Source organism: Cervus canadensis, chromosome 10, assembly GCF_019320065.1.
Source record: "Cervus canadensis isolate Bull #8, Minnesota chromosome 10, ASM1932006v1, whole genome shotgun sequence".
In the NCBI taxonomy this organism is placed as follows: Eukaryota; Metazoa; Chordata; class Mammalia; order Artiodactyla; family Cervidae; genus Cervus; species Cervus canadensis.
In genome coordinates, this window is record NC_057395.1 from 43,608,047 (window position 1) to 43,676,199 (window position 68,153).

General features: G+C 51.8%; 6 protein-coding genes across 7 annotated transcripts; 5 read left to right on the top strand and 1 right to left on the bottom strand.

Annotated features, from left to right (window-relative positions):
• The first annotated feature begins 1,047 nt into the window (after nt 1-1,047).
• On the top strand, nt 1,048-5,144 carry LOC122448751 (probable cystatin-16). The gene is made up of 3 exons (XM_043480330.1): nt 1,048-1,601; nt 2,701-2,811; nt 4,957-5,144. The coding sequence occupies exons 1-3, from the start codon at nt 1,200-1,202 to the stop codon at nt 5,035-5,037; spliced, it is 594 nt and encodes a 197-aa protein (XP_043336265.1). The 5' UTR covers nt 1,048-1,199; the 3' UTR covers nt 5,038-5,144.
• Nucleotides 5,145-7,983: 2,839 nt separating this feature from the next.
• On the top strand, nt 7,984-12,547 carry LOC122448752 (probable cystatin-15). Its single transcript, XM_043480331.1, has 3 exons — nt 7,984-8,303; nt 11,163-11,273; nt 12,368-12,547. Exons 1-3 carry the CDS (start codon nt 8,109-8,111, stop codon nt 12,446-12,448), a joined length of 387 nt encoding a protein of 128 aa, XP_043336266.1. The 5' UTR covers nt 7,984-8,108; the 3' UTR covers nt 12,449-12,547.
• Nucleotides 12,548-19,687: 7,140 nt separating this feature from the next.
• On the top strand, nt 19,688-27,900 carry LOC122448062 (cystatin-8-like). Its single transcript, XM_043478981.1, has 4 exons — nt 19,688-19,810; nt 19,976-20,336; nt 24,154-24,267; nt 27,749-27,900. The coding sequence occupies exons 2-4, from the start codon at nt 20,097-20,099 to the stop codon at nt 27,830-27,832; spliced, it is 438 nt and encodes a 145-aa protein (XP_043334916.1). The 5' UTR covers nt 19,688-19,810; nt 19,976-20,096; the 3' UTR covers nt 27,833-27,900.
• A 10,668-nt stretch (nt 27,901-38,568) lies between these two features.
• On the top strand, nt 38,569-45,807 carry LOC122448899 (cystatin-13-like). Its single transcript, XM_043480560.1, has 3 exons — nt 38,569-38,754; nt 43,708-43,821; nt 45,724-45,807. Exons 1-3 carry the CDS (start codon nt 38,569-38,571, stop codon nt 45,805-45,807), a joined length of 384 nt encoding a protein of 127 aa, XP_043336495.1.
• A 4,508-nt stretch (nt 45,808-50,315) lies between these two features.
• LOC122448482 (cystatin-9-like) lies at nt 50,316-53,024 on the bottom strand. 2 transcript variants are annotated; one of them, XM_043479808.1, is made up of 3 exons: nt 52,670-53,024; nt 51,337-51,444; nt 50,316-50,583 (listed from the first exon to the last, which is right to left on the bottom strand). In XM_043479808.1, exons 1-3 carry the CDS (start codon nt 52,982-52,984, stop codon nt 50,491-50,493), a joined length of 516 nt encoding a protein of 171 aa, XP_043335743.1. In that variant the 5' UTR covers nt 52,985-53,024; the 3' UTR covers nt 50,316-50,490. The 2 variants fall into 2 exon arrangements, with proteins under 2 accessions (XP_043335743.1, XP_043335744.1); XM_043479809.1 differs by having other exon boundaries at nt 52,700-53,015.
• A 4,447-nt stretch (nt 53,025-57,471) lies between these two features.
• LOC122448529 (cystatin-9-like) lies at nt 57,472-60,123 on the top strand. The gene is made up of 3 exons (XM_043479907.1): nt 57,472-57,791; nt 59,033-59,146; nt 59,852-60,123. Exons 1-3 carry the CDS (start codon nt 57,477-57,479, stop codon nt 59,942-59,944), a joined length of 522 nt encoding a protein of 173 aa, XP_043335842.1. The 5' UTR covers nt 57,472-57,476; the 3' UTR covers nt 59,945-60,123.
• Nucleotides 60,124-68,153: the final 8,030 nt, after the last annotated feature.

Here is a 68,153-nt window from a genome sequence, read left to right on the forward strand (position 1 = left end):
ACTGGCGTGGGTTGCCATATCCTACTCTAGGGGATCTTCCCCACCCAAGGATTGAACCCATATCTCTTGTGTCTCCTGCACTTGGAGGCAGATTCTTTACCAGTAGCACCACCTGGGAGGTCATGAACATACAGCCAAGTCATACTCAACATAAGTAATAGGAGTCATCACAAATGGGATAAATCCTCTAAAAACAAGAATGTGAGACTGATTTTAAAACCTACATGCTGTTTACCAAGATACATACTTAATTATTAAGGCTCTATCTGCAAGTAAAAAGATGGATAAAGATACATCATGGAAATGCTAGTGAAAGCATTGTGGGAGTGGCTACTCTGATGTCAGACAAGGCGGACTCCACAGTGAGAGCATCACTGGGATGTAAGGGGATCATTGATGAGAATAAAATGGCCCCACAGCTCTGTATGTATAAGCAGTTAATGACAGTGTCTCAAATGTACACAGTTATGAGAAAAGGAGACTAGACACATCCACAATTATCATCACAATGAGAGATTTTAATACCTCTCTCAGTAACGGGCAGAAAAACAGATCCAAACACAAACCTACACCAAACAAAAAATAAAACAAAGTAAAGACAGTCCATATGTGAAAAGTCTGGTTACACAGGTGACCCGAGATACATCAGTATCTGCTAGAGCCTGCTGTAGGTGAGACACGTCAATACCTAACGCTGCATCTGAAAAATGCAGAGCATACAGTCTTTTCAAGAACCTGTGGAATATTGGTTGTAAAACAAACCTCAGCAAGTTTCAAGAAGAGACATAATAGGAAAGATATTCTCTGACTGTAGTGGACGTGAGCTGGTAGCCAATAACAGAAAAGACAGCTAGGAGATCAACTACGGTTAGAAGCTCCTATCAGGGCAGTGAAGGACAGCTTCACCTAGACACCCCCGTGGTTGGCTGCACACCCCATACTCCCCTGGGCTCGCCTGGGGGCTGTTGCTTCCAGCCAAGGTCACAGGCAGCGTTGGCCGCTGCCCAGGAATGGGCTTCCTGGTGCTCCCAGGACTTCACGTGACTCCGGCAGTCCCTGCTTATACAGCCCTGAGCACAAACGGGGGACTCAGGGCCCAGCAAGAGTGGGAATTCACAGGATGAAGCCCTGAAAATGAGGGGGACAGAGCCTGCTGGGTGCAAATCCCTACCTTTGAGGTTTATGTGACCAAGGAGGGAATGCGATCCCCTGCTCAGCCTCTGTTTGGTGCCCACAGGAGAGACTGGCTGGGGATGCTGCAGAAGGGCTGGGCAGAGGCCCCCTCAAAGCAGGAGGCCAGCAGTGCAGGGCTGCAGGGCGTACAGGCTGTGGAGGGCGCCCCTGCCCAGAGACCACTCCCACGCCCCTGTCAGCTGTCTTTTGGGCTGAGGCCGAACAGCATGTTTCTGACGGCAACTTTGCTTCTGGGGCTTGCTGTCCTGGGCATTCGTGTCTGGGCCATTCAAATGGAATTCGTAGACATTAGTAAGGACCTCGATTATTTTGTGGTGTCTGTGGAGTTTGCCGTGGCTTGGTTCAATAGTGGCAATACCGAGGAGCAGGCCTACAAGCTGCTGGAGGTGAGGCGAGCCCAGCAAAAGGTGAGTGGCCATCATGGGCCCTGGCTGTGGAACAGCTCGCCCCAAGCTGGCCTGGGTGAGCCGGGCTCTGATGGGAGGGTCCCCCACCACACACACTCCTGAAGGGACAGGAGGCGGCTTCCCTACTGCACAGATGACCCTTGCTTCCTTCACATGCCCTCATTTCCTGACTGGCTGGCCCTTCCCTGGGTTGAATCCAAGCCCTGGACTCAGGGAGGCCAAGGGCCCCTTGAGCATCACTGTGGCCACTGCTGGCTCTGATCTCTCCTAATCCCATCCTTGCCTGGGGTCTAGCTGCAGTGCAAGGGGCTGGGCATGTGTGTGTGTGTTTGTGTGTGTATGTTTGTGGCTGGTGGTTTCAGCTACAGGCATTTCTGAACCCTTAAGGAAGTCAGCTTTCTAGACAATTCCAGGTCAGTGCCCTGGAGGTGTGTTCCTTCCTGGTGAGATTGCTGGCTACATCCTTTGTGTCGGAGTTCTTTCAAGTTCTCACCACCTCTCTGTAGGGAACAAGATTCTATCTCATGATGACTTCTTAGAGAAGCTGATGGACATACGGAGCAGCACCCAGGTCGAAAACATCCACCTGGATGAAGGTTTGCCCTTGGCTGTTGAGCCCCTGGGTGACCCAGGAGAGATGGAGGGTCCAGCCTCCAGGCCTCTGTCCTGGTCTGGATGTTTCCCCCTGAGGGACAGCAAGGCTCTGACAAAGGCTCAGTGGATGAGCATTTCCAGCCCCCTCCCTAGAAGGAGCCGTGCACTGCCCTCCGTGTGTCTGGCTGATACGATTGAGAGCTAGTGACGTCAGGTGTGATGTGTGTGTACTGTCAGCACCAGGTCCTCTGTCCCATGACACCCCCCACCCCCCCGCCACTGCCATGGACTGGTGATATGCTTCCCAGGTCCCAGTCATCAGGAGGAGAGAGACAGGGAAGGGTCCAGGGCTGCTGGAGCCACACTCAGGGGCATCTTCTGGTTGGTATGTTCTTGTAGAGAAATTGCACATAGGTGTGTGTCCTATTCATATGCATAGTCTAGTCTTTTGCCCACTTTTCTACTGGATTCTCTACCTTTCTGTTCTCTAATTTCTCCCCGACAGAGCTGGACAATGATATATTTAATGGACCTGGACCTGGGCCGCACAATTTGTAAGAAACACGATGAAGACATTGACAACTGCCCCCTGCAAGAAAGCCCAGGAGAGAGAAAGGTTTGAGAATGAAAACAACCCAAAGTGTCACAAACCTGAGATGGAAAAATCACATTAAGGAGGGGCGTGTTGCCAAAATCTTGGCTCTCTGTGCCCCAGTGCCAAGCAGAATTATGGAGAAAGAAAGACTGGCTTTATTACCTTGCCAGGCAATGGGGGAACACAGAAGGCTAGCACCTCAAAAACTGTGCCCCCTCTCTCTGGTGAGTAGGGAAAGGTTATATAGTCAAGCAGGAGTGTGTGATAAGGATGAAGGAAGTGACAGTCTTGTATGCTTTCTTCTGTAGTTTCCAAAGGGAGGGCTTGCTGACAAGGTCAGGGTGTGGGCAGCATCCCAAGCAGTTGTCTCCTAATCTCCATGAGCCTCTGCCTCAGGTGGTTTCGGTGTTGCCTCTCCTTTGATTAGCAGCAGTTCTGCCCTTCGGGCTTCCCGGGTGGCTCAGATGGTAAAGAATGTGCCTGCAATGCCAGAGACCTGGGTTTGATCCCCAGGACAGAAAGATCCCCTAGAGAAGGGAATAGCTACCCACTCCAGTATTCTTGCCTGGAGAATCCCAAGGACAGAGGAGCCTGGTGGGCTGCAGTCCGTGGGGTCGCAGAGTCAGACACAAGTGAGCAGTTAACACTCTCACTGTCTTTTGGAACTCCTTTATTCCCCACACAGAGCACCTTGCTACTGATCCTTCTGGTGACCAAGAAATCCTTCCAGGACACCAGCCGCCTACCTGGAGGAGGCATCAGGTCTCACAGGTTAAAGGCTGAAGCCCCTGAGACACCTGTTCCCCATTCAGATGCCAGTTGCTCACAATTTCTGTCCAATTTGACCACACATCAAGGGTTCCCATCTCCCCCTCTTCAGGCTTGATTAATTTGCTGGAGTGACCTACAGAACTCAGGGAATAATTAGGTTTCCTGTCTTATTAAAAGATACAGTGAAAGGATACAGGTGAGCAACCAGATGCAGAAACACCCAGGACTAAGTAGGGGAGGGTCCCGAGCATAGGAGATTTGGAGGATTGGGGTGCATCACCCGCCAGTACAAGGATGTGGTCACCCACATGGGTGTTCTGAATCTCAGTTCAGGATTTGGGGGGAGGCTTCCTCCAGAGGCATGACTATTTCCAGCTCCTTCAGTGGGTTTTTCTGGTGACCAGTCCCCATCCAGGAGCCCACCAGAGTAACATCAGTAGAACAGAACATGCTCCTAGAGTTCTTATCACTTAGAAATTTACAAGGGATTCAGATGCTCTGTGCCAGGAATCTGGGCAGAGACCACTATGTCTATTTCCTTTACCTCACAGAAGGCTTCAAGAAGGGAGCTTAAGAATGTCATTAGGGTTGACCCTGGAACAGAATGATGAGTCCAGACCCCTCCTCTCCAGGTCCCAGGGCTCCCCCTGCACAGAGATGCTCCCAGCTCAGCAGCAAGCTGGACCCTGTGCTCACAGCCTGGCTGGCCCACCAAAGTCTCCCACAGACCACCTTGGGCCCTCCCCTCCAGGATGGAGGCTCCCCAGCCTCTAGCTTCCTATGAACTTGGGTCCAGGCAGATGCAGTTCTCCCTGTGGGCCTCTCCTTCCTCTGCTCTGATACTTCTGAAAGGGAGGACTGATTAGTCTGCTGGTTGCTCCCGCCCTCCTCCCAGTCTCCTGGGCAGCAAGGACAAGTCTTGGTCAATCAGTGCTTGTGTCATCACCCTATGGGCTGACATCTGGTCAGTTGGACTGAGACCTTGGAGGTGGGCCTCAGTGGGGCTGAGGTCTCTCTGGACCCAGCCTTGGAGACTCCTCCCCTGAGGTGGGTTTGCAGCCACTGCTGGGTGGGTGGGTGTCACCTGAACCATCTCCTGGGCAGGCTGCGGGCTCCCCAGGAGCTCACTGGGCAGAGACCTTCAGGCATCACATGCCCTGGGGGAGAGGACCCTGAGGGGCAGGTGATGGTCCCGCCAGGCACCCTCTCAGGAGCTCCCAGCCTTGATCATGGAGAACTGAGCTCCAGAGTCCAGCCCCAGGCTACTGTTTGATCCTGCTTTTCTTTCCTCTTTAGTTTTTAGTGTACCTTGAGCTCCTGTTAAGTCCTTCCTGCACCTTCTTTGTTACATTGTTCTTATTTTATGTTTTACATAGAATTATTTTTTTTTTTCAGGTGAACTGCACTTTCATTGTGGACTCACGGCCCTGGTTCACCCAGTTTACCCTCCTGAATAGCACCTGCCCCCAGATATAAGGGAACGAGCTCCGGACTCCCACCGTACGTCCTCTTCCCCTGAAGACTGAGGGTCTGGAGTTCTAAGTCTGCATGGCACCAGGTCAATTAAAGGCATCTCAAGCACATTCTGGATCCCTGTCATTTTTGCCTTCTCTCTGATGATTTATTTCCGTGGATGTTGCTGCCAATGTTGAGTGATGGAGAATTTATCATTGGTCTCACCTTGGCTGCAGGTGCAGGTACTGAGTTAATCAAACTCCTCTGATCATGGGAAGTTGCCCTTACTGATTCCTCCAGGGCCCTCATGGTTAGTGTATATATTCATTCATTCATTCATATATTCCTCGTTTGTCTATCATCTGTCCATCCATGTATCTATGCATCTATCCCTTCATTCATCCATATAGTCAGGCATCCATTTATCTTTCCATCATCCACGCATCCATCTATCCATCCATCCAGGCATACATCCATCCTCCCATCATCCACTCTTTTGTCCATTCACCCTCCAATCCCTCCAGCTTCCATACATTCCACTCAAAAGGAATCCAGACAGTTTTTCCAGGTGACAGCCACCTGTGTCCCTTCTATGCTCATCTCTGAGGCCAGACTCACAGTGGATAGTCCTTCTGGGGTGGGGTGGGGGAGGATGCCCAGGCACAGGGGTGGGAAGTGGATGACTAAGATGACGGAAGGCTCTTAGTGGACCCCCATCAGGGCATCTGCCCTGGAGCTCATTGACAGATGAGAAAATCTTCTCAGGGTCTCTGGGGACGGCTCAAAAGATGGCAGCCCCAGTACCCCCTCCCCTCCCACTCCCTGACCCTTGTGTTCCCCCAGTGGAGCCCAGCCTGTCTTCCAAGCCTATCAACACAGAATTACTAGCCCTGGAACAGGCCTGGAGGCTCAAAGGGATGGGGGTGTGGGGGCCCGACTGGGACAGAGAGGCCATGGGATGCCATCTGGAGGAGGACTTCAAAGGAAGAGGCTTCAAGGGTCTTCCCTCTGCCTTTTGAGTTCGGGGATCTAATTTGCATGTCCACGGTCATTGATCCCTTTCCTGGCTGGCTGTTACCCATGATGAGGCTGTAAGCACTGGTGAAACAGACCCCCCTCTGCCCTGTCCCCCAGCTCTGGGCAACTCCATGAGCACAGCTGGCTGGAGTCAGCTTTGGTCCTTTGCTACCTGTGTTTGGGATTTCTACATCTCCCCACAATTTGATAAGGGCAAGTACAAACTGATAGGAGTGGGAATGTGGTCAGCCAAGCTTCCTTTGAGGGCGCTTGGGCTCAGAGGGATGGAGCCATTGTTTGCGGGCCCTGGGCTGGACAAGTCTAGCCTCACCTCCCGTTTCCCATCAGAGGTTCTTTGTCCTGCTCTTTTCAGCTGTGCTGTGGTCTGAGCTCAAATACACCTGACTACACTGGGTGGCTTTGCACTTGTCCCTGTCTCTATGTCATGGCGCTTAGCATTCAGACCCAGCTTCAAGGTGACTGTAAGCCCACCACAAGCCTCTGGGGGAGACACCAGGGTTCGAGTGAAGGTGACTAATGTTGACTGCAGCCTCTGTCTGCTGGTTGTAGCTCTCAACACATATGGGATCAGAAACACAGCCTTTGGGAAATCGATGTCACAGCTTTGCTTGGTTAGGGAAGTTATAAGAGGTCTCTCTGGTGTAGGGGTCATCCCTTCTCCCAGTCTCCGGAGAAGTAAAGTCACAAGGGACAGAACCAGAGGGAGAACAACCATATTCCTGGTCCAGGGAAGAGTGAAAGCACTGTCTCAATGGCTGACAGACAGCCCACAAGGTGAAAGCCAGATGATATTTACAAAAGTGTAAGAAATCATTTAATAAATTTGATTTAGATATTGTGGAGACCTGAAGCTACTCCACGGGACATCCAGTTTGTGTGGCCAGGCGGCCTGAAGGGAACCTTACCCTGACACGAGCCCCCGATACGAGCACAGGCCCAAGAGGACAAATGAAAGACCCAATGCAACTTCCCCCAAAGGCTTCCCTGCCCCTGTAGCCGCCTTAGATAAGACCCCTGCAGAGCTTTCCAGAACCTGCTCTCTTGGTTTGAATTGACCAATCCGGCCTTAGCCAGGAGTCCAAGGCCTCCAGTGAAGGGGTGCACATCTTGCTCTGTGTTTGCACCCCCAGTCATGACCCTCCCCCCTCCCCCCAACGGCGTGGGCCCTGCTGTACCTCGTCCAGAGCTTGAGAGCAGGAAACGTCTCTGTTTCATCTTCTCTGTGGTCTCTTCGGAGCCATGGCTTGCTGCCAAGCACCCCGGGCTGCGCCTCAGTGTTGATTTAACAAATGAATAACAGTTGCACAGACTATCCACCAGTGGCCGCAGAGCACGTGCTCTTTTTGAGCTGATAAAACATTTATCCAAATTCAATGTATTCTAATCCTGATGTTTCGCAGCCCCTGACCCCCTCCTGGCTGCCGTTCACATCCTTTCCAGCAAGGCCCCTGCCTTGGCTGGCTTCCCTGTTGCTCACAGACATTAGAAGCCCCCTCCCCAGTACCCAGCATGGCTAGACCCCATGGCAAGGAGGTCGGCAGATGTGGGAGGTGGAGAGAACGCGACCCCAGCCCACACACTGCCCTTCACTGTACATTCCAGATGCTTCCTGAGGTCGTGGGCTGAAGCCAAGGTCAGAGGTAGATCCGGTCTGACCCTCAGCTGCCCAGGACTCGGGACCCACCAGTATCCCTAAGCGCTCCTATGACTCTGCCTGTCCTGGGGTGCACTACCATGAGGGGAATTCCAGAGGGCTCGAGACCCTCACCCAGACCCTACTGAGGCTGGTCTGAAGCTGCCCTAGAGATGAGGGGGAACAGAGCCTGCGGGTCCCTGGTGCCCAAGGCTTATTTGACAAGGGGTGGAAACTGGGACATCCCCCCACCCCACCCCCAGTTCTATTTCCCATCTGGTGATGATGGGAGGGTCAGAGAGGAAGAACTGGGCAGAGGGCCTGGTGGGCAGCAGAGTGCTGTGCGGGGCAGGGCGGTGCCGCGGGGAGCTGAGGAGGACTGCCTCCCAAGCACTCGGCCTCCAGGACGACGCTGGACAATATGTTCTGGAAGCTGCCTCTGCTCCTGGGGCTTCTTGCTCTGGGGCCTCACGCCCGCAGCTGGATATTTGAGGAAGTCGGGAAGAGAGGGAAACAGTTCAGCCTGTGTGTGGAATTTGCCGTGCACCACTTCAACGAACACCAACCAGACGAGAATGCATACAAGCTGCTGTGGGTCAGGCGGAGTCTGCACAAGGTGAGGGTGAGGGGAGTGGGGGACGGCATGGGGGTGGGAGGGGAGGCGGCTTGGGGAGGGGCAGAGACCCTCCCCGTGGCCCCACCTTTTCCCTGAAGTCAGGCCCCGGGGTGGGGGTGGGGGGTCCGTGGTCTGCATGAAAGGGTAAGAGATCCTTCGTTTGGTCAGTGTTAGTCACTCAGCTGTGTCTGACTCTTTGTGACCCCATGGAATGTAGCCCATGAGGGTCTCCTGTCCAGGGGATTCTCCAGGCAAGAATACTGGAGTGGGTTGCCATGCCCTCCTCCAGGGGATCTTCCTGACCCAGGTCTCCCATGTTGCAGGCAGATTCTTTGTCTGAGCCACCGGGGAAGCCCTCATTTGATCAATGATGTTTAAAAATACAAACACTTCCATTAGAAGGGCTCCAAGGTTCCAAAGCATTTGCTGAATGCCTGGAGCAGGGGAGAGAAAGAGAGGGAGGCAGAAGGTCAGGCGAGGAGGGAGATGAACAGGGGGGCAGCACCCCAACTTCAAAATCCAGGAAGGAGCAGCATCGCAGAGTCGACCGCGGGCCTAGGCCGCCGGGCTCAGGGCCCAGCTGCCGGGCTGAGGCGCCTTGTGGAGCAGGCCACCAAGGGTCCTGGGTCAGGAAGATCCCCTGGAGGGCGGCATGGTGACCCACTCCAGTACTCTTGCCTGGAGAATCCCATGGACAGAGGAGCCTGGCGGGCTACAGTCCATGGGGTCTCAAAGAGTCAGGCACAAGTGAGCCACTAACACTGACCAAATGAAGGATCTCTCGCCCTTTCATCCAGACCACAGATCCGCCACCCCCACCCAGGGGCCTGACTTCGTGGTAAAGGTGGGACCATGGGGAGTCTCTCCTCCTCCCCAAGCCCCCTCCAGGCCTGAGGGAGGCAGTGGAGATAGCAGGGCCTGCTCTCCTGGGGCTGTTATCCTGGTGATGGGAGCAATCAAGCCCCAAGTTCTCGGATGAGACAGTTGAAGAGGCGGACAAGAGAGGTCAGTGCAGGACCACAGGGCTGTGGGGAGGGAGGTGGGGGGCAGAAGAGCCTTTTTGAAGACTGGCACTCCTGAGAGGACCCACATGAAGGTTTGGGGATAAGAAGGATGGGGAACCCCAGAGAAGGCCTTGGACCAGGAGGAGTTGTGAGTGCCTGCAGGGCCAGGTTGCAGTCTGTGGGTCTGTGTCACAGAGAAGGGGGTGCGGGGGGCAGCAGTGGCATGCGGGGTATGGGTGTGTTGGTGGCCAGTCAGGATGTTCCCCTCAGAGTATCAGGGGCTCAGGAGAAGAGGTTGCTCAGCTTTGTTCAGCATCTCTCTGGACTCTGTGGGAGCAGTGGGTATCTCAGCCTGGGTGCAAGCTGAGACCAGGGTGCAGGAGCCCTGCCCTGGCCTCCAGGTGGCAGAGAAGAGCTGGCTTCTGAGTCTGCTTGGAAACTGATGTGGGGTATGGGTGGGGTGTCAGGCATGGACCCCAGGTCGTTGTGCTGAGCAGATGGGCAGATGGAACAGAGAGGGGCGGGGGAGACTGGAAGAAGGTCGGGTATCCCCAAGGCAGCCTGGGAAGGTCAGGAAGGCTGTGGTTTCAGAGCATCAGGGTGGGGAAGAGGGGAGCGTGGTGTCCTGAGCACTTGGCCGGGCAGCACTTTCCCACTGACGCGCATTGCTCCCCCGCCTGTACCCTTTGTCTGGATTAACTGTTGTCCAGCCGTTCCGAGCCCAGACCCAAGCCTGACACCGGATGGCCAGCCCCGAGTCAGCCTGAGTCAGCAGGGCTCTGATGGGAGGGTCCTCTCCTTCACAGACAGCCCCGGCTTCCCTCACATGCCCTCATTTCCTGACCAGCTGGTCCTTCCCTGGCTTGAGTCCCCGGACTTGGCAAGGCCCAGAGCCCCTCAAGCATCTGTGTGGTCTGTGCTGCCCCCAATCCATCCTAAACCTGTCCTGGTCCGGGATCCAGCAGCAGTGCAAGAGACTGGGCGTGTGTGTGTGTGTGTGTGTGTGTGTGTTGGGGGGTAGGCTGCATCAGCTGCAGGCATTCCTGTACCCCTAAGGAAGCCAGTTTTCTAGACATTTCCAGGGCAGTGCCCCAGAGGCATATTCCTCCCTGGGGAGGTTTCTGGCTACATCTCTCTCCACGCCATGTTTGAGTTCTTCCAAGTTCTCACCGCTTCTCCATAAAAGATGAGATTCTATCTCTTGATGACTTCTTAGAGAAGCTGATGAATACACAGAGCAGCACCCAAGTCACAAACATCCACCTGGATGAAGGTTTGCCAGGTGAGCCCTTGGGTGTCACAGCTGCCCCAGGAGAGAGGGAACATCCAGCCCCTAGGCCCCCATCCTGGTCTGGATATTGCCCCCTAAAGGGACAGCATGGCTTTGACAGAGGCTCAGTGGATGAGCATTTTTGGCCCCCTCCCTAGATGGAGCTGTGTGATGCCCTCCGGGTGTCTGGATAATGTGATTGACAGCTGGGTGATGCCAGGAGTGCTGTGCGTGTACTGTCAATGCCAGGGCCCTTTGTCCCGGAACACCCCCCCCCCCAATGCCATGTGCTGGTGATGCAGCTCCTGGGTGCCAACCATCAGGACAAGTGAGGCAGGGGAAATTCCAGGGCTGCGGGAGCCGCACTCAGGGGCATCTTTTTGTAAGAAAATAGAGATTTAGGATGAAAAAGAAAAATAATATATAAACTGATAATAAAAAAATAAGAAATTGCACCTAGGCTTGTCCCAATTGATACACATGTGCACATTCACACCACTTGCCCATTTTTTTTCGGTTCTTTGTGCTTTTCTCATTACTGCAAAGTATGTATTCACAGAAGTTTCTGCAATCTTCCTTTAACAGAAGTACAGTTTGATATATTTAATGGACCTGAATCTGGGCCGCACAATCTGTAAAAAACACGACGAAGACATCGACAACTGCCCCTTGCAAGAAGGCCCAGAAGGGAAAAAGGTTTGAGAGTAAAATCAACCCAAAGCATCACAAATCTTCAGAGAACGAAAAAGAATGTCAAGGAGGGTCTGTGAGGAGGCTTAGAAGGCATCAGTGTTGACCCTGGGACAGAATGCAGGGTCCAGGCCCTTCCCCACCAGGACCCAGGGCTCCCCCTGCACAGAGATGCTCCCACCTCAGCAGCAAGCTGGACCCTGTGCTCACAGCCTGGCTGGCCCATCAGAGACTCCTACAGACCCCCTTGGACCCTTCCCTCCAGAATGGAGGCTCCCCAGCCTCCAGTTTCCTATGATCTTGGGTCCAGGCAGATGCAGTTCTCCCTGTGGGCCTCTCCTTCCTCTGCTCCGATTCTTCTGGACGGGAGGACTGATTAGTCTGCTAGTGGCTCCCGCCCCCCTCCTGTTCTCCTGGGCAACAAGGACAAGTCTCAGTCAATCAGTCTTGTGTCATCACCCTATGGGCTGACGTCTGGTCGGTTGGACTGAGACCTTGGAGATGGATCTCAGTCAGGGAGATGCCCTCAGTGGGGCTGAGGTCTCTCTGGACCCAGCCTTGGAGACTCCTCCCCTGAGGTGGGTTTGCAGCCACTGCTGGGTGGGTGGGTGTCACCTGAACCATCTCCTGGGCAGGCTGCGGGCTCCCCAGGAGCTCACTGGGCAGAGACCTTCAGGCATCACATGCCCTGGGGGAGAGGACCCTGAGGGGCAGGTGATGGTCCCGCCAGGCACCCTCTCAGGAGCTCCCAGCCTTGATCATGGAGAACTGAGCTCCAGAGTCCAGCCCCAGGCTACTGTTTGATTCTGCTTTTCTTTCCTCTTTAACTTTTTTTTTTTTTTATATATATTTATTTATTTGACTGCATGAGGTCTTAGTTACAGAGACTTAGTTACAGCACATGGGATCTTGTTCCCTGACCAGGGTTTGAACCCGGGCCCCCTGCATTGGAAGCAGAGAGTCTTAGCCACTGAACCACCAGGGAAGTCCCCTCCTCTTTAACTTTTAATGCACCTTGAGCTCCTGTTAAGTCCTTCCTGCACCTTCTTTCTTACATTGTTCTTATTTTATGTCTTACATAGAATTACTTTTTTTTTCAGGTGATCTGCACTTTCATTGTGGACTCACGGCCCTGGGTCACCCAGTTTACCCTCCTGAATAGCACCTGCCAGCAGACATAGGGGAACGAGCTCCAGACTCCCATGACACGTCCTCTTCCCCTGAAGAGTAAGGGTCTGGAGTCCTAGGTCTGCATGGCACCAGGTCAATTAAAGGCATCTCAAGCACGTTCTGGGTCCCTGTTAGTTTTGCCTTCTCTCTGATGATTTATTTCCGTGGATGTTGCTGCCAATGTTGAGTGATGGAGAATTTATCATTGGTCTCACCTTGGTTGCAGGTGAAGGTACTGAGTTAATCAAACTCCTCTGCTCACGGAAGGTTGTCCTTCATGGGTCCTACAGGGCCCTTGGGATTGGTGTTGTATATTCATTCATTCATATATTCTTCATTTGTCTATCACCTGTCCATTCATGCATGCTTCCATCCATCCATTTATTCATCCTTCCATTCATCTACCCACGTATCTATTCACTCATCCAACCATCCTTCCATGTATCTGTCCAGCCATGCATTCATCCATCCTTGCATCATCTATGTTTTCATCCATCCATCCATCCATCCTTCCTTCCTTCCATTATGCATTCTTCCATTCTTTTTTCTATTCATGTTCCAATCTCTCCACCCTCCATCCATTCCACTCAAAAAGAATCCAGACAGTTTTGCAGGTGACAGCCACTTGTGTCCTTTCCATGTCCATCTCTGAGGACAGACTCACAGTGGATGGTCCTTCTGGGTTGGGATGGGGGGAGGATGCCCAGGCACAGGGGTGGGAAGTGGCTGACTAAGACAATGGAAGGCTCTGTCCTCTGTGGACTCCCATAGGGCAACTGCCCTGGAGCTCACTGATGGATGAGAATGTCTTCTCAAGGTCTCTGGGGATGGCTCAGAAGATGGCAGCTCCAGTGCCCCCATTCCCTCCCACTCCCTGAGCCGTGTGTTTCCCCATAGGAGCCCAGCCTGTCTTCCAAGGCTGTCAACATAGATCACTAGCCCTGGGACAGGCCCTGGGGTAACAGAACTCCTTACAAGCACGTCTCTCTCCCTGGGTCCTGGTGGGGGCTGCCCTGGAGGGTTCAAGGGTGTGGGGGCCCAACTGGGACAGAGAGGTCATGGGACGCTGTCTGGAGGAGGACTTTAGGAGGGGCTGAGGGGTCTTCCTTCTGCCTTTTGAGTTTGGGGATCTGATTTTCTTGTCGGTGGTCATTAGCTTCTCTCTTTTCTGGCCAATTGGCTCCCCTGAAGGGGTCATCAGCCCTGATGGGACTGCTTTTCCCAAGACTACCAAGGACAACTCTGCCAGCCTTGTCACAAAGACAGTGGTCTGCTCCGCTTTGGTTCCTTGTCCAGCCTGTGTGTAGATCCTGTAACATCCTCACAGTCTGGCAGGGGCATGTACACATTGACTGGATAAGTCTGTGGTCAGCTAAGCCAGTCTGTTGCCCACCCTTGGCTCAGAGCTCTTGGTTCTGAAGACTGTGGCTCTGGGCCCACACTGGCCTGGGACAAGCAGGCCCTTCCTGAGGGTCGGCAGGCTCTGCCCCAAGTGAGCATCTTCACCCGAACCCTCATCCCCCTGGGGAAGGCCTGACATCTGCTCTGTTTCATTATATGTCAGTAGTTTTCTATCTTGGTAACCCCTCTGGCTTCATTTCTCTCATCTCCTCTCCTCTCCCATTTATGCCCATCTCTGTGACCTGACATTAGAAAGACACAAGGTCCCCAGGTGGTTGGCGCTTGTGCCCAAGATCTGGGAAATGGTTCCAAGGAAGCCCAGTCTTCAGAGATGTGTGAATCCCGTGAGGGTACCTTGTCTGTGGCTTATGTTCTGCCTTTGGATCCTGCTCTCTGGAGCAGATTTATCAGAGTAAAACCGTGGCCCATCCACTGAGTTGAAGCTCATGGTCACAGGCTCTGAGAGGGCCTGCGGAGGGGACTGGTAAATTTCACACCCACAGCTGATGTCATCAGTGAAATCATATTAGCAGGTTGTGGGTGATGACTTACATCCTTGGGTCAGTCACAACCAGTGGCCTGTTCCGTGTCACCGTGTCCTGGAGGGACCTCTCCAGATTCAGCCTAGTCTGAAATCAATAGGGAGGGAAAATATACACAGAGTACAAGCACACAGTAGAAAAATGGATGTGTTGTTTTTAGAAATCCTTGATTTCCACGAAACCCAGAATGTTTTCTCAGTTTACCTGGTTTGGAGAAGCAGGGCCCTTTGGGGTATATGTGCTGAGCTCCTTGTTAATTCATCTCATCACAGGGGAAGGTACGCAGAGGCAGCAGGAAAGGATGAGGAGAGAAATTTGGATGCTTTAAGGACACAGTGCAAGTACAAGGATCTGTAGAACTGCGAACCTATACAGCCTAGAAGAAGAGAAAAGTAAAAAGATAGAAATATTATAAGAAATAATGAAGATACATTTTCCAGAATTAAAGGAAGACACAATCAAAAGATCTTGTATCAGCTCTAGCTGCATAAGAAGCACCCTCAAAATATCACACATAGTAGGAAGCATTCATCCTCCCTGACAGGTATGCCAAATAGGGGGACTGTCTCTGATTACAATCAGAGCCACCCAGGATTAAACTTTCCTGTGTCCTGTTCTTTGCAACCCCATGAATTGTAGCCCACCAGGCTCCCCTGTCTGTAGGATTTCCCAGGTAAAAATATTGGAGTAAAATAAAAAAAAGAAGACTAAAGTAGGTTGCCATTTCCTTCTCCAGGGGATTCCCAACCCAGGGATCAAACTTATGTCTCCTGCTTGGCAGGTGGATTCTTTTATCACTGAACCACCTGGGAAGCAAACTCTTCTAGGTAATATTAACATGCTAATGGTGCGTGTGTGTGTGTATGCAAGTGCTTGTGAAATTCAAAGGATTATGAGAGTGTTAGGGGACATAGGATTTGGTTCTTTTACAAAGTCAACAACAGTAACCACTTCCTTCTACAAAATATCCAAACCCCGGAAACATTGCTTCAGTTGGGTGAATTTTAGTATGCTATTCAGCTCTTGGCACAGGAATACTGCCTGACAACCTGCCCCTCCCCCTCACCTTGACCTCACCTTGATCTCAGCAGTGAGTTATAGCAGGAGTCCATAATCAGGTCAGGGTCTGAGACTGGCCCAGAGTCGTGGCTGTGTGGCTTTCCTTTAGGTCAGCACAGCTGGGCTCACCCTGGGGTGGGGTTTACATATTCTGGGGTCCAGACCAGGTGCCTGACCCTAGAAGCTCCCATATCACATGTTCTCAGACGAGGGTCTCCCAGGGCCCCCTCACCTTGGGAGACCACTGGAGAGCACAAGGAATCTTCACATCTTATCCTGATGCTGTCAACCCTGCCTCCACTGCACAGGCGGACAGCAGCCACGTGCCAGCCCACTACTGCAGGAGGCTGGGTGGTCAGGGCAAAGGGTGCAGGTGAGCTGGTCTTCATCTTGGGGAAGGGACAAGGACCACAGCCATGCTTCTCTGTGCAAGTCTTGGTACCATAACCTGGAGCGGACAGCCCAGGTCCCAGGGTTGCACGTGTGGTGATGGACATCTGTTCTTCCCCAAAGTAGGAAACCCAGCAGAACTGGGCATGGCAGGGGCGCAGACACCAGTGACTAAGTGCTGAGGAAAGGCAGGGATGAGAAACACAGGGTCCAGGGTGGGGTCACAGGACAGCTGAGGAGCAGGTGTGAGAGACCTATGACACCCTGGCTCCTGGTCTGGGTGATGGACGCATGGGTGTCCAGCGTGTTGTACCAATGCCAGAAGTGCCGCAAACCAAGACATATGACATTGAAGCTGGTTCTGGGCAACTAGAGTTCTTAAGAAAAGACAAGCCAAGAGAAACCTCAAATACACCCTGGTGTCAGAGAAAAGTCCAGCATTGTTTAGAACTCAGTAGTTGATTGGACAAGGGCTGAGGGGTTACTCCATCAGCCCAGCCTCTGAGGACCTAGGGGTGGGGGGACTCCACCCCCATCCACTGAAGACCCTTGATGTGGGCTCCACATTTGCCAGCCTGGGTCTTGGGTTTTGCCCTTTATGACCCCCTGGCCTGAGGGACTCAGTGGGGCCTTGGGTGCCTCCCAACCTGTTTGGGCTTCCCTCCTGAGGGCCCTTGCTCACCCGTGTCCCTGCGTTGTGGGAACCATCACACGTAGGAGAAAACCTGTCTCCTTTATACTCTTGGCCGTGACAGAATTGGGAGGGGACCCAAGTGTCCCAGGAGGGAGGGAAGTGGAGTCCCAAGGAAGAGGCCCTGCGGTCTCTGGTGCTATGCCCCCAGAGTGGAGTCTCCCCTGGTTCAGACCTTGAGCTATGGTGCCTGAGGCTTCCTGAGCCCAGGGGCAGAGGGGCAGGTGTGGCTGACTCCCTCAGGGTGACAGATTGTCAGCCCTCAGGTCCCACTTCTCCTTGGTCTTCTGCTGTGAGCATAGGAATTGCACTCTGGTCTAACCTGTTTCCATTTATTTACCATCATACCCCTGCTAAGCTTATCTACTCTCTTTTTTTTCCTAGTTATTGAAGAATATATAGAATATATAAAATATATTCTTCAATAATTATAATTATTGAATTATAATTCAATATAATTATAATATATAATCATATATAATATATAATATATTTATATTATATAAATTATATTTATATTTATTATAGTTATATTTCTATTTGTATAATTATATTTATTATATTGTATATTATATATTTATATTACATAATATATAAATATAATATATATATAATTACATAATATGTAATTAATTCATCTACAATATAGAGCACTTGAAACATTATGAAGAAAAATCAGAAATGAGTGTTTTTCCATGAAAGCAAAAGCATTGCTCACTGACTCCTCAAACATTCACACATTCTCCATGGCTGGCCTGGCTCTGGCGGAGACGTGTTGTGTGGCAGGAAGGATTCCCTGCTCTTAGAAAGTCCGTTTTATTTCTCATGGGGAGAGACAGGCCATCAAGATATTCATGGGTAACTAACTGTAGGTTATGATGGATGACAGGGAAGAACAAAAAGAGTGGTGAAAACAGGAGCCAGGAGGGGCACATGAGACTTGGGGGGAGTTTGTGTGGAGACTGGCAGGGGGATGAGCCAGGATGAGGGGCTAGTGGAGGTGAGGGAGAGACCCCCCAGACCCCGAGAGGAGGCTGTGCCCTATGCGGGCAGGTGAAGCGCTGGCCTTGGGCTCGGTGCAATGGGAGGGCCTCCCAGGGCCAAGGGTGAAGAGGCAGTACCCGCAACTGAAGGGTGATCAAGACTCTCCTACAAGGTTAGTAACAAGATTCTCTGCTTTTTCCTAACAACACATTTTTTATTTATGAAGAAGTGAATTATATTTAGTGTTCTGCATCTTGTGCACAACTTTTTCAATAAGCATTTTCCAGCACTGTTGAGAATTCTTTAAATACAATTTTTAAGTCACCGTAACAGAGAGTGAAAAAGTTGGCTTAAAACTCAGCATTCAGAAAGCTAAGATCATGGCATCTGGTCTCACCACTTCATGGCAAATAGATGGGGAAGCAATGGAAACAGTGACAGAGTTTATTTTTGGGGGCTCCAAAATCACTGCAGATGGTGACTGCAGTCATGAAATTAAAAGACACTTGCTCCTTGGAAGAAAAGCTATGACCAACCTAGACAGCATATTAAAAAGCAGAGACATTACTTTGCCAACAAAGGTCCATCTAGTCAAAGCTATGGTTTTTCCAGTAGTCCAGTATGGATGTGAGAGTTGGACTATAAAGAAAGCTGAGTGCTGAAGAATTGATGCTTTTGAACTGTGGAGCTGGAGAAGACTCTTGAGAGTCCCTTGGACTGCAAGGAGATCCAACCAGTCCATCCTAAAGGAATCAGTCCTGAATATTCATTAGAAGGGCTGATGTTGAAGCTGAAACTCCAATACTTTGGCCACTTGATGCAAAGAACTGACTCATTGGAAAAGACCCTGATGCTGGGAAAGTTTGAAGGTGGGAGGAAAAGGGGACGACAGAGGATGAGATGGTTGGATGGCATCACCGACTCATTGGACATTAGTTTGAGTAAGCTCCAGGAGTTGGTGATGTGGTGATGGATAGGGAAGCCTGGTGTGCTGCAGTCCGTGGGGTCGCAAAGAGTTGGACATGACTGAGAGACTGAACTGAACTGAAGAGGCTCCTTTTATTCAAATCATAATGCGTTTGTATCCCTGGTGGCTCAGATGGTAAAGAATCTGCCTGCAATGAAGGAGACCTGGGTTCAGTCCCTATGTTGGGAAGATCCCCTGGAGAAGGAAATGGCAACCCACTCCATTATTCTTGCCTGGAGAATCCCATGGACAGAGGAGCCTCTTGGGCTACAACAGTTCATGGGCTCAAAAAGCTGGACACGTTGGAGCAACTAACACACATATTTACTAAAGGCAGGAAACTCTTAAAGTACCCCTGGTACTTTTAATATGTAGCAAAATTTAAAAATCATGAATGCATTAGAGTTGATCTCAGAACAATACTGGCTTAAAGTAGGTAGGTACACTCATAAATGGATATTTTTTTTAAAAAAATGCATTTGTAAACTGTAAACAAATTTCAACCATAAGCTATCAGTAGTTAAGTTTTGGGGGAATCAGATGTTCTATGTGGATTTTTGACTGTACTGCGGGTAGATGCCCCTCACCCCTTCGTTGCTCAAGAGTCAACTGTACCAATAAGTGACCAGCAATAGGCCATTCCCTGGTGACTCAGCTGGTAAAGAATCAGACTGCAATGCGGGAGACCTGGGTTCAATCCCTGGGTTGGGAAGACCCTGTGGAGAAGAGAATGACTACCCACCCCAGTATTCTGGCCTGGAGAATTCCATGGACCTGTATAGTCCATGGGTTTGCAAAGAGTCGGACATGACTGAGTACCTTTCACTTTCTTTCACTAAATTTAAATTCATGTAATGCTTTGCATTGATTCTTTCTCTGGTCTTTTATTATGCAGAAATACTTGCATTATTTCGCAAAGATGTTGGAAAGGTGCCCAGCAGAGGGGGTCAGAGGCCAGGCTCTTAGGAAGCCGAGGTCATAGCATGCTCAGCCTTCCACTCCAAGGGCAGAAGCAGGAGGGGCATGCCATGTGGGCCGCCGGGACAAGGACCAGGCGCCATCCGGGGCGAGGCGCCCTCTGAGACAGGGTCACAGGTGTGGGATTACATCACAAAGTGGGACTGCCCTGGGGGGCATGGTCCTGCTCCACGGACCAGGGAGCAGGAACAAAGAGTCCCCAGACTAGGGCGTTGATGCAGCTGAGAGCGCTGGGTTCCCAGGACGGGGAGCGGGCTGGAAAGGGAGCCAAAGTAGGAAACCTCGGGGCCGCCACACCCTTTACAGCCACTTCTTACAAGTCAGAGACGCAGAAACAGGAGTGGGCTATGAGGCTCACAGCGTAGGTGTGGACCCGGGGCTCTAAGTGAGCTCCCTGGAGAAGCCACCCAAGAGGAGCAGGGCAGCAGGCAGGTGGGAACTCTGATCTGGCTTCTCATGGTTGGGACTTCTTGGAGGACAGGGCTAGTCCCACCAGCTGACCCTGATGCTTCTGTCTTGATCCAAGCTGATTCTCTCCAGGTAAGATCTCTGGAGGCTGTCGTGCCAGCAGCGGCCACCCCACACCACTCGCAGCTCCATCCCTGGGAGGACAGAGACGTTCACCTGTGTCCTCGGAAGAAGGGACCATGACCAGACTCTGGAGGACCTGCCAGCTCCTGCTTGCCCTCCTGGTGGCCCTGGTGGCCCTGGGGGGCAGCACGCTTGTATACAAGGACACGAACAAGGTCTTGAGGGAATTAAGGAACGTCAGCAGCTCAAGCAGCAACGTGAAGCAGTGTCTGTGGTTCGCCATGCAGGAGTACAACAAAGATAGCAAGGACAAATTCCTCTTCCAGGTGGTCAATGTGTGGCGGGTGCAGATGCAGGTAAGGGCGCTTCCTCTCAGGTCACATACTCGCTCCTGCTTGCCCCTGGCAGCACAGACCAAAGCCAGGATGAGAGAGAGGACACGTGAGCTGCACTGGGACCCAGTAGTCCTGGACACAGTGGCGCTGAGCCCCACGGCCAGCTCCCTTTCTTAGGTGCCCTGACGGCTGTCCTAGGGGCCCCAACCTATGAACTCAGTTAAACCCCAAATGGCAAATCACCCATTTGTGATCCATGTTTGCTAAGGTTGTGAGACAACTGAGCACCGTGAATATTTTTACAATAATGCTACCCTGTGACATTCAATCTCCCCATATCCCATGGGATGTGGGTTGACATGGAATAGGTAGGCTCATAAAGTGCCTCCTCCCAGATCCCTTCATTCTCTCAGTCCTACATCTTTTTAGCGGCAGCGGTTCTGTCCATGGAATCCCTCCCTACAGGGCCTCAGGTGACCCAGTGCTGAGAGTCATCCATCACCTGATATCCATATGGGGGACACTCCACCTCCACCTGCCAAGTCCACGAAGGGGTCCCTGGTGTTGGAATTCTGCTGACTTCTAGCCTCAGTCAGGTGTTTGGGGTGTAGTTGGGGTGTAAGTACACAGGAAATTTGCAAGGATGTATTGCAAAGACATTCAGCAGACAGGCCATTGTGACAGACTTACCCAGGTGTTGGACTTCAGGCTCTCTGGTGGCAGCAGCGGGGCCAGTCTACATGTGACCCTGTCTCCAGGAACGTGTGCGCCATCAGCCCGGTGTCCCCAACACACAATGCTGACAACTGCATGCTCCATCAGGTGCACCGCCGTCACCCTTCAAAGTAAAGGCTCCTGGGTCCTGTGACTTCTGCACAGGAAGAAAAGCCCATCACGGTTTTCTCCTTTGGGACCCACAAGCAGTACCAGACGCTGTAGATGAGGCTGAGATGGAAACAAATGATCACAGCCTTTAGGAAGCCAGGGGACCAATTAGAAGACAAAATGCGAGACTTCCCTGTGTGTCCAGTGGTTAAGACTGAGTTCCCCTGCTTTGGGGGGGCATAGGTTTGATCTCTGGTTGGGGAACTAGGACCCAACATGCTGCACAGAGTGAACAAAAATAAATTAATTAATTAAGTAAAGAACTGTCTTTCACTGGAAATCAGGCTGAGAAGCCAAGACATGTTGATCAAAGAGAGAGTTGGTGGCCCATTCATTTCTGACTCTCTGTGACCCCGCGGACTCTAGCCCTCCAGGCTCCTCTGACCATGGGATTCTCCAGGCAAGAATAGGAGTGGGTTGCCATTTCCTCCTCGAGGGGATCTTCCCGACCCAGGGATCAAACCCAGGTTTCCTGCATTACAGGCAGACTCTTTACTATCTGAGCCACCAGGGAAGCCAAAGACGATGAAAAAAAATTAAAAAGAAGACAAAACCCCAAGCCAAACTCAAGAGCTGGGATGCCGCCTATGGCATGTTGCTTGTGGGGCTTCCTTAGAGAGTTGGTGAGTCCCCTTCCTGCACCAGCCACACCCTCACCAATTAAGTGAGGATCTCTGGGTGGGACCTGGGTCCCCTGCATGGTCATGACTGAGCCCTGCCTCCCCAAGTTAAGCTGAAGGTGACACCCAAGGGCAGACGGGCTACAGGGAAAGGAGGTTGGTGGGAGGTGTTTTTTGGGGGGTTGCCCAGAAGCAGCCTCTAGCACTAGTGTTTCGGTGAAGTGGTTTATTTGAGAGGCCATCCAGGAAGCACCTGGCAGTCAGAGGGGATTGAGAGGGGGCAGGGAAGTGGCCAGTGCAGGGGAGTCGCAGAGCACGTTGACTGTTGAGGGCACCTGGACCCCGTGTCCCTTGGGCCTCGAGGAGATGGTGCAACACCTGTGCAGGGTTGGACCACCTGCAGGAGGGGAGCTGGGTTCCTCTCCCACCAGCTCTCACCTGTCACTGGCTGGGAGATGCTCCATCTGGCAGCAGGGAGCCCCAGGAAGCAGCAGAGTAGGTGGGTGCCTGGGCCCCTGCCAACAGTCTCCACTACAGGAGGTGAGCAGGGAGAGTTTAGGGGTGCAAGGCGGGGAAGAAGGAGTGTGACTCCTAGCCCTAAGGAGCCAGTGTGAGCGGCCAGACAGGTGGGCTGTGACCAGGCCAGGCCGGGCCTCCTAGACTGTGGGCGAGATGTTCAGGCTGTCTTAGGAATACTAAAAGCCAGAGGGGCATCAGGTCAGGGAGTTCTTGGGATCCCTGTGACCAAATGTGGTCTTTCAATCTGCCATTCTGGTTTCCTCACCTCCGGAAAGGGGCGTGTGCATTCAGGTCCCCTATTCCCTGGAATCAAGTCATCCTCTGCCTTCCTGTGGCTGGAGGAGCCGAGGCCAGGACTGCAGGGGGAGAGTGTGTTCCATGTCCAATGCCTCTGTCTCAGTCCTGGGTTGGCCACCAGCTGGCCAACCGGCTTCTCCCACAACAGCCCAGTCTCCCTGTTAGTTCTCTGGAACAAAACTAAGATGTCATTTGTTGTTGTTCAGTCACTAAGTCACGTCTGATTCTTTGCGAACCCATGGACTGAAGCATGCCAGGCTTCCCTGTCCGTCACTATCTCCCAGAGCCTGCTCAAATGCATGTCCATTGAGTTGGTGAGGCCATCCAACCATCTAATCCTCTGTCCCCTTCTCCTCCCGCCTTCAATCTTTCCCAGCATCAGGGTCTTTTCCAATGAGTCTGCTGTTTGCATCAGGTGGCCAAAGTATTGGAGTTTCAGCTTCAGCATCAGTCCTTCCAATGAATATTCAGGGTTAATTTCCTTTAGGATGGACTGGTAGGATCTTCTTGCTTAAGGCTGGAGAGGCAGTGTGGGAAGGCCTGGTAGCAAAGGTTGACTCCAGGGGAACTTGGACCCAAGCTGCAGACACACTCCTATCTCTTGCTGTCTTCTTCCTCTTTGCTTTATTTTACTTCCCCTGGTCATCAGAATCACCTGGAGGCTTGTTCAGACACTGACTGTGCATACCCCACCCCTACCCCCAGCAGTTTCTGACTCAGTGGTTCAGAACCTGCATTTCCATCCACTTCCCTAGTGATGCTAATGCTGTTGATCCGGGGACCCCACCTACGAAGGTCTGGGACAGCACTGTGGAAGGACAGCCCTTATCTATTCCTGCTCTGACTCTAAGAGCTGATGGGAGAAGTATTTTCTGCATGGCAGGCTTGGCCGTCTCTAAATCCTACTGTAATCTTTTAAAACCAGATGGAGGCAGATTTATTAATAAATGGACATACAGCAGCCTTCACCTCACTCAATCATTCATGAATTCTGTCAACTGCTCCTGTTCTGCTTCCTAAACACTCAGAGAACAGGAAGACAGCAAGCCTGGCTACACAGGACCCTGGGGTGGGGTTAGGGGTCTTGGGTTGGGGAGCCTCAATGGGCAGGGGACCTCAGGTGACAAAATCTGAAGGGTGTGTGTGTGTGTGTGTGTGTGTGTATGGGAAGGGGCTCAAGGAGGAGAGCCCATGTGGCCGAGGGTCCTGTTCCCACAGGGCCCAAGTGAACTGGTAACACCCCGGGCGCAGGAGCCAGTTGTTCTGAAGTAGAAGGTCTTGCCTTCAGGAAGGCCCCACACTGGATGGAGCCTCTGCCCCGGGGAATCCGGCTCCAGGTAGGGGTATCTTTGTGTGGTGGCTCCACAGGCCATCTCGTAAAGATATGTTTGGAAGGGGGAGGAGGAGGAGATAAGGAGAGGGAATGAAAGGAAGAGCAGTTTTTTCAGGGTTTGTTAAAAACATTAACAAGTAGAAGAAGGCTTTTTGAACAAAATTGCATGACTGCTAATCAACAGGTCACGGATTGCCTGGAATACTTTATTGACGCTGAAATCGCCCGCACCAACTGCAGAAAGCTTCCAAACGGTAACGAGAATTGCGTGGTTAAGAACACCTCCAAACCAGAAAAGGTAGGGGACACACCAACTGTCTGTGGTGGTCTTGGCTGCTCTGAGCCCCAGGCAGAACTTGTGGTACCCAGATCTTGTCTTTGAGTGGTCGGCACATCTCCCAGAGCAGAGCCCCAGAGTGGTCAGTCCTGCGGCCCTTGTAGCAGACAGTGCAGGGCAGCAGACTGTGAAGGAAGCCTTGTCCTAGGGACAGGGTGCTGTCAAGATCACTCTCAGTGCAAGGCCTCCATCCCTCTGGGTTCCTGGCACAGGGAAACTTGCTCACACACATTCACTGGGAATCCACCCTCTTGGACCTGGAGGTACCACCCTACTGTGGCCCGACCCGAGGTTGCCCATTCTTGTGAAAGTACAAAGGGAAGTCCATTCATTCACTCAACTGCTAATCAAAGCTTACCTGGCACCAGGTGTTATGCTGGGTGCTGGAGATTAAGCAATGATCAGGTCAGGTATGTCCCCAACCTCCCAGGCTCAGCCTTGGGAAGAGCCCCAGGCTCGAAGCAGAGGGTTGATGTGGCCCGGGGGCTTTTGGCCTCAAGCCTGTATCTCTGACTTGGGGTGGGAGTATCCGGGGTTGACCTGAGGGCTTCCTCTGATGTTGGTGAAGCCCCCAGGGCTCTCTGCAGGTGGAGGTGGGCCCCTTCCTTCACACTCATGGTCCTTCACATGAGACAGGTCAGAATCATTTGGCGGCCTTGACACACCTGGATGGCAGGGTTCCCCCTGCAGAATCAGACTCAGTAGTCTGGAGAGGAATCTAAGAACTGGTGTTGCTAATGAGCTTCTGCAGTGGGGTTCCTTGGGACCGTGCTCAGAACTGCTGTGGCGTGCAGTCACAGGGGGGAACACAAAGGTCTGTTGACGGGAACCTAAAACTTCCTCTGTGGGCTTACTGTGAACAAATCCATCACTTCCAGCAGAGCAGAGGCTCCTCAGGACAAACATTCAAGCAGGGAGCACGTGGGATACCATCTGACCTTTTATTTTAGTTTTGTTTATCTTTTCATGGTAGTAGAAATATTGTGGGCTGAAGTTTATATTTTCTACTGGGCGCATTGAGGATAAAGGAGAGTTGTTACTTTTTACCTGTTTGTAGAAAATATTAAAGAATTAACACTAAGATTAATTAGGAAACTTGTCTCCAGGAAGCTCTTTTATTCTTTGTAAAGTTTCCATGGCCCATCTCGGTTTTAGAGCACACATTTTTAAGTACACATTTATCGATAAACAAAACTTTGTTCCTTTCTTTCCAAGTGTTTGGAATAATATGCTGAAGAGGAGTCATGCTGGGTGGTGTCTCATTCCTGGAGGATTTAATGGGATTCTTTTCAGTATTTATACCTTATTAGTAAATACTATATCAGGTGTTGATTTCCAAAGTTCTTCCAACTCCCTCTTTATCAAGAGTTATTTTTTTTAATTAAGGATGTTTTCTTCTATTAATTTTCCTTTCAATATCTACCAAGTATATTGAATAATTTTTCTTCTTTGACCCATTACTAAAATAAATTCAAATAACAGATCCCCTAATATTGAGTCATCCTTATGTGTCTGGCATAGGAAGTACGTGTCTTTTTTCGGTTGTTCTGTAACTGAGTGTCGTGGTTAGTTCTCATCTGCATTGAGAGTGGTGGCAGATGCACAGATCAAGGTGTGCAGGCTTTCCGGGTGAAGCTGCATCTTTGGCAGGGTTTCTGGACAACTGGACCTGGACATGGCAGGGGACCGTCCTTGTTCCTCTGACCCGATCAGCTTTGTGGAGCTTGTTATGGACACACACATCTGGCATCCTCCTCTCCTTTATGACAAATTTCTAGTTCTGTTTGATTGCAAGGGTGCAATTCCCGAAGGTCACTCTGTGGATGTGCTTGTGCATGTGGGTGGCTAATCTCAGGTCACTGCTTTGTTGTGGACAGGACAGCCTCTTTTTCTTGTCACCTCCCTTTGTGGGAGCCATCCTGTGGGGTCCAAGCTGGAAGGGAGCAGTGGCATGGGTGGGGTCTGCCCTCGTCTCTTAGAATATAGAGGGCTTAGTGAAGTGAAGTCACTCAGTTGTGTCCAATTCTTTGTGACTCCATAGACTGTAGTTTACCATGGCTCCTCTGTCCATGGGATTTTCCAGGCAAGAGTACTGAGGTGGGTTGCCATTTCCTTTGCCAGGGGATCTTCCCGACCCAGGGATTGAACCCGGGTCTCTCGCATTGCAGGCAGACACTTTACCGTCTGAACCACCAGGGAAGCCTGGTGGCTTAGGGTGCCACTTTTTGTTTATGAATTTTGCTTTTCTATATATCAATATTAATTACACTCAAACTCCCCAGAGAATGACTTGGAGTGTGGGGTACACACACATACACACACACACACACACAGATTCCATGGCCTCATCCCAAACCTACTGAATCAGAAGGTCCAGGTACAGACACTGTACACACTTCATGTCAAGGGAACTCTGCAAAGCACTGCACAAGGGTCAGCAGTTGTTCAATATGCTGCCTTTAATTTGCTGACTTTTTAAAGGATATTGTATTCTATTTTACTAGGTAAGTCTGGGTTACAGTTTATTTCTTGGTTGTATTTTGGCTTCAGGGTTTCTCTGGTCTGGTGTAATGAGAACAGGGGCTTTTCAACTTTTTTCTGCAATCGGATCAGTTTAAAGACCAAAAGAGCTTTGGATTCCCAAGGTTTGATGTAATCTGCACATAAAATCATCTTGACTTGGTATCTTGTGGGTTTGTGGGGACCCCACAATCCTCCTTTGTGTGTGTCAGAATTCAGCCAAGACCTAACGCTCTTCTCTCTGACACTGTTTGCCCCTCACTTCTGAAATGCCCCTGTGTTTCCAGTCAGTTACTGAAGATGGCCACTGCTGTTTTTCTAGAATGTCTACCTGCCTGTCCATCTGCCTAAGCCTCTTTCCACCTGTTTGTCCATCTATTACCCACACAGAAGTTTTCATCTGTCATTTCAATGACATTTTGAAAGGGAGAAGAAGGAGCTTTGGAATAAAATTTATGTTAGGTCCTAGAATCCTCTACGTTGCTCTTATCTGATGTATTTGTCATCAGAGCAAAAGGCATTATTTGATTATTAAGATGACATGTATTAGTTTATACCTGGCACAGAACTGTGGTATTTACATTATAGACAATATTAAGGAGGATTAAAAATAAAATCAAATTTACATCTGATCTCCCACCAAAAATATGATGATTAGTATTTGCTGTCTATCCATGGATGGGATGGGGACAAACATTCCTCCACGTAACTTCTGGTGGCTACAAGGGTCTGCAGCCTCCAGCCAGCAAGTTCTATGGGGTGTTCCTTGACGGGTGACAACCCGTCTTCTGGTCTGTTCCTATGCTGGCAGCCAGCTCCAACGCTGGCACCTAGCTCCTACGCTGGCACCCGGTAACAGAACCACTTTTTCTCTCGCACTTGGCACACTGCTGACTTTTGCTGTGCTGGTGGTGTTTTTCAGAGACAAATGTGCACCTTCTGGGTGGGCGCAGTCCCATGGCACGGCTATTTCACTGTGATGAAGAAGCAGTGTGTGGACGCCTAGAGGCTCTGGAGCCCCGCCAACATCCCTCCCTTTGTGAAGAAGTGATGGCCTGTGGGCCGTTACCAACACCCTTTCCTCACACAGGTGTCCCTGCTTGCTGTTCTACTTTCTAGTTTCTTGCTATGTGGTAACGGAAGGTGGGCAAGACCCATGCCTCCTTCCTGGCCTCACAGGAGGCCACTTGCCTTTGGCTGACGTGATGGCATGCCACTAGGAATAAGGAACGTTTGTCCCTGGGCACAAAGGGTGGGGTGAGGGCTGATTCCATTTTCCACCGCACACTTGGGAAGGAATCGCTTTTTGATTGGATAACACCCCTCACACACACACATGCAGACATACACACACAGAGGGCTGAATACAGTGGGTGCTAACTCACAAGTTCCTTCTGGGAGCCTCATCTGGCTTCAGACTCCTCCCTCCCTGGGTTCTGAGTGGATGGGTCACCAGGGGGCTGGGAGACGCCCTGGCAGAAGCATCAGTCCTCCCCTGTGGGGTCTCTCAGAATTGGGAGAATTTGTTTTACTTTTTATGTGTCAACAGCGGTCACAGATCAAGAGAGGTGAGGGCAATAAAGCTTCAGGGGAAGCTGAAGTACACATGTGTCTGGGGTGCACGTGTGTGCATAGGTGTGCACAAGTGTGCACATGTATGCAGGTATGTATTGGTGTGGGTATGCAGTTGTGTATGTGCAAAGAGACAGAGAGGACTTGGGGGTCTGTGAAAGAAGTACAGGGATGATAGTAGGAGATAAAACTTCAAAGAAAGCAGTCATTAAAAATACGTGTGTCTGGGCTTTGCTGGTGGCTCAGTGATACAGAGTCCACCTGCCAATGCAGGAGACACAGGTTTAATCCGTGAGCTGGGAAGATCCCACCTGCCATGGGGCAACTAAGCTTGTGCACCACAGCTATTGAGCCTGTGCTCCTGAGCCCGGGAGCTACGACTACCGAGTCCATGTGATGCAATTACTGAGGCCTGTACGCCCCGGCACCCATGCTCCGCCATAAGAGGTCACTGCCATGCGAAGGCCGTGCACAGCAGCTAGAAAGTAGCCCCGGCTTGCCTCAGCTAGAGAAAAGCCTGCATAGCAATGAAGACCCAGCAGAGTGATAAATAACTAGGTGTGTCTGAGGGAGGATTCTCTGATGGATAGTTTTTAGTTTCGCAGGATGAAAACCTTGTGGAGATCAGGGGCACAACAACGTGAATATACTCAGTGCTACCGAATGTCCATTTGAAAATGGTTAAGACAGGAGGTTATATATATATATATATTTACCATAATTAAAATGTTTTTAAGTAGCCTGTTTTAAATGTGACATTGGGTACAATTTGGGATGACAACTGTGTTCCCCAAGGTCAGGGTTTCTCCTCAGGGCCTGGTGGGTGATGGGGAAACAGTGTTGCTGCCCCAATAGAAGGAGGTCATGAGACCCCCAAGGGCATTGCTTTCGTCTCTGGCTCCTCTGAACTGAGGTCTCAAGCGGGAACATGGAGGTCTCGGTTGGGACTGTCACGCTTCCCGGGGCGACACCGGGCACTCACGAGGCAGAGCCCTTGCCTCTCCTTCCACTGTCCCTCCCCCCACCCCCATCAGTCCCCATGGTCTCTCTTCCAGGCCCAGCCCTGCGCCCCCCACTCTCCTCCAACATAGCCCCTGCTCTGCCCCCCTCCCCACCAGGAGCCTCTCCCAACTAAGGGCCCAGGCTTTAGATCTGAAACAGGCTCTACGTCAACCTAATACTCATACTCTGATTGAAAACTACTCTTTCCCAGCCAGCCAGGGGACTCCATCTAAAAGTGCCCCCTGACACCCCAGTGGGACGCCCCCCAGAGGAACAGCAGACTCCCCACCCAGCCCTGGTGCCCAGGTCAGCCCACAGCCACCTGCCTGTCCCCCCAGCTCCAGAGGCACATGTGGGTGCCTAGGAAGGACCTTTTGGGATCAGCCCCTTGGGATGGTCCTTCCTTCAGGCTTGTTGGGTGGGAACCACGGGAATCTGGTGTTCACTGCAGGCCTGGGGACAGTGTGGGGCCAGCCAGACGTTCCAGGGCAGGGCGACCACCACGGGGGTGCTACAGGTGTGCCTTGCTGAGAGATGCCCCATACAGGCCTATTTCTAAGTGTGTGTTAACTAACAAGAAAATTTAATCTAACCTCACCTCTTTCCAACCTGCCTCTCCAAGGTGCTTCGTTTTCTCTCTCTTCATATGAAAAATGATGCCAAGCAGGCCTCGCTTTTCCTTGCTGGGTTTCATGTCATTTCTGCTAAGATGTTACTGGAGTTTCTCTCTCTCTCTCTCTCTCTCTCTCTCTCTCACACGCACACACACACAGTTACTTCCCCTGACGGGGAGGGGAAGGAAAGAGCCCCCAAGATCTGAACTGCAGCCTCCACTTCATCCTGCTGAAGCCCCCCTGCGTCCTGGACTTTGTTCTGAGACCCCAGAGCATGGGGTCCCAGGAAGTCATGGAGACAAGGGAAACAGGGCCCAACCAGGCAGCCCCGGAGGACTCGGAGACCGGTCCAGGGCTCAGCGGGGGTTGAGGTCTTTCCACCCAGTGACCAGTCATGGCCATTCTAAGTGCAAACAAGGAATCCATTCAGCCCAGTCCTGGGTGGGGCCGGGGAAAAGGAGGCAGAGCTCCCAGGACCTGCAGGCACCCCAGGGACCACTTGGGCTATAGTGGCAGGGGGTGCCGGGCCTCCAACCTGGGAAAGGGCCAGGGGGGCTATGGGGAGAATGCGACCCTGTGGGGGTCTCAGAGACACGAGCGCTGCACCAGCTCTACCATGTCCCCCATGGCACCTTCACCCCAACACACTGCAGGTCTGCTTGCCTTGAGCTGGGCCGGCTTGGGGACTGCCTAACTCCTGGGTCCTGCTGGACTGGGAGCCATGTGGGCACACAGACTCAGCTTCCATATGTGTCTTGGGAGAGTCCCCCTTTTTACATGGTTGGTACGTGTAGACTCAGTGGGTGCATTTCTAGAGTCTCCAAAGGAGTCAGAGACAAAAGGTCAAGACCCAGGCACCAGAAGCGTGTGGAGTGGCCACCACCGTCCACTCTGTGCAAGGGACTGGGTGGGATGGCCATGTGCAAGCTCTGGGATGGACCTGGGCTGGCAAATACAAGGGGGTTTCACTCCAACCCCGGGAGCGAAATACAAGGCCATTTCGTTTTATGGGATAAAGATTTGGGTCCTCTCTAGAGATGGATGGACACGGCCAGGGCAGAGGAGGGGCAAGCAGGAGGAGGGTGCTGCAACCAGAGGGGAGGCCCAGAGGGTGAGATGGCCCTTCTGTGGCCGAGGGTCCCTGGCCCACCTGGCTGCTTTCCTTGGTGAAGCCCACTCCCCTCAGGTCCACCATGGGGGTGCCCAGATTCCCTGGTGACCCTGGACAGAAGCAGGCCACTGCACCGTCTACATTCTGGCATCCGCGGTCTCAGCCAGGGCCACCCCACGAGAGTCAACACGAAATAGACTAGGCGGGACACTCACCTCCTCCCGCAGTCTCTGTCCCCATCACCAGGCTTCTCCTGGACATGCGGGGCCAGGTTAACGCAGCCTTTGACATCACCCAGGGCCAGCCAGAGGCTCTTCAACTCCTCCCCGAGGAGCCGTATTCTCCTGTGGACTGACCAGAGTAGAAAGAGAGATGACTTGAAGGGCCTGGATGACCCCCTCCACAGCCCAGTGATGATGCCAGTGGGGACTGGACGTGCCCTTGTGAGCCCACTTTGTCTACAGTGCCCAGGGCATTTTAAAAACTTCCCTCCTGCTACGCCCCATCCATGGCCTGGCCACACAGGCGGCACTCCCACTCTGGGCTGCTCCCCCCCCGCCAGCTTTCAGCACTCACACACCATGTCCCCACCCTCAGTGGGACCGACCCCCATGATGGGCAGCCTCCCCACTCCTTGCTGCACATGGGTCCAGCCTTGGACGGAAAAGGATGGAAGCTCAGGAAGCCACGGCAAACAGAGGTGGGGGGGCCAGGGCAAGTGGGCACCTGGAGCTTGCGGTCAGGCTTGGCCAGGGGAGGCCCTCTCCCCACAGTGTTTTACGGACCCTATGAGCAGAGCCTGGCTACCAGGGGACCAGTCCCAGCTAATGGTCTCCATTCTCGGACATAAATGTTTCTGAGCACAAGTAAACAAGTCCCGAGTCCTGGCTGGTCCACAGAACCCCCCAGCCAGGGGAGTGAAGCCAGGAGCAGGGTCGGATGTGTGATCACCTCCCAGACAACAGCACCCCTGAGCTAGGGGGCTGCTGGCCCTGTGGGGGCCGGGGTATAGCCACAGGCCAGCTCGGAAGATCAAGTTCTTATCCCAACAACTGTTGCCATTTAGTTCAGTCCTTCCTGTATAGCTGGGTCCTGGGGCTGCTTGCCTTCACTTTGGGGGACCGCACACCCACCTGTGAGTGGGTCCATGGAAACAAGGGATGTGCTGGGTCAGCTGCTCTGCACATCCTGGCCAGGGAGCCTGACCATTCTGGCTCAGGGCTGGGACACTTGGATCTGTGGGTCTCTGCTGAGGCTGGGCTGGATGGTGGCCTTGGGGACAGTGGGCAGCAGAGGCCTGAGCCCTATCTCTGCGGGTCCCTCCCACTTCTTACTGTCAACCGCATCCCATCCACAGTTGAAAAGCATTATTTCTAAGGTCGCCTTTGTTCTTGAGCTGACACAGAGGTTGACTGTTTCCACTTCCAAGTAGGCCAGGGACAAACCAGACAGCAAGGTGCGTCCCCAAAGAACAGAGAGTCCTGGGAATAGAGGATGGGAGGGCTTGGGTCGAGGAGCTCCCTGCTCTTATCTGGACACCAGGCACCCCCACAAACAGGAATGTGACTCTGAGGACTGATCTTAGGAAAAGAATTGTCAGTGGCAATGACCTGGTCTCTTGCCCCACGTGGTGCCCCACCATGGACACTACAGGGATGGGCCCCTGAGCTGTCTGACTTGGTGGGCTCAGCCCAAGGTGTGCACATGCCCAGGGCCCTGCTTCCAGAACCCTGTCTCAGAACCACACCCAGTCCCCCACAGAGAAATGCAGAGAAAGCCCTTCTGCAATCACTGTCTCCCCCTCAGCTTGTCTGTGCAAAAAACAAGAAGGTGGGACTGTGCCCATTGCCAAGATGGAGAACTTGCTGTGTGAAAGACTTAGCCTCACCCTCTCAGTGTCACAGCAAACTTCACCCATGAGAGAGGCCTAGGGCCAGGGCAAGGCTACAGAGCAGAGCATTGCTCCAAAGTGCCGGGGGCTGGACCCCATCTTCCCTTCAGACAAAAGGAGATCTGTGATAAAATGAGGGTGATTTCTGTAGGATCTCGCCCAATCAGGCCACGCTTGGAGCAGGACTAAACAAAAGGCATTGCTGAAAAGAAGAGCCACCGAATGAGACGAACCAAGCCGGAATTATGTATGACAGCCCAGTCAAGGACAATGGGCAACCTTCCCAAACTAGGACTGGAGCCAGGTGTCTGACCTAACAGAAGCAGAAGATATTAAGAAGAGGGGGCAAGAATACACAGAACTGTACAAAAAAGATCTTCATGACCCAGATAATCACGATGGTGTGATCACTCACCTAGAGTCAGACATCCTGGAATGCAAAGTCAAGTGGGCCTTAGGAAGCATCACTATGAACAAAGCTAGTGGAGGTGATGGGAGGCCAGTTGAACTATTTCAAATCCTAAAAGATAATGCTGTGAGAGTGCTGCAGTCAATATGTCAGCAAATTTGGAAAACTCAGCAGTGGCCACAGGACTGGAAAAAGTCAATTTTCATTCCAATCCCTAAGAAAGGCAATGGCAAAGAATGCTCAAACTACTGCACAATTGCACTCATCTCACATGCTAGTAAAGTAATACTCAAAATTCTCCAAGCCAGGCTTCAGCAATACATGAACCGTGAACTTCCAGATGTTCAAGCTGGGTTTAGAAAAGGCAGAGGAACCAGAGATCAAATTGCCAACATCCGCTGGATCATTGAAAAACTAAGAGCGTTCCAAAAAAACATCTATTTCTGCTTTATTGACTATACCAAAGCCTTTGACTGTGTGGATCACAATAAACTGTGAAAAATTCTAAAAGAGATGGGAATACCAGACCACCTGACCTGCCTCTTGAGAAACCTGTATGCAGGTCAGGAAACAACAGTTAAAACTGGACGTGGAACAACAGACTGGTTCCAAATAGGAAAAGGAGTCCATCAAGGTTGTGTATTGTCACCCTGCTTATTTAACTTATATGCAGAATACATCATGAGAAATGCTGGGCTGGATGAAGCACAAACTGGAATCAAGATTGCTGGGAGAAATATCCATAACCTCAGATATGCAGATGGCACTACACTTATGGCAGAAAGTGAAGAACTAAAAAGCCTCTTGATGAAAGTGAAAGAGAGGAGAGTGAAAAAGTTGGCTTAAAGCTCAACATTCAGAAAACTAAGATTATGGCATCCGGTCCCATCACTTCATGGCAAATACATGGGGAAACAGTGGCTGACTTTATTTTTCTGGGCTCCAAAATCATTGCAGGTGGTGATTGCAGCCATAAAATTAAAAGATGCTTACTCCTTGGAAGAAAAGTTATGACCAACCTAGACAGCATATTAAAAAGCAAAGACATTACTTTGGCAACAGAGGTCCAGCTCGTCAAGTCTATGGTTTTCCCAGTGGTCATGTACAGATGTGAGAGTTGGACTATAAAGAAAGCCGAGCACCGAAGAATTGGTGCTTTTGAACTGTGATGTTGGAGAAGACTCTTGAGAGTCCCTTGGAATGCAAGGAGATCCAACCAGTCCATCCTAAAGGAGATAAGTCCTGGGTATTCATTGGAAGGACTGATGTTGAAGCTGAAACTCCAATACTTTGGCCACCTGATGCGAAGAACTGACTCATTGGAAAAGACCCTGATGCTGGGAAAGATTGAGGGCAGGAGGAGAAGGGGACGACAGAGAATGAGATGGTTGGATGGCATCACTGACTCAATGGACATGAGTTTGGGACTCTGGGAGTTGGTGATGGACAGGGAGGCCTGGCGTGCTGTGGTTCATGGGGTCGCAAAGAGTTGGACACGACTGAGCAACTGAACTGAACTGAACTGAATTGTCCCGCCCTGGGCGGTATCTCCTGTGTGTCTCGCTCCACCTCTGCCTTGGCAAGCGGCCAGCAAATGTGACTAGGGAGGAAGGTGATTTGGCTATTTCCTTCTAGGCTCTTTGCTTTTGAGGCTGTTTGGAGTTTGGGCCTCAGCAGCACAGCCTTTCCTGGTGGCGTCTGTCTGGCTGAGAGCTCACCCTCTCTGCCTCTGAGCAGATCCTCAGTCCTGCAGGTGGCCAATGGCTTTGGGTGGATGGCGGAGAACTTTGGGAGGAGTGGTTCAGAGTGGAAGGACAGAGGCCTAGAGAAAGGAAGACTAAATAACCAAACAACTTTTTTCAGTAACGCTCTCTGGCCCTATGCTTAAAATTCTCCAAGCCAGGCTTCAGCAATACATGAACTGTGAACTTCTAGATGTTCAAGCTGGTTTTAGAAAAGGCGGAAGAACCAGAGATCAAATTGCCAACACCTGCTGGATCATTGAAAAAGCAAAAGAGTTCCAGAAAAACATCTATTTCTGCTTTATTGACTATGCCAAAGCATCTGACCGTGTTCAGTTCAGTTCAGCTCAGTTGCTCAGTCGTGGCTGACTTTGTGACCCCATGAACCACAGCACGCCAGGCCTCCCTGTCCATCACCAACTCCTGGGGTCCACCCAAACCCATGTCCATTGAGTCGGTGATGCCATCCAACCATCTTATCCTCTGTCGTCCCCTTCTCTTCCCACTTTCAATCTTTCCCAGCATGAAGGACTTTTCAAGTGAGTCAGTTATCTGCATTAGGTGACCAAAGTATTGGAGTTTCAGCTTCAGCATCAGTCCTTCCAATGAATATTCAGCATTGATTTCCTTTAGGATGGACTGGTTGGATCTCTTTGCATTCCAAGGGACTCTCAAGAATCTTCTCCAACTCCACAGTTCAAAAGCGTCAGTTCTTCGGTGCTCAACTTTCTTTTTAGTTCAACTCTCACATCTATGCATGACTACTGGAAAAACCATAGCTTTGACTAGATGGACCTTTGTTGGCAAAGTAATATCTCCGCTTTTCAATATGCTGTCTAGGTTGGTTATAGCTTTTCTTCCAAGGAGCAAGTGTCTTAATTTCATGGCTGCAGTCACTATCTGCAGTGATTTTGGAGCTACCAGAATTAAGTTTGTCACTGTTTCTGCATACAAGTTATATGTACTCTGCATGTAAGTTAAATAAGCAAGGTGACAATATACAGCCTTGATGTACTCCTTTCCCGATTTGGAACTAGTCTGTTGTTCCACGTCCAGTTCTAACTTTTGCTTCTTGACCTGCATACAGATTTCTCAGGAGGCAGGTCAGGTGGTCTGGTATTCCCATCTCTTTTAGAATTTTCTACAGTTTGTTGTGATCCACACAGTCAAAGGCTTTGGTGTAATCAATAAAGCAGAAATAGGTGTTTTTCTGGAACTCTCTTGCTTTTTCGATGATCCAACAAATGTTGGCAATTTGATCTCTGGTTCCTCTGCCTTTTCTAAATCCAGCTTGAACATCCAGAAGTGCACTGTTCACTTACTGTTGAAGCCTGGCTTGGAGAATTTTGAGCATTACTTTGCTAACATGTGAGATGAGAGGGCTCCTGAGTTCCAGCCCAGGATTCCGTCTCAGGCATCTGACCCTTTAGCCGGTAACTTTCAGGTCTCACATGCCCTGTCTGGATCTCATCTTACAGGCCTCAGGTAAGATCCTCCTGGGCTGTATGTTATCCTGGAAAGAGAAACAGTGGTTTCCCAATGTGTGAGTTCGTGGAAGTCCCTCACCATGGCTGAACCAGGCGCCCGTGTAGAGCGAGACGGAGTCGTGACCGTCAGGGGAGCCCGACTCGGGACGAGAAGCACACACAGGTGAGGAAACTGGACCAAGGGAGCCATTTCCGGGACAAGCCCGGAGATGTGGAGAGAGGGCTGCCATCTGCCCATCCCACGGAGGGTCATACACCTGTGGCCATCGCCAGCCTTCGGCTTTGTGTCCTCGGCACCAGCCCTGGGCTCCCCTCCTGAGCGAGAAGGCCAAGGTCCCCCGAGCCTGGCTGTTTGGCGCCTCCTTCTGCCTCTAAGAGCAAGGAGGTCCCACAATGGGACCCTGAGAGAGACTCCCTGGAGGTGGCTTCACTTCCAGCTGCCCATCCAAAGCGCAGAGATTTAGGAAGTCCAGAGGCGTGGGACAGGATGGGGACTCAGTGCTGGTGGCAGACACTGTGGGATCCCCAGTGAGTCTATGGGCTTGAAGGCAGAGGGTCCCCCATCAGAGGGGTTGGTCCCTTGGGCTACATCAGTGGGGCAGGGCTTAGGTCACAAAGGGGCCACAGAGGTGACCACTGGCAGGGAGGGCAGCTGGGGGCAGAAGCACCCGACCTTGGTCCCGACAGACACCCCGAGCAGGCACATGGCTGTGAATTAAGAGTGCCGGAAACGAGACGGCCACAGGCGGGAGCCAGGTCCTGGGGAGGGGGAGAGGCTGCCTGCGGCCGGCAGCCAACTCAGGGCTCGGCCACCGCATTGTGGAAAGGGCCTTGGTGCTCAGGTGGGTCTGGGTGTAGCCCTGGTGGGCAGGAGACAGCCCTGGGCAGCCGCCCCGTGTGCCCAGGCACATGGAGCAGGAGAGAGCCACTCCTGCCCTTCGTGTGTCACATTGAAGCTGCCGTGGAGCAGAGGCAGGGCGGGAAATGATAGGTTACCACCGGCCGGGAGGGTGGGCCAGAGAATCCAGGGTCCATGTACGTCAGCCTCCCCACAGGTCAGTCTCTGGGAGGCACAGGGTTGGTTGGTGATTCCTGGCAGAGGGCACATGGCGACCCCAGATGGGCAGCTGAATTAAGACCCTGGGAGTGTTTGGTGCTGGGTGTCTATATCTAGGCCCCAGGAGTCTCTTGGTTTAGACACCACATCCTCTGTTCAGCCCGGACACTCTGTCCTTACTTCTCTGGGCAAACGCACCCCATGGATCCTGCTTTGGCTCAGGCAGCTAGCTCCTGGTCAGCCCCCAACACCCGAACCACTGCCTCAGCCTCGAGAGCTACATCCTGGGGGTCCTCGTCGGCTGGAGGGCTTCCTCTAAAACAAAGGCTCTTCACAAGTGGCGGGCCATCCCTCGTACATGTGGGTGAGACTGAGCCGGACAGCCCTGGGCTAAAGCAGATGCTCAGTCCTGGGACTTTTGCCTCCTGAGTGTAAAGGGCATCTCCACGGGGCTCGGAAAGATGGGGACACAGCATGTGCAGGGCCTTCCACTGGCTGGCGAGACTCACCCCCACTCAGCTGACAGGTCCCAGCACAAACAGGTCCTAGGCAGCCATCAGGAAGATCAGGTGTGTGTGTGTGTGTGTGTGTGTGTGTGTACATGGAGGTGTGTGTCCTTCCAAAAAGGAAGGATCCGAGGTGGGCAAATGAACTGAATTACACAGTCTCGCAGGCGGCTTATTTTTGGGCAGATGATGTTAACCGTTGTTCACGTTCCACCTGCAGCAGTGCTGGGAGGGGCCATTGTGGAGGCAGCTGGGCCCGCTAAACCTCGGCAGAACAGGAGGGACTCGGCCTGAACCCCCGGTTGAGGAGTCATGGCCAGGATCTGCCCTGGCCTGCTGCTCTGGATGACCATGGCGGCCCTCGCCTCCAGAGGTGTCCAAGCCTGGGGTTCGAAGGTGACGAGGGAATTCCAAGACATCCCAGCATCCTATGTGTATGTGCAGCAGGCACTGTGGTTCGCCATGAAGGAGTACAACGAGGCCAGCAGGGACACGTATGTCTACAAGGTGACGAACATTCTGAGGTCCCAGGAGCAGGTTGGTTGCTCTTGCTTCTCATCCTTTGTCCCCACGCCCACCTTTGTGGGAGGGCCGTTGTCAGCTGAGAGCAGCTGAGAGATACCTGGAGCCAAAATTTATAAACTTTAATCTAGGGGTTTGGGGAAGAAAGTTAAGTAAGTTTTCTCTTTTATAATTCTGGGGTAAAATATAATATATCCATTCAAATTATCGTCACATCAGAAAACACAGGTAAGAGTACAAAGGGGCTCTTAAAGGGGCCACATTTGGGACGGTGTGAGCAGATATCATCCACCTGAATGTTGACAAGGGTGCGTTATAACACAGTGAACAAGTAAACAAACTCCACACTCAGCTTCATTGTAAATAGGAATCAGGGCAGAAGGGAAGATTCCTCTTTACAGAAAAATGCTTACTTAGAAATGTGAAAGAATATGAAACTAGAAAATCACCTTTTGCAACCACCAAGGTAATAACAAACTCAGGCAAAGATCAGCAATGAATCTGCCACCCAAGACGGAGAGAAGTAAGGGGAAGGGGCCATAGCTACAGGGATTGCTTGTTAATTAATCACAACCAGAACATGCTGGACAAACTGACACTATGTGCCTCTGATGTTACATCACTACAAGGACATGGCATCACTCATATACCGTGTTCCTGCCCCAAATGTGTGAGGGTGATCGTGAGGGACAATTAGACAAGTCCATGTTATGGGGCGCTGCTTCCCAGGTGGTGTTCATGGTAAAGAACCCCTCTGCTGATGCAGGAGACATAAGAGATGTGGGTTTAATCCCTGGGTTGGGAAGATGCCAATCCACTCCAGTATTCTTGCCTGGAGAATCCCATGGACAGAGGAGCCTGGCGGGCTACAGTCCACGGGGTCGCAAAGAGTTGGACACAACTGAACTGGCTGAGCACACACACAAGCATATTACGGGGCATACTCTAAGACCACTTCAAAATATCAGTGCTGTAGATTTCAAGGAAAATAATACCGATGAACCTATTTGCAGGGCAGGAATAGAGACACAGATGTCGAGAATGTACTTGTGGAGAGAGAGAGGGAAGGAGAGGGTGGGACAAATTGGGAGAGTAGCACTGATATATACGCACTGCCATGTGTAACATAGATGGCTAGCGGGAGGGTGTGTATAGCACAGGCAGCTCAGCTGGGTGCTCTGTGATGACCTAGAGGGGTGGGGTGGGGGCGTCAGAGGGAGGTCCTAGAGGGAGGGGATACATGTATACATATAGCCAGTTCATGCTGTTGTGCATGTTGGTGTGCAGCAGAACCTAACACAACATTGCAAAGCAATTATACTCCAATTAAAAAATTGATAAAAATTTAAATATCAGTGCTGTGAAAGATGGGGTAAAGCAGGAAATGGTTCTCTTGAAAGGAAACTTAGGAAGCATGATGATAAAGGCAAGATGTGTTTCTGTGTTGTCTGTTGGATTTAAAATAATACCAAGGATTTCCCTGATGGTCCAGTGGCTAAGACTCCATACTCCCACTGCAGGGAACCTGGGTTCATATCCTGGTCAGGGTACTAGATTTCACATGCCACAACCAAGACCTGGTGCAGCTAAATAAACAAACAATAAAATAATGCCATAAAGGATGCTCTTAGGGCAGCTGGAGGAATTGGAATATGGACTGCGTCTTAGAGGAACCAGCACTGCGTTTCCTGAGAAAGAGTATTGTCCTGCTGTCTATGCAGGAGCCCAAGGTGAGGTTGTTGGGGTGCAGGAAGCAGTCGTGGCGGGGGCAGAAGGTGATGTGTTGTGGACGATGCTGGCCTGACCCACACCTCTCCTCCACTCACCCCACCTTCCCCCAAACTGTACTGCCCACCTCAAGCCACTGCCAACCTGCCTCCCTTTCCTGTTTCCTTATGCAGGCAGAAGTTTCACTCAGTGTCCTGACCCCTAAGAGGTGGGACACCTGGCACCTTGCCCGTCTGCACAGGCTGTGGGCCCTGGGCTCCCTCTGGTTCTCTCTGTGGCCCCAGTTGTGTGCTCTGTGTTTTTAGGAAGCATCACCGGGGCCAGGATGTCCATTCCCAAATGGGTGGCTGAATTACAACCCCACATCCCTGGGGGCTCAGATTTAATAGCTGTTCTTAATGAGGTTCCTGACTTTCCTGGGACTAGTCCATTTTTTGTAACCTGTGCTCTCTATTTATATAAACAGAAATAGATGGCTCTGCTTTATAGGCTGATATTTAATCTCTTGGGCTTCTCTGGTAGTTCAGTCAGTAAAGAATCCGCCTGCAATGCAAGAGGCCAGGGTTGGATCCCTAGGTCGGGAAGATCGCCTGGAGGAGGGCATGGCAACCCACTCCATTATTCTTGTCTGGAGAATCCCCATGGACAGAAGAGCCTGGTGGACTACAGTCCATAGGGTGGCAAAGAGTCAGACACAACTTAGTGACTAAACCACCATTTAATAATAAAATAAACTAAAGACCCACATATCTCAAGACTTACATATCATTTCATATTGTTCGCTGGTTCTTTTCATGAGTGTCCATTTCATTTCTTAGTTCACTGTCAGCTCTAGAATTCAGGTAAGGATACAAAAGAAAGAGTGGAAACAGTTTAAAAGAGAGGCTAGGAGAGAGGTGTTTTAAATTCGCTTGAAAATATATTGAAGAAAGGGGTAAGGAAGAATACACCATCCCCAAACAAAAGCGAACAGAAAAATACTGGGTGACAATTCAGATAAAACTTAATAAAATACCCACAGGCCCTAAAGATGGAAAACTGCTCTATTCTACTGAATGACTTAAGTTAAAACTACAAAGATATTTATCAGCAGTTGTCACTCACAGCCTGCAGCCTAATCTGGCCCATGGCCCTTCTTAGTACATCACATGAGATATGAATGAATATAAGAAACCAAAGGAGACTATTTTGTGATATATGAAAATTATATTACACTGAAACTTATGTCCATAAATACAATTTTATTAGGACACTGCCAGGCACACTTTTTGAATGCTGTCTGGGCTGTGTCTGTGCTGCAAAGCCTGGAATATCTCCTCTCTGGCCCTTAAAGAAAAAGCATGTAGTTACCAGCTTCAGTTCACAGAGGAGGAAACAGGCACAGAGAAGTTTAGAAACCTGCCCAGGGTCACACAGCTACTAAGAGAAGAGCCAAGATTTAAACCCAGGCTGTCTATTCTTAATCCACCGATGCTACTGCTTCTGAATGATGCCAGCTGGGCCAAAGATACAATGGTGCAGCCAGCCAGGAGGGCACGGTGTCACAGGAGGCCAGCGGAATCAGAGAGGCCTGGCCATGGCAGGAGTGAGGGGCTGAATCCACAGCTGGACCCCCATCTGCCTCCCTTTCCTGGGCAATCAGGGGCGAAGGTGGGGCCGGGGGTCGGTCAGTGGTTGTTGAGGATGATTTAGGGCAGTCTGTTTTTTTGGCAAATTTCACTTGGAAATTTACTAAATACAAAGCATTCATTCTCAACTGGGCATAGATTTTGCTCTTCAGGGCATTTTTGGTCATGGCCTGAGATGTTTCTGGTCATCACAACTGAAAGGGCTGCTACTGAGATTTGAGGAATAGAGTCCAGGAATGTGGGTCATCACGCCTCAGGCATAGCACGGCCCCCACAGCCAAGAAATTCAAATGCCAACAGCCCCAAATGCCAACAGCACTGGAAAACTTGATATCCAGTCCTGAAAAATGTGCTTGGGGTACATTTGGAAGTAGATGAGGTAAAAAAAATGAAAGTGACCACTGATTTCTTTACATCCCCCACAGACATCAATCCTGGTGGGCACCCCTGCAAGTGTCCTTTCAGACACTTAGTGCATAGCTGAAAATTTTAAAGTATGTTTTATGTTCATGAAACCATACTTAGATTTCTGCTTACAGCCATTTTGTTCAGTGCCCAGGCGACTTTTCAAGAACTTCCAAAATGTTTATTCTATTTTCTGAATTATCTCTTTTTCTACGCTCAGGTACAGAATCTAACTAACCTGGTCATTCTCTTTAAATATTCTCTCCCTAACGTCTTATAAACTTTGTTTTCCTGTTCAGGTTGTTTCTATGTCCTGGCTATTGTTAATAATGCTGCAGTGGAACATTGGGGTACATGTGTCTTTTTGAATGATGGTTTTCTCAGGGTATATGCCCAGGAGTAGCATTGCTGGATCATATGGGAACTCTATGCTTAGTGTTTTAAAGGAATCTCCATACTACTCCATAGTGGTTGTACCAACTTACATTCTCACCAATAGTGTAGAGGGGTTCCTTTTTCGCCACACCCTTTCTAGCATCTATTGTTTGTAGATTTTTTGATGATGGCTGTCTTGACCTGTGTGAGGTGACACTTCATTGTAGTTTTGATTTGCATTTCTCTAATACGTAGTAAGGTCGAGCATCTTTTCATTCTGCAATCATGAGAGTGGACATTTACCATTGCTCATGTGGGTTTCTTCATGAGGCCTGCGTGAGTACAGGGCTGTGGTGGGCTCTGGGCAGGGTGGGGAGGGGTGAGGGGAGATGCCTGGAAAGTCAGGGATTTGGGAGGGTGTGTGATATGAAATAAGGTGTAGATAACTAAAACTGCCAAAGGGAAGCAATATATTCTAAGTGGATTTCACTGAAAATGCTGATTCTTTTCCAAGCTCCAGTGAACAAACCAGTAGTTTTCCCAGGAAAATGGCCTGTAGGAAATAGCTTTCTTGATTTATCTCGGTGAGAGCTGTCATTGCTTTAAAATTAAATATCATAATGAAAAAGATCGAGAAACAGAGAGACAGAGAGAACAAGGTAAGGACCACTTCTGCGTTGCCCCAAAACTCTGTCAGAACAAACTCTAGGAGGGAGGGAGGCGGGGAGACATCCTTTGCCCTAAGCAGTCAATGACATGTTTGTTTGTCAGAAATGACAACTGATACCACATATTCTTTGATGATCTCTAACTTGAAATGATTCACGGACAGGTCACGGATAGTTTGGATTACCTTCTTGAAGTCAAAATTGAGCGGACAATGTGCAAGAAAATTTCAGGGATAACTGATAACTGTTTAATACAAGAGGATCCCCAAATGCAGAAGGTAGGTGCTAAGACAGCCTTCAGCAACCTTGAATTATCTTGCTTGAAATCACTCATTAGCCTCCAGGTAGTCTTTCCCATCTCTGCCCTTACAAGGCTTATGCAACTCTTATAGATTCCCCGTTTCAGATCTCCTATAGGTTTTGAGCTTATTGTTTTCTTTATTGAGTCTTAGAAAGGAAGAAAGGCTAACTATCTGATCTCCTTGGGGAAAAGTTTTAAAACCTGGTATTGTTTTAAATAGTTATAGGCCTGGTTCACAGAAGGTAGGAAATATGAAAATTTTCCAAAGTACTAAATAGCTGAAAATCAACTACAGAAGAAAAACACAAAATCAGCTATAACTACCCTTATGGAAAGTTTACTGCTGTCAACTTATTGTTATATATCCTAGTTTTTCCTCTATTTTATATTTGTGTTTTTGTGTAGTAGGGAATTGCACTGTACACTGTTCCATCATTTAGATTTTTACTTAATAATAAAATCTAAGAATTTCTGAAACTGTACCGTTATTAGAGGGCAGTATCACTGCAGACAGAGACTGCAGCCATGAAATTAAAAGATGCTTTCTTCTTGGGAGAAAAGCGATGACAAACTTAGTGTATTAAAAAGCAGAGACATCTCTCTGCTGACAAAAGTCCATAAAGTCAAAGCTATGGTTTTTCCAGTAGTCATGTACAGATTTGAGAGTTGGATCATAAAGAAGTCCGAATAAACTGATGCTTTCAAACTGTGGTGCTGGAGAAGACTCTTGAGAGTCCCTTGGACTACAAGGAAATCCAACCAGTCCATCTTAAAGGAAATCAATTCTGACTATTCATTGGAAGGACTGATGCTGAAGCTGAAGCTCCAATACTTTGACTGCCTAAAGTGAAGAGCCGATTTATTGGAAAAGACCTTTACACTGGGAAAGATTGAAGGCAGGAAGAGAAGGGGACGACAGAGGATGAGATGGTTGGATGGCATCACCGACTCAATGGACATGAGTCTGAGCAAGCTCTGGGAGATAGTGAAGGACAGGGAAGCCTGGGATGCTGCAGTCCATGGGGTCACAAAGAGTCGGGCACAAATTAGAGACTGAACAACTAGAACAACTAATATGTTCCCCAACACTGCCAGGAACCAGCTCAACTCATCCTGATCCCCTGCAACCTGGATGCCCCACCAGTCTGGACTCAGTTCCTCCATGGCCAGTTTGGGTTCCTGGTTGCTTGGTCCTTTGTCCCCCTCAACCTGACCCCTCAGTCTTTGTATCTTACACAACTTCAGTTCTACTGAGTGCCACATTGATATAATGGAGGTTTTCTCACTTTATATTTTTATTCTGATTGAATAAATATTTTAGGCCAGAAGAGGGACAGGGTGATCTCATCCAGGTCAGAAGCTGGGAGCACTGCTCCTTCTGCAGGCCCTGTGTCTCCTTCCAGCTCCCCAGCTGCAAGCTTTTCCTGGTGGGACCTGGCCAGATTCTGTTCCCGTTTCTAAAGCCTGTAGGACCCTGACTATTCTTGTGGTTCTGCCTCCCCTGGGAAGGACCCACTGGGCCCTCCATGCAGCATGGGGTCTCCAGGGGCTGCAGGAAGTCTGCGTGGGGCAGTGGCGGGGGAAGTCCAGAGTTGGACAGGAGACTTTCTCAAGACTAATTCATCCTAGGCTCCAATGCTTGCTCTCCTGGAGCAAATGGAGCCCTGACTGTGATGACCTCATATCACAGGGACATGAATCGAAGTGGCACTCAGTTGTGAAGCTGTCTCCTCAGCCATCAGGTCAACTGTTCGGGGGCCTGCAGGAGCTTGACTGGCCCCTCCTTAAGCCAAATCTAGACACCTGGAAATAGGAGCTTCTGGTTTTCTTTTTTTTGGAATTTCCTGCTTATGAGTTATTATTCTTTTTATCTCTTCAGATGTTTTATTGTACCTTTATTGTGGCATCCAAACCCTGGAAATTTGAACTCAAGATGCTGAAGAAAGAATGCAGTCCTATCTAATGGTCAGCTAGCCACTCTGCAACTCTCATGTGCATTTCAAGAAGTGAAGATACTTGTAAAACACTTAAATAGCACATCTGACCTCTCAACTTCCCTTTTGTAGCCCGCTTGCTTTTTGTGCATTCTCCAGGCGCGAAAGCTATGGATGCGGTGCTGGTAGGGTAGCATCTTCTTCTTGGTCAGTGCATTTACCAGCGGGGACAGTCTGCTCCCAATGAATGGAAGAGAATGTGAACCTGTTACCATATTTCACCAAGCTCTGCACAAATTACTTTCTACTGACAGCTCTTTGTGTGGAACTAACAGGAAGCCCCATTCCTCCACTGCTTCAGGTGGGGAGTTTCTACAAGGCCCTGAGGATGCACTGAGAATGTGTCCATGGATTTCCATGGAAAGCTCCCTCCCAGGGCTCCAGAAGGCACAGCATCATGGCTTCAGACACAGTTTTAACCCCTCCCAATCCAACCTGGGAGGTCATTGGGTGATTGGGAGACTTGTGTTTTACTTTCGGTTTTGAATTGAGGCAGGAAAATGTGAGAGTGATGGTGCGGGAAGAGAAAGCTGCATTTGGGCATGTGCATGTGTGTGTGTACTTGTGTGTGCGCTCGAACAGAGTGGGAGGTATGATCTAATGCTTTGTGACTGATCACCCTACCCTTGGTGCTTCAAGTAATTTATCTATTTCTCTATGGTGTCTGCATGTCAGGGGTCTGGGGTGGTTTGGCTGGTGTCACCTCTCCTGAGGTCACTCCCAGGCTCTCACGGCACTGTCCTGGTCTGAAGGTGAGCCTGGCTCCGGGAAGCCCACTCCTCAGGCGGCTTGCCCTTGTGGCTACTGGCTGGTGTTAGCTGTGAGCAGGTGGTCTCTGCTGTCCTCTGTGAGGGTCTGTCTGCACAGCCGCTGTGTACTGGGTGAGGCGGATGGCTTCCCCCAGACAGAGTGTCCGAAAGTCCGGGTTGGAAGCCATGGTGCTCTCGGTGGTCCAGCGTCAAAGGTAATGCACCATCACCTCTCTGGGTTGTTGATTAACTTCAGTTCAGTGTGGGAGAGAGGGCTGCGAGGTGTGGAGACCCGGAGACGCCAATCAGGGGAGGCTCCCGCCGTGTGTGTGTGTGTGTGTGTGTGTGTGTGTGTGTGTGTGTGTGTCTGTCTGTCTGTCTGTGTATCTGTGCATAGGGCTGGGCTGAGATGGTGAAGTGAATTAACAAATGAAAAAGAAGCACTTTCCAGAACATAGTGGTGAACATGGCAGCAGCCCTGGAGGGCAGGTCAGGACCAGCCAGGTAAGTGTGAGCAAGCACACAGGAGCAGGTGGGTACCTACCTGACTGCCGGGTGAATCTCCTGAGACTTCTCCTCCTGCAGAACCTGCAGTGGGCACCTGTGTGGGGCAGACTGGCCGGCGGGGGATCTGAACCTCCTGAGAGGAGCCTGCAGCCATTGCAGGACTTGGGAGAGAAACACCTCAGTTCTTTCTTTTAGTAAATTATAGTATAACTGACGTACAACACTGTTAGTTTCAAGTGTAGAACTTACAGTGATGCAATATTTCTCTACGTTACAAAGTGATGCCCACCATAACTCTAGTTACCATCTGTTATCCTCCAAAGGTATTGACAACATTATTGACTGTGTTTCCATGCTGGACGGTTCAGCTTCGTGACTCATTCATACCTAGTTTATCCCTCTTCATCTCTCATACCCATTTCACTGCTTGTCAGCATATGTCATCAAGGATTTGGGGGGAAAAAAAGAAAGACTCATAAATGCATTTCCCAGCAGAACATGTTGCTTCCCAGGGCTGACTACAGCAAGAGGAACCCAGAGTCCAAATCCCAGGGTGACTCTAGGCCCCTGGGGGTCTGGGGACCAGGAGGGGAGGTATAGCCTGGGGAGCAGACTGAGGCCAAGAAGACCCCACAGCTGGTCCCTCCATCATTTGACAGCCCTGCCCCCACCTCTGTTTCTATGGTGAGGTCCAGGGAATCTGCAGAGATAAGGTCTCCACTTGTTCCTTTTTGTTCAATCCTTATTTATTCAACCCTGAATATTCATTGGAAGGACTGGTGCTGAGGCTGACACGCCAATATTTTGGCCACCTGATGCGGAGAGCTGACTCATTGGAAAAGACCCTGATACTGGGAAAGATTGAGGGCAGGAAGAGAAGTGGGCAATAGAGGATGAGATGGTTGGATGGCATCACCAACTCAGTGCACATGAGTTTGAGCAAACTCCAGGAGGCAGGCCAGGGAAGCGTGGCGTGCTGCAGTCCATGGGGTCACAAAGATTCGGACATGACACTGAGCGACTGAACAACAGCAAGGTCTCTGCCTGGACCCTGACCCCTGGGAAAGCTGAGGAAAGTGTCAAAATGTTTCCTGGCAATTGAGAAAGTGGCCACAGAGCAAAGCACAGGATCTAGAGGTAGCGCATTTGCCATTGATGCTGTATTTTCTTTCATGGCCCACTCAGGGCCCAGCCGTAAGCCTTGGTGATGGTGCCTGGGCCCAGCAGGTTAGCATCTGGGAAGGCAGAGACCACTCTGTTGTCTTGTTTCAGGAGAGGGTGCGCCTGCCTGAGCTGTGAATGAGGCTTGGGGCCTAGCCACCTCACCTCAACTGGGGGTATGGGGGTTGTTGCCCAGGGAGGGACAGCTGGGCCAGAAACCCAATCCCATGATTCCTCAGCACACAGATTCTGGAAGGAGGAAGGGGCCAGGGTGTGCCATCCCAGGTGAGGTGCACAGGGCCAGGGCGGGAGCTCCTCCCTCCACGACGGGTCCCTCCATCCACACCTGGGCTCACGAAGCCAAGCACCCCCAGGGGTCCTCCCTTCTGGACAAGCGGGGCCAGTGGGGCAAGACAAAGCCAGGCCCTGTAGCCCCCTGCAGAGGCAGGACCACTGACACAGCTCCACTCCTGTGGGCTGACCGCAGCAGCAGCATCCAGGCAGAAACACCGAGGCCCTCAGTACCTATAGGGCTTCTAATAGGAATTTCTAATAATGTACTTTCACAGGGTTGAGAAATTTCGCAGAAATAGCACCTGGAAAAACAGTATATATCAAGAAACTGTGTTGATGATTTTTCATGTTTTTCTTAGAATAATAGCCTTGTTACAGACCCCAAGGCCAGACCCAGAAGGGAGTATGACTGGGATCATGAAAGCATGGACCTTGGAACACTGGGTCAGTGTCCGGCATGAACACTGCCTACGCACTTGCTAATTGCTCCCAAGAATTTCCCAGAAGGGAACAGCCTGGGGTAAAAACAAGAAGCTCTGGACTATGTCAGTGCCGTGTCTTAGGAAAGATAGATCAAAGAAAGTCTGCAATCAGGAATAAAAGCTGGACTCTGAGTGGACTCTGCACCTCAGTCCAATAGAGGCAGCAGGTCCCCTGATATTGCACCAGATTTCGTGTTCTGTTTTCATTCTCGTTGCTCGCTCCTGGAGCTTTAGGCAACAAGTACACCTCTTGGTAGCCCTGCCACTGCCCCAGGAAAGGGGTGAGCTCATGAAGGGCCAGCGGCTTCCCCACTTTGGGGCGACCCCAGGGAGACCCTTCCCAGGAGCTGCTTGAGGGGAACAGTGGGGTCGATTCCTTGGAAACATGATGGGGATCACAGTGCCTAAAGGACCTTGAAAGCTTCCTTTGATGGAAGAGCCAGGAGTCAGGAAAGGCCTTGGAGGGAGCAGAAGGAGGGGTTGGGGAGGGTCATGGAAAAGAACCAGCAGGGTCTGTGACCAGGTGGCAGGGGGACAGGCACACAGCTGTGCCCACACTGAACGGTGCCTGCCAACAGTGAGGACGCCTGCGGCTGGGCTCCCCTCGGCCCTGCCCGAGTCCCGGGCCTGGGAAGCCAGCCAGCCCTGGGTGGAGGACACTCACATGCTGAAGAGTCCTCACACCACAAGACTGGCCCCCTCCCCCAGGAAAGCCTGCCGCACACACGGGAGCAGGTACTGATCTGAGAGGTGATTGCAGGCAACACCGGGCTTCCCCTGGGGCTCAGCGGGAAAGAATCCGTCTGCCATGCCAGGAGCCATGGGTGACACGGGTTCGATCCCTGGGTCAGGAAGATCCCCGAAGGAGGGCATGGCAACCCACTCCAGGATTCTTACCTGGAGAATCCCAAGGACCGAGGAGCCTGGTGGGCTACAGTCCATGGGGTCACAAAGAGTTAGACACAACTGAAGTGACTGAGCATGCACGCTCGCTCAGGCCACACAGGGAGGAGGGGAAGGAGGGAGAAGGACCATACGACTGCTACCTAGAGTCCCAAGGCAATCATGGGCTTCTCCAGCAGACCTGCCTCTGAAGGGCTGCCCTGGGGCAGGGATGCTGAAGCCAGAGACACAGCCCAGATGCACCTGTGTGGGTTGTTCCACCTGTGGCGGCTCAGGTGTGTGAAGGGGAGAGACCCACCCCCCGGGCCCAGCCGGCTACCCTGCTGGGAGGACAGCCCCAGCTGCCCAGCCCCCACCCACTGGAACCAGGCTGCACAAGGCTGCTTGCAATGCTGACGTTTAATGACCAGTTCTACAGGGTGACATGGACAGGGAGGCGTGTCCTCATGGCCTGGGTGCGACAGACAGGTGCTCATCCAGAGAACAGAACCAGAGCCGCTCGGACACTGAAGGGACAAGACAGGGTGGCGGGGTGCCCCCAGGCTGGGGTGTGGCCTCACTCGGCGGAGCCATCCAAGCAGGTGTCGTTCAGGAGTTTAAACTTTGTTCTCCATGGGTCAGTGGCAATCGTAAAGTAGCAGGCGTCAGTCTGTGGGAATAGCAGAGGGACAGAGTGTCCAGGGGCGGCCTCAGGAAGCTGGTGTCTCCAGCTCTAAAGCCACACCCACCCTACCTACCTACCCGGAGTGGCCCCCAGGAGCAGCCCCAAGCTCATCCTAGATGTTCCTGACCTGGGACCCTCTGCTGACCCCAGAGGCACCGGGTCACTCTGCCCTGCCAGGCCTGTGATCTCCAGGGACTCCTCCCCCTGACACCAGGATGTCCCACATGATCCATGCCCCCAGTGTCCCACTGGGTCCTCTGACCTGACCCGGGCTTGTCCAGGGGACGAAGCTCACCCTGCCTTGTCACCTGAAGCAGTAGCAGCAGGGCAGGGGGGCTCAACTTCCATCCGTCCAGCTCTGGGCAGGGGCAGGAGGACCACTCGGCCACAGAGATGCTGCCCCTCCCCCCCCACTCCTCTGGAAGGCAGGGCAGGGTGGTGGGTGATGACCAGGGAGGGGACATCTCGCCTTCCACCCAGGGGCCTGGACCACGTGGTCAGGAACAATCTAACCCTAGGGGGACCTGGGATGCAGCAGCTGAAATGGGATCAGTGAGCAGACAGGCCAGGGGCGAACAAGTGACCAGTGACCCCTGGGCTGGCCTGCCTGGCTGGCCTCCGTCCTGCAGATGACCCCTCGGTGTCCTTTGGAATGGCGTCGTCATCACTCCCCACACTGCCCGCCCTGATGTAGTGTCCATTGCCCTGTAACCCAAGGGTGGCTGGTGTGTATCTTACATTGTTCACGTCTGGAGTTGCTTGAAAAGGACAGTTGTCGATGTCAAATTTCCCGCACCTGGTTCGGGCGAACTGCAGCTCCATGGAGAACACCAGGCCGACATCCACCTGGGTTTGGACAGACACTGAAGTGGACATAGCCCTCCTCCCCTTCCTTATGTACCTGACAGGTAGATCCAAGCTGTGTGGGCAGGACAGGGGTCTTGGCAGGAGGGGCTTGACTGCCGATTTTCTGGATAAATCTGGGCTGAGAAATGGATATTCCCTTTTGCACCCTGTTGTCACTACTTTCACCCGTCCTACAGCGAGGAAGGAGCCGCATGGAGCTGCTGTACGTTCTCACACACACATGCACACTCAGGCACACACAGGACCGGGAGTGCTCCTTCTGCAGAATGTTCTCGGCATTTCTGTCTGCAGCCCATGTGAAAATCACACACCCCTGGTTACATTCTGTACAGATTCCATTGCTAGGAGAACGTTTTAGGATGAAGAATACCATCTGGGATGAGTATAAATCACACTGGATCACTGAAACACACTCACCTTATGTAAATTAGATGACCAGGGCATGTTCGCTGCGTGCAGCAGGGCACCCAAAGCTGGGGCTCTGGGACCACCCAGAGAGAAGGATGGGGAGGGAGGTGGGAGTGGGGTTCAAAATGAGGGGAATACATGTATACCTGTGGCCAATTCATGTGGATATATGATAAAGACCATCACAATATTATAAAGCAACTATCCTCCAATTAAAATAAATATATTAATTAAAAAAATCATACTGGATCCATGTAGATGGAGGCCCAGGAGCCCACAGCACGTGGACTCCAAGGAGAGGCCGTGAGCTCCTCGAGGCCCCTCAGAACCAGGGGGCTGTGGCTCCTGACCCTCCAGGCGCTTTCCCCCTCCTGCTATTTGTACGTCTCTGTGTGTCTCTCTCTCTCTATTTTGTAAATTAACCTCTTTTAATGTTATTTCCTTGAAATCTTTTCTGAATCTCTTTAGTCCAATGTTTTCTGTCTGCCTCTTTTAAAAAAAAAAACCAAAAAGGTAAGTAGCTTTATCCCCTTACAGTCTATATTTTGGTCATTCTTCCTTAAACAACCTCAAATATAATGAAAACTGAAAATACATTTTACATGTGGGTAGACTAATGGAGATTTAAAACATTCGCAAGTTATTTCTTTTCTAAAAACTGAAACTAACCCAACAGGTTGTATTTCCCTCTATTTTACGGGCTTTGAATGATGATCGAGACCCCTTGTTAAGCACCCCCTACCCCTGCCAGACCCTCATTAACAGCAGGTGTGCACCAGCAGGGGAGGGTACCTACAGGATCCTTCCACGACCGCAGTACACGCACCTCTTCGTAGGCGCTCCTGCCCTGGCTAGTCCGGTTGTACATGTGCAAGGCATACTCCACGGTGGCAGGGGGGTAGTTCTTCAAGAATCTCTGGTCATCATCTCCCTCTTTCTCTGCGGGACCCCAGCTGTGACTCACCAGGAGCCGGGGACCTAAGAGAAGCAAGAGCAGGGCCCAGGGCTGAGCCCACCTGCACCTCCGCTGCCAGTCCGTCATGGCTGCTGCCCCCAGGCACCCAGGCTTCACCCTTCCTGTCTCCGGCTCCCACCCAGCCTCCCTGGGCATGGGTCCAGTCTATCTGCTCCAGGACATACTCCTCCCCTGGTCTGCCCATCCGGTCTGACAGCCTGTCCCTTCCCTCTCGTGACCCTGCCTCCTCCATTCCAAGCTGATAACATTGCCTCCCGTCCAGGAGAGAGAGCGAGACCCAGGCAGGGTGGGTTGGGAAGGACCAACCATCGAGGACGGTCCGCTGCTGCTGAACTCCAGTCACATGCCCACCTTAGCATCTCAGGGGGGTCAGAGGCTTATGGGGTACCCTAGACTTGGATGTTGAATCAAGGGCACAATTGCAAGGGGTGTGAGTGGAAGGCAGTCCTGGGACACAGCAGCAGGTGAGGGTTGGAGAGACCAGGACAGACAGAGCCAAAGAGGATGAGTGGCCTGGAGTCAGCTCTGTGGGTGACAGAAGGTGGTCTGCAATAGCTGGGAAGGATTCTAAAAGGCCTGCCTGAGAATCACTGGCCTGGAATGTGAGGGCTTTGGCTCTGTAGGGAACAGGCTTCCTTGGGCTTCTACTTCCTTGGTGCTCCTCCCCTGCTGCCAGACTGGCCTCGTGACAGAGACACGAGGAAGGAAGGAGGTGATGACGGCGGCGGTCGGCCACGGGCCAGGGAAGGGCACCCATGGTAGCAGCCTTGAAGGGGAGGTGGGGGGGGGTTGGCAAAACTGGGCATTGGACTGGAAATCGAATGCCAGGGGAGTCAGTGACAGAGGAGGGAGCTAGGGGATCCAAAAGACACCACATCATCAGTGCCTGGTCATTTTATCATGAACACAGCCAGGTACGAGTGCTACCAGTGACGGAGCTCCGACAAAGGGGTAAGGAGGGGTGTGAAGCTGCCACGTCCAGGTCCTTGACACACCCATGGGCTCATCAGGACAGCCACGTGCAGACCCCAGGAGTGATTTCAGCCCCATAGTTATCAAGGATCCCTGAGTATCGGCCGGGGAGAAGGCCAGCAAGAGAGGGTGGGGCACAGGACTCAGGCAGGGGGTTGCCGGGAGCCACAGATGAAAGTGAAGGACAGATTCCTCCTCCCCCAGCCTGTCCACCTGGGTCACCCCAATGCCCTCCCCTCACTCCCTGGGTACAAGACGGACCCCCCCTGCCCTACACGGAGTGGACTCCCCCCATGCTGGAGCTGCTGCCATCGTCCCTTCTGGACCTCAGAACCATGGGGGGAGCCAAGCCAGGTTCCTGCTACGTTAGGACACAGCAGGCAGACTTGTCCCCACTAAGTGTAGAAATCCATAGAAACCTCTTCCTGTGGATCAGTTTCCCCACTTCCATCACTAGTCAAACGGCACCTTGAAGAAAGTCCACAGCACTGGTCCAGCTCATGACAGGATGGAGTGCTGTGGCTGCCATAGCAACTGAGCCTTGGGATGGGCAAAAGAGACCTCACCCATCATGAGCTCTAACGCTTCAAAGGAAAAAGGTAATGCAGTATGAATACACATGGAACAGTACTCAGCCTTAAAAAAGGACCCAATTCTTCTAATGCAGCAATGTCGATGGACATAGAGAATATTATGCTGAGAGACATAAGTCAGAGGGAAAGAAACATGCTCTGTGTCAACCTACATGTGGAAACCCCAATATTAATTCAAACAAATCTGTATGAAAAACAGAAACAGATTCACTGATACAGGAAGAAACTAGTACAGAGAAGGAGGAGGGGCAAATTAGAGGTAAGGGATTAAGACAGATGAAGTACACAGTATACAATAGATAAGCAACAAAGATTTATTGTATAACACAGGGAGATAAATTCATTTTCTTGTAATAACTTTGAGTGGAGTACTCTTGATGAGGGTGAAAGAATGGAATGGAAAAGCTGGCTTAAAATCCAACATTCAAAAAACTAAGATCATGGCATCTGGTGCCATTACTTTCTGGCAAATAGATGGGTAAAAAGTGGAAACAGTGTCAGATTTTATTTCCATGGGCTCCAAAATCACTGCAGACAATGACTGCAACCATGAAATTAAAAGATGCTTGCTTCTTGGAAGGAGAGCTTTGACAAATCCAGACAGCATACTAAGAAGCAGAGACATCGCTTTGCTGATGCAAATGTTCCATATTGACAAAGCTATGGTTTTTTCAGTAGTCATGTGCGGATGTGAGAGTTGGATCATAAAGAAGGCTGAGCACCAAAGAATTGATGCTTTCAAACTGTGGTGCTGGAGAAGAATCTTGAGAGTCCCTTGGACAGTAAGGAGATCAAACCAGCCAATCCTAAAGGAAATCAACCCTGAATATTCATTGGAAGGACTGATGCTGAAGCTGAAGCTCCAATACTTTGGCCACCTGATACAAAGATCCGACTCATTGGAAAAGACCCTGATGCTGGGGAAGATTGAGGGCAGGATGAGAAGGGGGTAACAGAGGATAAAATGATTGAATGGCATCTCCGACTCACTGGACATGAGTTTGAACAAATGTGAAGAACAGGTAAGCCTGGCTGGCTGAACTCCATGGGGTTGCAGAGTTGGACATGACTTAGTGAATGAACAACAATAGCAACAATGTATATGCACCTCTGTGTGTGTGTGTTAGTTGCTCAGTCCTGTCCCACCACTAATATTAAATCAACTATAATTCATTTTTTTTTTTTTTGAACAACAACAATTTTTATTTTAAATGCCCTGGGTGCTCAACAGTGAGTGCAGAAGTGGAATGACCAGGACCAGATGGATGTTCCAGGCTTTGAGTTTGATAGGAGAGGGTCTCAGCAGAGATCTGGATTCCCAATCAACCCTAGGGCTTAGCTGGGGCTCTTGGATAGGCCCAGGCTGAGAGCTAAGCCCTTGGATGGGGAAGGGCCCACAGAGCCCAGTGCTGGCTCTGGACCCGCAGAGTGAGCGCTGTCCAAAGTGCTGGCCCAGGAGGTGTTGGGCAGGGGTTGGGGTAAGAGGGTAGGGCTTTTCACCCTAAAATTCCTTGTAATAGCTGTAATTAGAAAAATTTCAATTCTTAGGCATTAACTAAATATGAAAAGGAGTTTTGAGTATTAGGAAGACACCAGCCCTGAGACTGTCTGTGCCAGGAGCAAGAAGGGGACAGGCTGGCAGGATCAAAGCCCCTCTTCTCCCCACCCAGGCACCACCTACTCATGGAGGCCGGGCTTCTGGAAACCCACTTTTTTCTCTGTCCCCAGGAATGGTAGTTTGACCCCTCCCTGATCAGTGCGGCCCCCAGAAACCAGTCTCAAGCCTGCAGCCCCTAGCCCACACAAGTGCCTGACTGTTCAATGTGACTCTGCCCCAACCACTCCCAGGGCACTCTGAACTGGGCTACCCAGTCAGGTCAGCACTGTCCCCTGGGAGCTGGCTAAGATGCACCTTCTCCAGGCCTGCCCAGACCTGCAGGGTCAGGATCCCGGGGATGGACAAGGCCCAGGGTCCCGGGCGTCCACAGACCTCCATGGGTGCTGGACCCCTCTGAAGTTCCCAAGTGGCTATGGACGGAGCCTAAATGTTGCAGAGGCACAGGGCCGAAGTCTTGTCTGGAAAGAGTGCGCTGTGTCGTGGTCCCAGGGCTCCTTTGTGCCCCAGCTGGAGGCAGTGAGGGTCTCTTCTGTGAAACGGGCCCTCCCTGCTCACAGGGAACTGTGTGTCCCTGAGCTGTGGCCACGAGGCCCCCAGAGGGCGCCAGCATCCCCCAGGACACAGCTCAGCTCCTGAGCACATGGGCTTCCCTGCTCTCTGCTTCCCCTTCACCCCCCCCCTCCTCTGGTGACGGCATCCCCGACAAAGGAACAGTGACAAAGAGGACAGCGAGGGCCCACTGAGTGTCGTGGCCAGCCTGCCTAGGACACCTCAGAGGGGGCGTATCTATTAGCCGGCCAGGCCCCAGGCTGAGAATCCAGGAGCTGAGGGGTCCTGCCAAGGGAGACTCAGGGATTCTGCGGGAAGTTCCTGGGCCCACGACCTGCAAACCCTGCCCCCACCCCACCCCGGCACCCACCCAGGGGCCTGGGAGCCCATGTTCCAAAACTGAAGGGCGCTGGAGGCCACAGGGATGGGGGCACATCTGCACCTGAAAGACCTCAGCTCGGGGCTGCTTTCTTGGGGGGAAGACACTTCACCTCTGGGCAGGCCGCCTTCTCTCAGCTACAGAGCTGACTCCGGGCCACTCATCCTCTTTGGTCCTGTCCCTCCTTGTCTCTCTGACCCTCACCAACTGCTGCGTCCCGGGACCTCCTTCCACTCACACTCCTTGCAACTGTGCCCTTGATTCATCATCCAAGTCTGGGGCACTCCATAAGTCTCTGATCCCCCTGAGATGCTGAGGGGTGCGTGTGGCTGGGCTTCCTCCACGGTTGCTCCTTCCCAACCCACCCTGCCTGGGTCTTGCTCTCTCTCCTGGACAGGAGGCAATATTATCAGCTAGGGATGGAGGAGGCAGGGTCATGAGAGGGAAGGGACAGGCTGTCACACCAGAGGGGTGGACCAGGGGAGGAGTATGTCCTGGAGCAGATAGACTGGACCCATGCCCAGGGAGGCCGGGTGGGAGCCGGAGACTGGAAGGGTGAAGCCTGGGTGCCTGGGGGCAGCAGCCATGAAGGGCCGGCAGCAGAGGTGCAGGTGGGCTCAGCCCTGGGCCCTGCTCTTGCTTCTCTTAGGTCCACAGCTCCTGGTGACTTATGGCTGGCGTCCCCAAGTGGGTGAGAATAGTGAAAACAGAAATACCTTGGAGCTTTACTTTCCTTCCGTTGTGGAGTATGTCTTACACATGTACAACCTGAGGAGCCTGGACAGGAATGCTTACAAAGTGGTGCGTGTACTGAGGTCATGGCAGGAATTGGTAAGTACCATATTTTCCCCACTGCAGGCTTCACAGGCTGTTACTAGGGTTGGGAGGGTGTGTCATCAAGGGATCTCGATCATCATTTGACAACCATAAAATAGAGGGAAATACAGCCTATTGGGTTAGTTTCAGTTTTTATTGGGGAAAAAAAAGGGAATTTTTTAAACTCTGGGAGGTGTGTTTTCAGTTTTGTCATTTTTCACCTTGTTTTATGAAGAATAAGCAAAATATGAACTATGAGGGGATGAAACTATTTATTTAAAAACAAAAAAGAGCCAGACAGAAAACCCCGGATTAGAGACTTAGAATCGATTTCATGGAAATAACATTAAACGAGGCTCATTTAGGAAAACCAGAGAGAGAGGGAAAAGGGAAAGCAGCTGGAGGCCCTTCATCCTGAGGAGCCTCTGGGCGTTCAGGGCCTCTGCTCTGACCCCATGTGCTCCGGGCTCCTTCTCCTCCATGGATCGAGCATGATTTACACTCTTCCCAGACCACGTTCTGAAACCTAAAATGTTCTCATGGCAATGAAATCTGCAGAACACGACCAGGGGTGCAATTTTCACATGCACTGCAGACAGAAATGCTGAGAGCATTCTGCAGAAGGAGCACTTCCGGTCCTGTGTGTGGCCTTATGTGGATGTGTACCTGTGCTTTGTGTGAGTGCCTGGAGGTGGGGGGACACGCTGGGGCAACAGCCCCCTGCACCTCTGGATCGAGTGACAGAAGGAAGGCAGAGGGCTCTCCACACGACTCCAGCTTCCATCCAGGGACAGGAGTGGGTCCCGCCTGGCCCTGCTCCCCGGCTGCCCCCAGCTGGGCCTCTGCCTGCAGTCTCCAGCCTGGAGTGCAAGACTGACTCTGGGTGTTGGGAATAAAGGCTGGGCTAGAATGGGGGGACCCTGCGAGGCCTGAAGTCCAGGCAGTGGAGAAGAAGACAGTGCACTTCGTGAGAGGGAGGGTGGCTCTTGTAGTCATTGTCCCAGTCCTGTGAATGTGCTGTGTGGCTGCGTCCTCGTGTCTGTGTGTGTTGATATGTGCATGTGTGTGTGTGTGTGTGAGTGTGTGTCTGTGTGTGTGACTGTGTGTGTGTGTGTATGTATGTGTGGATGTTTGTGGATATGTGTGTGTCTGTGTGTGTGGGTATGTATGTGTCTGTGTGTGGATGTGTGAGTATGGATGTGTGTGTGGACATGTGTGTATGGGAGGAGAAAGTATCCACTTTACTGTCTGAACAGAGAGAAATAGGCCTGGTGTTCTCCATGGAGCTGCAGTTCGCCCGAACCAGGTGCGGGAAATTTGACGAAGACATCGACAACTGTCCTTTTCAAGCAACTCCAGACGTGAACAATGTAAGACACACACCAGCCACCCTCAGGTTACAGGGCCATGGACACTGCATCAGGGCGGGCGGTATGGGGAGTGATGATGACGCCATTCCAAAGGACACCAAGGGGTCGTCTGCAGGACGGAGGCCAGCCAGGCAGGCCAGCCCAGGGGTCACTGGTCACTTGTTCACCCCTGTCCTGTCTGCTCACTGATCCCATTTCGGCTGCTGCTTCCCAGGTCCCTGTAGGGTTAGACTGTTCCTGACCACGTGGTCCAGGCCCCTGGGTGGAAGGCGAGATGTCCCCTCCCTGGTCGTCACCCACCGCCCCGCCCCGCCTTCCGGAGAAGGAGTGTGGGGGGGAGGGGCAGCATCTCCGTGGCCGAGTGGTCCTCCTGCCCCTGCCCAGAGCTGGACGGATGGAAGCTGAGCCCCCCTGCCCTCCCTCCCAGGCCCTACCCTGTTGCTCCTGATCCAGGTGAAAAGGGGGTGAGCCCCACCCCCGGATAAGACTGGGACAGGTCAGAGGCCCTGCTGGGACACTGGGGGCATGGGTCATATGGGACATCCTGATGTCAGGGGGAGGAGTCTCTGGAGATCACAGGCCTGGCAGGGCAGGGTGACCTGCCCAGCCAAGAAGGTCGGGTGTGCTGGATGCCAGCTTTAGAGCTGGAGACCCCAGCTTCACAAGTCCCTTCCGCCTAGTCTGTCACTGCGCTTGTTCCCACAGACCGTCACCTGCTTCTTCACGGTCGACTCTGAACCCTGGGTGACCAGGTTCCAACTCCTGAACGACACCTGCTTGGGGGGCTCTGCTGAGTGAGGCCACACCCCAGCCTGGGGGCACCCCGCCACCCTGTCGTGTGCCTTCAGTGTCCGAGCGGCTCTGGCTCTGTTCTCTGGATGAGCAGCTGTCTCGGGGTCACTCACAGGCCATGCGAACACGCCTCCCTGTCCATGTCACCCCGTAGAATTGGTCATTAAACGTCAGCATTGCAAGCAGCCTTGTGCAGCCTGGTTCCAGAGGGTGGGGGCTGGGCAGCTGGGGCCGTCCTCCCAGCAGGGCAGCCGGCTGGGCCCGGGGGCTGCACGTCTTCCCTTCAGACACATGAGCCAGCTGCCGGCGGCACAACCTAGGAGCGCAGGTGCCTCTGAGCTGTGCCTAGGTCTCATGGGATGAGCATGATCCTTAGAGGGACATTGGCATGGCTGGACAGGCAACGCTCAGTGCAGGGTGGACCCTGCACTTGGGCCCCTCAGCATATGCCCAGTGGCTTGCTCACACACATCCACTGATCTGGGAAGCTACGGGAGGGGGGAATATAGGAGGGGCTCCAGCCTCCACTCAGATGGGCCCACCCACCACAAGCTGCAGTGTCTCCTGGAACCTCTTAGAAACCTGCAGCTGCCCAGCGTCTCTGGACCTTTGGAGCGGCAGGCTGCGTTTCCTCTACACCCAGGGCCCCTGGGACACTCAGAACTGAGAATGGCTGCTGATGCTGTGGAGACCCTGGGAGGGTCTCCCAGAACAGGACTGAGCAGGCCCGTCTCTCAGGGCAGAAGCAGGAGCAGGGCCCAGGGCTGAGCCCTCCTGCATCTCACTGCTGGTCCATCGTGGCTGCTGCCCCCAGGCACCCAGGCTTCACCCTTCCCGTCTCCGGCTCCCACCCGGCCTCCCTGGGCATGGGACCAGTCTATCTGCTCCAGGACATACTCCTCCCCTGGTCCACCCCTCTGGTGTGACAGCCTGTCCCTTCCCTCTCGTGACACTGCCTCCTCCATCCCTAGCTGATAATATTGCCTCCTGTCCAGGAGAGAGAGCAAGACCCAGGCAGGGTGGGTTGGGAAGGAGCAACCGTGGAGGAAGCCCAGCCACACGCACCCCTCAGCATCTCAGGGGGATCAGAGACTTATGGAGTGCCCCAGACTTGGATGATGAATCAAGGGCACAGTTGCAAGGAGTGTGAGTGGAAGGAGGTCCCGGGACGCAGCAGTTGGTGAGGGTCAGAGAGACAAGGAGGGACAGGACCAAAGAGGATGAGTGGCCCGAAGTCAGCTCTGTAGCTGAGAGAAGGCGGCCTGCCCAGAGGTGAAGTGTCTTCCCCCCAAGAAAGCAGCCCCGAGCTGAGGTCTTTCAGGTGCAGATGTGCCCCCATCCCTGTGGCCTCCAGCGCCCTTCAGTTTTGGAACACGGGCTCCCAGGCCCCTGGGTGGGTGCTGGGGTGGGGTGGGGGCAGGGTTTGCAGGTCGTGGGCCCAGGAACTTCCCGCAGAATCCCTGAGTCTCCCTTGGCAGGACCCCTCAGCTCCTGGGTTCTCAGCCTGGGGCCTGGCCGGCTACTGTATACGCCCCCCTCAGAGGTGTCCCAGGCGGGGTGGCCATGACACTCAGCGGGCCCTCGCTGTCCCCTTTGTCACTGTCCCCTTTGTCCGGGGAGCTGTCACCAGAGGAGGGGAAGGGGTGAAGAGGAAGCAGAGAGCAGGGAAGCCCATGTGCTCAGGAGCTGAGCTGTGTCCTGGGGGACGCTGGCGCCCTCTGGGGGCCTCGAGGTGGTCACAGCTCAATTTAGTTCAGTTCACTCCTATTGACTGACTCTGTGACCCCATGGACTTCCAGGACACGCCAGGCTTCCCTGTCCATCACCAATTCCAGGAGCTTACTCAAACTCATGTCCATCGAGTCAGTGATGCCATCCAACCATCTCATCCTCTGTCTTCCCCTTCTCCTCCTGCCTTCACTCTTTCCCAGCATCAGGATTTTTTTCCAGTGAGGTAGTTCTTCACGTCAGGTGGCCAAAGTATTGGAGTTTCAGCTTCAGCATCAGTCCTTCTGACGAATATTCAGGACTGATTTCCTTTAGGATGGACTGGTTGGATCTCCTTGCAGTCCAAGGGATTCTCAAGAGTCTTCTCCAACACCACAGTTCAAAAGCATCAATTCTTCAGTGCTCAGCTTTCTTTTTAGTCCAACTCTCACATCCATACATGACTACTAGAAAAACGATAGTTTTGACTAGATGAACCTTTGTTGCCAAAGTAATGTCTCTGCTTTTTAATATGCTGTCTAAGTTGGTCATAGCTTTTCTTCCAAGGAGCAAGCATCTTTTAATTTCATGGCTGCAGTCACCATCTGCAGTGATTTTGAAGCCCCCCAAAATAAAGTCTGTCACTGTTTCCATTGTTTCCCCACCTATTTGCCATGGAATGATGGGACCAGATGCCGTGATCTTCATTTTTTGAATGTTGACTTTTAAGCCATCTTTTTCACTCTCCTCTTTCACTTTCATCAAGAGGCTCTGTAGTTCTTCACTTTGTGCCATAAGGGTGGTGTCATCTGCATATCTGAGGTTAATGATATTTCTCCTGGCAGTCTTGATTCCAGTTTGTGCTTCGTCCAGCCCAGCGTTTCTCATGATGTACTCTGCATATAAATTAAATAACAGGGTGACAATATACAGCCTTGACATACTTCTTTCCCAGTTTGGAACCAGTCCATCTTTCTATGTCCAGTCTAACTGTTGTTTCTTGACCTGCATATAGATTTCTCAGGAGACAGGTAAGGTGGTCTGGTATTCCCATCTCTTGAAGAATTTTCCACAGTTTGTTGTGACCCACACAGTCCAAGGCTTTAGTGTAGTTGACAAAGCAGAAGTAGATGTTTTTCTGGAAATTTCTTGCTTTTTCTATGATCCAATGGATGTTGGCAATTTGATCTCTGGTTCCTGTGCCTTTTCTAAAACCAGCTTGAACATCTAGAAGTTCTCAGTTCATGTACTGTTGAAGCCTAGCTTGCAAAATTTTGAGCATTACTTTGCTAGCATGTGAGATGAGTGCAATTGTGTGGTAGTTTGAGCATTCTTTGGAATTGCATTTCTTTGGGATTAGAATAAAAACTGACCTTTTCCAGTCCTGTGGCCGCTGTTGAATTTGCTAGCATGTTGAATGCAGCACTTTCACAGCATCATCTTTTAGGATTTGAAATAGCTCAACTGGAATTTCATCATCTCCACTAGCTTTGTTCGTAGTGTTGCTTCCTAAAGCCCACTTGACTTTGCATTCCAGGATGTCTGGCTTTAGGTGAGTGATCACACCATCGTGGTTTTCTGGGTCATAAAGATCTTTTTTGTATAGTTCTGTGTATTGTTGCCACCTCTTCTTAATATCTTCTGCTCCTGTTAGGTCCATACCATCTCTGTCCTTTATTGTGCCCATTTTGGGTGAAATTTTCCTTTGGTGTCTCTAATTTTCTTAAAGAGATCTCTAGTCTTTCCCATTCTAATGTTTTCTTCTGTTTCTTTGCACTGATCTCTTAGAAGGCTTTCTTATCTCTCCTTGCTATTCTTTGGAGCTCTGCATTCAGATGGGCATATCTTTCCTTTTCTCCTTTGCCTTTTAGTTCTCTTCTTTTCTCAGCTATTTGTAAGGCCTTCTCAGACAACCATTTTGCTTTTTGCATTTCTTCTTCTTGGGGATAGCTTTGATCACTGCCTCCTGTACAATGCTACGAACCTCTGTCCATAGTTCTTCAGGCACGCTGTCAGATCTAATCCCTTGAATCTCTGCAGGTGGATTCTTTACCAGCTGAGACACCAGGGAAGCCAGACCTCAGCTCAGTGGCACACAACTCCGTGTGAGCGGGGAGGGGCCGTTTCACAGAAGAGACCCTCACTGCTTCCAGCTGGGACACAAAGCAGCCCTGGGACCACGACACGGTGCGCTCTTTCCGGACAAGACTTCGGCCCTGTGCTCCCACAGAAGACATTTAGGTTCTGTCCACAGTTACTTGAGAACTTCAGAGGGGCCCAGCACCCATGGAGGCCTGTGGACACCCTGGACCCTCAGCCTTGCCCATCCCTGGGATCCTGACCCTGCAGGTCTGGGCAGGCCCGGAGAAGGTGCACCTTAGCCGGTTCTGAGGGGACTGTGCCGACTCTGCCTCTGGACCGCACTCTGGGTGGCCCACTTCAGAGTCCGCTGGGAGTAGACGGGGCAGAGTCACATTGAGCAGTCAGGCACTTGTGTGGGCTGGAGCTGCGGGCTTGAGACTGGTTTCTGAGGGCCACACTGATCAGGAAAGAGTCAGAGTACCATGCCTGGGGACAGAGAAAAAAGTGGGTTTCCAGAAGCCCTGCCTCCATGAGCAGATGGTGCCTGAGTGGAGAGAGGAAGAGTTGGGGTCTTTGCAGGGGGTGGGAGCCCTGAACCCCACTCAAGGCCTCTCTCTCCTCAGGGTGTCCACATTCACAAGACTGCTCACAGCTCAGCCCCCCGACCCTGAGATGTTGTTGCCTTGATTCTGTGCAGGTGAGCACCCCAGCCTCTTCAGAGAAAGAGAGTCCTTGTGATTATTCTGTTTACCTTTTGCTGGCTGCATGGCTTTCAGGATCTCAGTTCGTGGACCAATGATAGAATCTGAGCCCTTGGCAATGAAAGCAGAGTCCTAACCAGTGGACCAGCAGGAAATTCCCTGCGATTTTGCTTTTCAAGCAGATTCCATGGTCACTGCTCCCTGGTCTCCTATAGAGATGTCCTTTTGCCATTTAGTATTTGCAACAGTGAAGTAGGGCCATGTGATCAAGTATGAAAAGCAACCAGATGTGCAGGGAAAACTCCAAAGAGGTCATGTCACTGGACCATCATTCAACCTCAAAACAGAGGGAAGTTGCACAAAGACGGATGGACCAAGAGGAAATTATGGTGACAGAAGGTAGACAGAGGACAACACGAGGCATGCTTCTACTTTCGTGAGGAAGCCAAAGTAGTCAGACTCACAGAGGTGGGAAGTGGAGCGGGGGTTCCCAGGGCTGGAAGGAGGGGAGTGGAGGAGGCTGTCAGAGGACACACGTTTTAGTTAGAAGAAGGATAATTTCTGGACATGTGCTATTCGACTTAGGGCCTGGAGGCGCTGCCATGGACATGTATCTGGGCTGAAAGGGTAGAGGTAGAGTGCTTTCCATACCAGAAACGAACAACATTTAAAAAATGAAGGTACAGGAGGACGCTTTGGGAGCCAGTCATCTGTTTATGGCCTGGAATGTGCGAGCTTTCTCACGCGGATCCCAAACTCCAAACTCTTAAGTGTAGACATTGGATGTGTGTGGCTTCTGTCTCTCAATCATACTTTCACAAAGTCGTGAAATCAGAAACTCCACAACAGGCCCTCCCTTTTCTCAGATTGCTGTAAGTTCACTGAAACCGCGAAGGGAACGTCAGCGTTAACAGTGAGGCTTTTTCGCCAAAGAATGAGTGTTCAGGAATGGAGTTAGGATGGATTTGGCAGCAATTTTAGCAACATCTCAGTGGATTTGAGGGGGAAGAGCCTGTGGAGACATGTATGAATAGAGTCCTAAAACACCTGGACAGGTAGAGTCCAGGAATGCCCAGAGCGGCCACTCAGAGTTTGTCATCGGAGAAGCCTGAAAAACCCGGGCCTGTCTTGTCACGTCCTGAAGGCAAGCAGCCGTGCACATTCAGAGCGGGTATCCACAGACACTCTCACCCTCACACGGCTTGGATCCCCATGCCCAGTGTGCGTCCTCACGATGCAGTCCAGGGGAGAACGGGTTGGGTGGGCCACAGCTGGCCCAGATCACGGCATGTGGACCCGACTGGACCTGACAAGTGGTGCAGAGCCCCTGGATCCATAGTGGTCTGGGGGAGGCCCCCTCCATAGCCTGAGAGCTACAGGTACCATCAAGACCAGAACCCAGAAAAAGAGGGTGAATGTGGACCTTAGACTGAGAGGACCTGAGACGTAGGCGCAGACAGGGCCGGGGCCTCAGAAACCCAGAAGGTGTGCCATCCTGGCGGGGCCCCTAGGTCTTCAGTCACAGCTCTGCGCCCAGCCCCGCCTGCACCTGGACTGGACTGACTGCCTTTTCTCTCAAGACACCTACGCATCCTTCTTGTCCAGACAGGATGTCCCCTCTTCCACAAAGCTGCCCTGATGCCCTGTGGAAGAACTCTGTCTCCCCGGGTGGGATCGTGGGCACCAGGTGGCCCCGTTTCCCGGGAGACACAGGGCTTCTGTCGTGCCCATGTTCATGCTGCTGGCACCCAGCTCCCCCAGGGGTCTCACAGGGAACCCCCTGGAAGTGCTCCCTGCAGTGAGACTGAACCCATGAAGCCTACCCTCCTATCTCAGAGGCATTGATTTTAAGGGTCAGAGAGTGAGAGCAGAGGCCAGGACCAACCCCTAGCCCTTCTCTGGAGAGCTGGGTGAGCAGTCAGTCATCTCTACACAGGACAGAGGACATTCCTCCCCAGCACTACCCCCCCACCCCCACCCCATCCCCTGCCACCCACCTCACAACTCCACGCCTTCCTTCCAGGAAGGCCTGGTGCCCTGTCCTCACGGCCTAGCCTGACTGGCCGCTCCCTCCCCCATCTCGAGTCTCCTTGCTGGGGCCGCACACTGGGCTTTCAGAACACCTCCTGCTTGACACTCCCCTGGGGACCCCATCCAAATAGCCTGAGATCCCCCAGACTTCCCAGGAGCTGGGAAACAAGGATGTGCTTGGAGTCCCCAGTGGCAGAAAAGGAACAGGCAGAGAGTGCCTTAGGATGGACCTGTGTGACCATTGTTGGTCAGGGGAATCAGCTGGGCCAGAGCTGGGTCTGCGTCCCTGCAACCCCCCACCGCATCCCATCCCGGCCCTCCTCCTACCCGGAGGCCCCCTCATTTCTGTCTTCAGTGACTTTGAGTTTTGCTTACTTCAGGAATCCCCTTTAGATTTCCAGCAAATTTAAACTGAAAAAGAAGCCCTACAACAGAATCTGCAACTGACAAAAATACAAATGTTACCACCAAATAGGTGAGGCCTCAATCCATCTAAAGACACAGGTGCACCTTCTCGCCCTCCACGGGTCCACTGATGGGCCATGCCCAGGACCACCGGGGAGGCCCTCAGAGTGGACACCTCTGAGCTGGGGTCTGGTTTCCAGTTCTTCTTACTTGCAGCCCCAGGGACACATTTCTACTTCCGGTCAGCTTCTGTCTCCACAACCATAGGGTGAGAATCACAGGTATCTGCCTGGAGGGTGGTGATAAGATGAACGAGGCAGTGTGTGGGTGGCATCGCGGAGACCTCGGCCCAGCTGGGCGCTGACAAGCCGTTCTCTGCTGTCCATGCCTCTCCCTTGTCACGGGGCAGAGTCCCTGAGGAGCAAGGCCTGGTCCGGACACCCTGGTCACCAGTGGTGAGACTGAGGTTCTGAGCTGCAGCACAGAGAGTGGGAACAGCAAAGGAGGGCCTCGTGGGCTCCGTCACTGCCTGGCAGGCCCCAGAGGTCAGGGCAGATGCAGGCACACAGTGGGCCTTGCTACCTGGCCTTGGTCTGATTCATGCCAGGACCAGAGCTCCAGAAAGCTCTTCCTGGAGAATCAAGTGGGGTGAAAGGCTCTGACAGCCAAACTCGCCTGCCCAGCTTCCAATTCCACGTGCTGGGGAGCCCGGGGTTCAGTCCCTGTGTTCTGACCCCACAGCAGCTGTGACCCTAGCAGGTACTCAGCCTTCCCAGCCTCTTCCCTCTTCCTGGACGTGGCCTGGGGTCCAGTTTGTGGAGCCCTACCCCAGGGCCACAGGTACAAGGCCTTGCACCAGGGCACAGACATGGAGTCCAGAAACAAGGTCGTGTCGGGAACTGAGACCCTTGGTGACCACTGCCAAAAGTCTCGCCCCTCCCCCATCATCATCAGCCTGACCCCAAATGAGGCAAAAATGCTCACCCTCTGCTCACGCTATAGTGCCCTACCCAGTCACCTAATGCCAGGCTGCCAGCAGGAATTTTCTTTGTGTTGAAAGTGCAAGTGCAAGTTGCTCAGTCGTGTCCAACTCTTTGTGATCCCATGAACTATACAGTCCATGGAATTCTCCAGGCCAGAATACTGAAGTGGGTAGCCTTTCCCTTCTCCAGGGGATCTTCCTAACCCAGGGATCGAACCCAGGTCTCCTGCATGGCAGGCCGATTCTTCACCAGCTGAGCCACCAGGGAACCCCAAGAAAACTGGAGGGGGGAGCCCGTCCCTTCTCC

Coding starts and splice junctions, on each gene's coding strand:
- LOC122448751 (XM_043480330.1), top strand. CDS start 1,200: ATGCGATCCCCTGCTCAGCCTCTGTTTGGTGCCCACAGGAGAGACTGG. Junction 1,602..2,700: donor TGAGGCGAGCCCAGCAAAAG/GTGAGTGGCCAT, acceptor TCTCCCCGACAG/AGCTGGACAATGATATATTT. Junction 2,812..4,956: donor AAAGCCCAGGAGAGAGAAAG/GTTTGAGAATGA, acceptor TTTTTTTTTCAG/GTGAACTGCACTTTCATTGT.
- LOC122448752 (XM_043480331.1), top strand. CDS start 8,109: ATGTTCTGGAAGCTGCCTCTGCTCCTGGGGCTTCTTGCTCTGGGGCCT. Junction 8,304..11,162: donor TCAGGCGGAGTCTGCACAAG/GTGAGGGTGAGG, acceptor TTCCTTTAACAG/AAGTACAGTTTGATATATTT. Junction 11,274..12,367: donor AAGGCCCAGAAGGGAAAAAG/GTTTGAGAGTAA, acceptor TTTTTTTTTCAG/GTGATCTGCACTTTCATTGT.
- LOC122448062 (XM_043478981.1), top strand. CDS start 20,097: ATGACCAGACTCTGGAGGACCTGCCAGCTCCTGCTTGCCCTCCTGGTG. Junction 20,337..24,153: donor TGTGGCGGGTGCAGATGCAG/GTAAGGGCGCTT, acceptor GCTAATCAACAG/GTCACGGATTGCCTGGAATA. Junction 24,268..27,748: donor ACACCTCCAAACCAGAAAAG/GTAGGGGACACA, acceptor GGTGTTTTTCAG/AGACAAATGTGCACCTTCTG.
- LOC122448899 (XM_043480560.1), top strand. CDS start 38,569: ATGGCGGCCCTCGCCTCCAGAGGTGTCCAAGCCTGGGGTTCGAAGGTG. Junction 38,755..43,707: donor TTCTGAGGTCCCAGGAGCAG/GTTGGTTGCTCT, acceptor ATTCACGGACAG/GTCACGGATAGTTTGGATTA. Junction 43,822..45,723: donor AGGATCCCCAAATGCAGAAG/GTAGGTGCTAAG, acceptor TTATCTCTTCAG/ATGTTTTATTGTACCTTTAT.
- LOC122448482 (XM_043479808.1), bottom strand. CDS start 52,984: ATGCCCAGGGAGGCTGGGTGGGAGCCGGAGACAGGAAGGGTGAAGCCT. Junction 51,445..52,669: donor TGCGGTCGTGGAAGGATCCT/GTAGGTACCCTC, acceptor GTCCAAACCCAG/GTGGATGTCGGCCTGGTGTT. Junction 50,584..51,336: donor CAACTCCAGACGTGAACAAT/GTAAGATACACA, acceptor CTATTCCCACAG/ACTGACGCCTGCTACTTTAC.
- LOC122448529 (XM_043479907.1), top strand. CDS start 57,477: ATGCCCAGGGAGGCCGGGTGGGAGCCGGAGACTGGAAGGGTGAAGCCT. Junction 57,792..59,032: donor TGAGGTCATGGCAGGAATTG/GTAAGTACCATA, acceptor CTGTCTGAACAG/AGAGAAATAGGCCTGGTGTT. Junction 59,147..59,851: donor CAACTCCAGACGTGAACAAT/GTAAGACACACA, acceptor TTGTTCCCACAG/ACCGTCACCTGCTTCTTCAC.